This window comes from Seriola dumerili, unplaced genomic scaffold (assembly GCF_002260705.1).
Source record: "Seriola dumerili isolate Sdu_G_001 unplaced genomic scaffold, Sdu_1.0 BDQW01000850.1, whole genome shotgun sequence".
In the NCBI taxonomy this organism is placed as follows: Eukaryota; Metazoa; Chordata; class Actinopteri; order Carangiformes; family Carangidae; genus Seriola; species Seriola dumerili.
Window position 1 is genome coordinate 16,429 of NW_019175105.1, and position 65,400 is coordinate 81,828.

Genomic DNA, 65,400 nt, shown 5'->3' on the forward strand with positions numbered 1-65,400 from the left:
GACAGTACATAATAGTCCAATACAGCATGTTGAATAAAGGTAATGTGATGGTTTGGTGTATTGAACTGTGCTGAATAATGGAAGTTCCTCTCTTCTTCTATATAGTTCAATAACAGCTCAGCTCCTCCTGAATCGTCTCCGTCGTCCCCTCTTAGATCTGTATTTTCTCTCTGTGACACTTCCTCCTGGTGAACAGGACTGGAGCAGATATTTGGTTACCAATTACTTTCAGATTTTACAAAAGGTTTTCTGTGATGATTAAAGGATACATCACCTTTTCAGGATTATCATCAGATGATGAAAGGAAAAGGTCATCACAACAATATTACAACACAGAGTATCAGCATTTGTGATAACATCGGCAGACAGTTCAGAAACAAATTGATTTTACCCTAAATGGTTTACTGAATGTAGGGGCAAGTAGAAGGATCTGAAGTTCTAGGACTCAAGATGTTACAGGAAGGATTTTAACATGATATATAATCACAGTCTGTAAAACAATGGAAACTGATGATTTATTTAGAAATTATTGGATCGAAAGGACTCATACATTGAAAATGAGAGGACTTATGATTGGACCCTGTGGTACACCACAAAAAAATCACAGCTGGACAGAACAACAAGGAAATATCTTTAATAAAAATAAGAAGAAAAGCAGTTAATACCTGAGTCTGTGGTACCAACCATGTTATAGTGTTAAGTCACATTGTGTGATCTGTCAGTGATGTATGGAGACCTGACGTGGCCAAAGTGTGTAACTCCCTCTAGTGGATGTTGTGGAGTATTGTGTTGTCTTTGCTCCAAAGGTTTTTGTACAGAGTTTTGGTGTTTCCTGTCACTGTGGGCCTCAGAGCACAGTAGTACACAGCAGAGTCAGACACCTGAAGCTTCTGGATCTTCAGAGGAACTGACTTGTTGTTGACTTCAGCATTAAATCTGTTTTCCTGAGAGTCTTGAGTATTTTTTGTTCCAGAGTAGCGTCGGAGTAGAAACTTGGGAAAGTCATTTTCTTCTTGTTTGTACCAGAACAAATAAGCATTCGAGGTAACGCTGGTCTCAAATTTACAGCCAAGTGTAACTGTGTGTCCTTCAGCAGCAGTGACATCAGCTGTTGGCTGGTTCACTGTCTCTTCTCCTTTACACTCTGGGAAGAACAGAACATGCAGAGGAAGAGATGAATCAATAAAGATGATTGATTAAAGGAGAACAGTCAGTAGGTTTAAAGAGTTACCTATCCAGAGAGTCAGAATCAGGACGTTTCTCAGCCAGAGTTTCATGTCTGCAGTGAGAGGGGAGGAGGGAGAGGAAGAACACTGATCCTTGGGATCTGAGCTCTTCATCATTGGCCCTCCCTCTTTATCATCAGTACATTTACATCTCATCTGATTAGCTGATGCTCAGTTCATAATGAAGTTTCTGTCGAAACAAAGTCTCGTATTTCTCCGCACTGCCAACAGTCATTATTTTCAGGTTGTCCGTCGGTCTCATTCTCGTGGACACGATATCTCAGTAACACCTTCACGGAACTTCTTCTAACTTTGCACAAACATTCATGTGGACTCAAGGACGAACTGATTAGATATTCATGGTCAAGTTGAAGTTGACCTCACAAAACATTTTTTAGCCATAACTCAAGACTTCACAGTAACTATGACAAAATCTCTCACAAATGTTTAATATTTTCTCTGACTCTGAATTAACAGGGATGGAACCTGGAACTAGTCTGAGTGGAGGACGGATACAACCACTGTTTTATCCAATTAAATCATCATGTTCATTATTATAATGAGTAATTTCATGTTGTCGTGTCCACTTGATGGAGCTGTTGTGGAATCACAGGAGGAGCTGAGGTGAGTAAATCTTCAGTGAGGAGCTGTCAGGTTTTTGTACAGGGTTTTGGAGCTTCCTGTCACTGTGGGCTTCACAGCAGAGTCAGTCACTGCAGCAGAGGAGATCTGCACATCCACACCATCGTTTTCTCTAGAACCTTCTGTCTCCTTTCAGAGACGCTGGTCTTGTAGTGATCAACAGGAGATCTGGTGGTTTTGTTTCTCTAGGACAGAGTACTGATCATTCCTCAGGAGTGACTCCACGGCTGCAGACTCTCTCACTAATGCAGGTGTTAACAACGCTGTGATCCAGTCATGCAGATTGCAGGTTATGTGTGACTGTCTATCCCTTAAACTGCAGATCATCACTCACAAAGGTAACCAGGAGTAGTAGTGTCCCTGCAGCCTGATAAACTGTGAAAAAGAAATACACCGTAAGACAGTTTAATGAGAGCGGCTGTGATGACATGATGGATCAGAGACGGAGAAGTGAAAGACAACACAGTCTGTGTCTCTGCTGAGATTAAACCTGTGCTCAGTGTCCTGCTGTGTCATCTCCTCACTGTGTTTTAATGCAGCTCAGAGATTTGATCTCAGGAACACAACATGTGACCCATCAACCCCAATCAGCTTAATGTGGACGTGAGCACAGCGTTCACCACAGACACTTTAACACAGAAGGACTTTCTATCAACTCTGCTCAATATAAATGATGTCAATAAATAATAAATAAATAATGATGTATCTTCCTGCAAAATGTGCCGATGTGACTCATTTCAAAGTCATTCAAGATAAGATGGGTTAATGCAGAGTTGAGGTGGGGAGGGGGTAAAGGATGCCATAATGAATGAATTATAAGAGAGAAAATAAAACTCACTCGATAATAAAAAATGAATAAAAAGTGGAATACATTTTAACAGAGGTGCAGCAGTGCATTAGTGTGAAGCAAAGCTTAAGTGAAGAGAGAAGTTATCTTTCTCAGATCTAGAGGTCATGTGTTCCACAGCAGGTTAGCAGTTAGCTTGATGCTAGCAGCTAAAACTGGACTAATGCTCTCGCTCCTGTGTGATGACGTTTGTTTGAAGTCTCGGTTCATTCAATGCAACATTTGACTTTTCTTTGTATCATATTCCACATTGATCTGAAAAGCATTTATTCTCTTTGTTTTGATTATTGATTGATTATGTCTTGATTATGATTTGTCTTTGCTGGTGAATCAGTTCCTGGATGAACATTTTGTATCTGTCACATTCATTACAATAAAGCGTTGGTCGTTCCCTCAGTGGCTGTTCAGTGCTTGGTACTGGCAGGTCTCTGCTGCTCTCTGCTGGACAACGTGGACATTAAAACACCTCTTCATGTCACAATAATTCCTTCAGCTGTTAAAGACAAAGGTTAAATAATTATCTGGTTAATACATTTAATACATACAACTAGCGGTGTGTATGTATTTCTCACTTTCCTTTGTGATTGTTCTTCATATTGATCCATCACACCTGTCAACGAGAGACTTTTGATCCTGTTTCTGTTCTGGGGAATGAATGGAGCTTGAATAGGGTTCATTGATCTGATCCAGTGTTGGATCAGTGCTGTTAGATTTTTAAGACAGTAAAAAAGTCCCTCAGTGAAACGCTGAGTTACAGGAACCTGCACCATGAAGCCGGATCAGTGGGTTCTCCAGTATCACAAAGCTGGCTCCCTTTAAACCAGGGTACATCACCATGGTAACTATGGTAGATCACCATGGTAACAGCTGCTGCAAGTTAACTTTAGAGGATCAGTTCAAAACCTGTCAGCTGCCCAACTGCTGACCAATCAGACCGCTGGACAGAAGAGTTTCCAATAAAGTGTCAAAGAATAAAGAGCAGCAGATATTTTTATTGATCAGTAGATCCAGGAGAAATGATCAATACTTCATGATTATAAACATTTCATTCAGACTGAGTTACTGTAAACTTTTCTTCATCTGCATCAGGATTTCAGAACATCATCACACTCAAAGCACGAACAACCAGGTCATTGTCATTGATAATATGATTTATCTAAAACTTCTCCCAGTGTCTGCAGCTTCTGTCTGTTCTGGTTCTGTGCTCATGTTCCTCATCACCTGGTGGAGCATCACTCTCAGCTGAGACTGGATCAACAGCTTCACTGCTTCATCTCATATTCATCACATCACTCAAGGTCCAGATGACTCTCCCAGAACCGGATCAGCTGAGAACAGGTCTCAGGATCCCGGTTATCCTCAGAGCCGTTAATGTTAGACTCGGTGAAGCAGGTTACACAGACAGCCGGACCGAGCCGGACCGAGCCGGACCCAGTCCGTGGTGCCGGGCCCGGTGACACACACGGGATTCTCCTGACGCTCTGAAACTGATCCTGCATCAGTTCGCTGACGCCTACAGGGCGTGGGACCTTTAGCTGTTAGATCCGTGCAGCTCATTGGTCAGCAGACTCAGGTGGTCGCCGTCCATCCAATCACAGGCCTTTATGTTACGTCGCCACCCCGACTGCTCTCCGGCAGGAAGACTGACCTCGGTTTATTTCCTGTCGGTGTAAACAGCGACGTTATCGTGTTTTTACTGAAGTCGAGTTTAAATTAATCAGTGAGTTACGGTTTCCCGCCTCCAGCCACTGCTGGAAACCGTAACCGTCACCTGTGGTTCATACGTGGGACTGACGGAGGGGAAGCTAACCGGACAGCTACACGCTAACGTTAGCCGTTAGCCCGGGGCTCGGTGCCGGTGACCGTCAGAGGTGAGCGCTGTTAGCATTCCTCCTGTCGTTAGCTCACAGAACCGGCAGAGCTGCCGCCTCACACAGCTGTTCTCACCCGAAATACACCGCCCGAGAGCCGGGCAGACGGGTGACAACACCCGCTCCTGGTGGCAGGTCCCCGGGTCTGCTGTCCGAGGACACACCGAACATCACGCTGAAACCTGAATGTAACGCTCCTGTCTTCAGCAGAAACCGTCCACACAACGAAATACCGCAAACACTGAGAAACGTCTGGTAAATTTGGCAAATGTCTCATACTCTAATTATTATTTAACCTCAGTAAATGGTGTAAAATGTCCAGACAGCTCTGAGCTTCAGCTGGATGACTGAGACAACAGGTTGTCCACATGTCTGAGTGACTGTAGTTTCATTAAACTGGCAGATGTTCGGTTTCAGGGTGGCAGTGTTTCATGTCCAGGCTGGATCCGGAGAGATCAGGTCTCAACACACTGTAACCTGATGTAGAGAAGAAAACACGGGATCCATCCAGTTACCTGTCACATCACTGTCGCTGCCAGTGCTCCTGAGTTTCAGTTTTATATTAAAATTAATTGGATTAATATAATAAGCCCAGAGGTTCTATTTAACACAAGGTGCAGTTCTCAGACCAGCAAGTAAACTGTTCCAGACTTCAGCTGCATAAATACTGAGTGTAATCTGCAGATTTAGAATAAGCTGTCAGGTGCTGCCTTGTGACCGGAGAGACCAGTGGGTTTGATATGTTGTAGTCTGTTCAGACACCTTCATACAGCTGACTGAAGGGACCCCTTCATGACGTGAGTCCCCTGTAACAGATGGAGGACATAAACATAAACCCTTCTAGTGCAACACTCCCTCTTTGTTTCCTCGCTCAGTGTTTCCTTTCTTTGGTGTTTGGACAGGACTGTCCACATACTTATGGCCATTTACTATAATTCTAAGCACAGGACTGATTCATTACTCTGTAAGTTACTGAACACAAACTTCTGAGAATCGTTCCACCATTAGAGAAATATGATGTTCTTTGTGCCAAAGATCAGGAAATTAAATCATTTGCTTTTATTTCTGCCACGTTTCTCAGCGTGTCACATTTTACTGTAGAAAACATCTTGAACCGCAGCATCACTCTCTCCAGCTCTCCTGTGCCTCCACTCTCAGAGTCGTATTAGTGTTAGATGTTTGTTGCTGCTGTCCTCAGTTGGTTCGTGCATGGGCGAGTGAACATCAGCCATGAGCACGGAGCCGGACGCCCTGGCCGTGGTCAACCAACTGCGGGACCTGGCCGCCGACCCCATGAACCGCAGGGCCATCGTCCAGGACCATGGCTGCCTGCCGGGACTCATCCTGTTTCTGGACCACCCAAACCCTCAGGTCGTCTACTCTGCCCTGCTGGTGAGCTGCGATAACCTGACATTAGTTTACACTGGCTGACATCCAGGTGGTGACTCTGACCCTCCTGCAGAGAGGGTCAGGATGCCCACTTACATTTCAAGACAAAGGTCCAGGTGTGGTACCGCTGGTTCTTTGTGCACTGAGCGTGTGGATAACTGTGATTGGTTGATGTTACAGGCGATCCGTTACCTGGCAGAATGTCGGGCCAACCAGGAGAAGCTGAAGGGGGAGTTGGGGATGATGCTGAGCCTCCAGAATGTAATGCAGAAGTGAGTCTCTGCTGTTCACCCGGACGACTCATACTTCAGCTTGAATCTGAAGTTTTTCTCAAACTGAACTTGAATGTCATTTGCTAAATTTATGAAGTTATTAAAACCGAAGAGGGACTGCAGCTAATGATTAGAGTCACTGTTGGTTCATCAGGCTATTTTTCAGTGGAACAGAAAAATGTCCATCGGAGCTCCCGACCAGCAGACTGTGTGTTTGACCGGTCACTGACTAAAAGGCTTCAGTCCACCACAGTGTCAAGTCTGAAGTATCTGGAGACCGGGGTTCAGATAGACCTCAGGATTCTGGTCTCAGTTCTCCAGTTACAGGTTTGCACACTTGATTCGGTTGATTTGGAACAGCACTCACGTACCTCGGCCCAGTCAAACAGTCCTACACATTAAGGAAAGTGGATCAGCACCAAAATGTAATGTGTTCTTCCCTGGTCCGGGTCCCGTCCCTCCACCAAGTCTGGAGCAAATGGGTGCAGAACCTTTTTTTGTTTTTTTTGTTTGTTTTTTTAACAACTTTATTTATCATTTTATCATTATTTATGGAAAACATTGACATCATTAGTTATGCATTTCTTACAAAAGTTGTGAACGTGCCCCCCTCCCCATGCAGGTGGCATCCCCACAAACACATCTATATAAACACTCATGTATCAAACGGGCAAACAGAACACCAAAAGAAGAAAACAAATATACACAAATACAAAAAACACAGACACAGAGAAAAAAGACTCAATCCGATCTGTGTTGATCATTACGGTCAGGGTTCAGAACCTTTGGTTTAAACCTGCTGGCAAACAAACAACCACAGGTGAAAACACGGTCGCCTTCACAGAGGTTAAAACACCTGAACTCATCATATCAGTGAGAGTCAATCCAAGTCTGAATACACTGTGTGCTGAGTTAACTTTATTACCATGACGATAAATGACCTTCAGTGAGTTCATAGTCAGTAAAGCAATTCACCGTAACTTCAAATTAAACAACCAAAGAGATTAATATATGCGAAGTGAATAAAAACCAAGACAACAAACAAACACAGAAGTCTGGTTACACTGCGCCTTCAGGCCTCAGTCGATTGATCCGTTTCATGTCGTCCAGGTCGACCACTCCCGGAGAGACGAAGCTGCTGGCGTCAGAGATCTACGAGCTCCTGCAGGCGTCCAGCAGCGCCGACTCTGGGCCGGCCGAGGAGGCCGTCAGCAGCCGCCGTAAAGCCCAGTTCTTTCTGGGCTCCAGCAACAAGAGAGCCAAGACCGTCATCCTCCACATCGACGGCCTGGACGACTCGGTGAGCACGAAGCCCTGAGTGACGACATTCATTCATTCATTCATTCATTCATTTTTTGGAGCACCCCGGTTACGTGTTGCACCTTCAAACACCTGATGAGGTAGAAACCAGGATACTGTGGTATGTAAACACCTGATCCAGGTTTCTGACGGTCCTCAGATCAGCAGCGTTCAGACAGACAGTCTGGTGAAATCAGACCGTCAGAAACCTGGATATGAGTTATAACCAGGTTTCTCTGTGTTCTGTGGGAACAGCATATTACAGATATGATCAAAACCAGGATCCTGATGTTCATGTAAACACTGTGTGTGACTTTGTGAAAGTTAAAGGCTGAACAATAAGAACACAGAAGAACCAGAACCAGCAGAGGCGTTCTGGTTCTGGTTCATCCTGCTGACACGATGAGACTATCACTCCATAAAAATGCTCCGGGGTTCAGGATTAAACTCAAGACTCCAAACATCTGACTGTCGTTTGTGTCGCTCCTCCTCCCGCCCAGAGTCGGAGGAGTCTGTGTGAGGAGGCTCTGCTGAAGATCAGAGGAGTGATCAGCTTCACCTTCCAGATGGCCGTGAAGAGATGCATCGTCCGGATCCGATCAGACCTGAAGGCCGAGGTGAGACAGGAGGTGAACATTTACAGTCCACAGGAGACTCCTATTCTCCTATTCTCCTCCTCCTCTCCTCCTCATGTCTTCATCTCCTCCTCCTCCTCTTCCTCTCCTCCTCATCTTCACGCTCTGCTGAAAGCAGGGAGTTGATGTCAGATTCTCTGTAACTGTAGCTGATTTCATAAATAATAAAAACAAAAAAGATCATTTGATTATTTTCTCAGATTCCTGATACTGACCAGAGATTAAATAATGTTGATGATTTTCTTTGACTCTTCTCCGTGAGGTGCGAGTGCTTCATCTGCTGTTAGCTTGTTATATATATATATAGTATTATATCAGATAGAAGACAAGGAAAGAAGACAAAGAAACAAAGAGAGTCTGAAAAAGACTCAATTAAAACATCCTGGAGGACTGATGGAAACTTAACGTCATGTGTCTTTATTTCTGGTTTGAACTGAAAGTGTGAATAATCCTCGGTGAATGACAGAAGGTGTTTTTCCGTTCAGGCTCTGGCGTCTGCGATCGCCTCCACCCAGGTGATGACGGCTCAGCAGGTGGTGAAAGGAGAAAACGGAGACGAGGTCAGTTTCAGTTTCGCTGCTGAAATCATCCAGTGAGTTAACAGATCCCGGTCGGTCCTCCTCCTCTCAGACACACCAGCAGGGGGCAGCAGAGTCAAAGTGACCCTGAACCAGAGCTACAGATTCATCTTAATATAAATAACATGTAAAACCATCAACTCACAGTGTCGGAGTCACTCAGATAAGATGGTTTGTGTGTTTGTTTGGACAATGAATTTGAGTCAGTCAGATCCCTGAATTCCCTGAGTTTAGCTTAGCTTAGCTTAGCTTAGCTTAGCTTAGCATAATAACTGGAACCCACTAGCCTGGCTCTGCCCAAAAGGGGCAAACTCCACTTGCCAGCGCCTCTAAAGCTCAACGATAAACATGTTTGACCTGATAAGGTGAATACAAAGATGTTCTATAGTTGGTAATGTCAACATAGTGTTGCATGGCAACCAGCCGAATTCCTAACACGGTGAATTATTAATTGAATGTAAAATAAAAAGAGGAGCCAAAACAAGAATCTGTGGGACTTCGTATTATGATTGAAGCCAACCTGCAGCCGGTCTCCTGACTCCATCAGAACCCCATCATCCTCCACATCTGTATCTGTGGCGTCTCTTCTCTGTCACTGTCTCCAGGTTTTGATCCCGTTGACGGAGGACGGTTCGGTGGAGGTGGAGCAGAACGTGGACCTGCCGGACTACCTGCCAGAGGACGAGAGTCCGTCTCAGGAGCCCGACAAGGCAGTGAGCCGGGTCGGGTCCGGCCAGGACGGGACCAGCTGGCTCGGTGCCGCCGCCAACTTCCTCTCCCGCTCTTTCTACTGGTGACCCCCTGGGGCCGCCTCCCCCTCCTCCCCGCTCTGTTAAACCCCTCCCCCCCACGTACTCTCAGAACAAACACCTACCAGCTGCCAAATCTCAGCGCTGCCAGTGTCAGCCAGAGACCGAACCTGAGACAGAACCTCCAACAGTGAGTTTAAACACAGACACCGCCTGTCGGCGTGAAAACAAACCTCTGGATTGTGGTTTTAAAGTTTCTGTTGGAGGTCTGTGGCGTCACTCTCTCTGTAAACGGGTCCAAATGTTACAAACCAAATTGTCTTAACAGACAGGAAGTGTCCTGCAGGGACACAAACAGACACCAACGAGTTAGAGTACAGAGGCCTGACCGGGACGCCGCTCTCCTCCTTCTTTTTATTATTTATTTGACCAGAAGACTGAGTGACTTCTCTTCCTGCAGTGGCGTGTGTGACAGGACGAGCAGCGTCACAGTTCAGTCAGCTGTGCCTTCAGTGTCTCCAGCTCTCAGCACTTCGGTGCTGGGCTCAGGCTCAGTCCTGGAAATGTCAAAAATGATGACGGATGCCCACGAAAACCTCAGAGGAGTCCACAGCAGAAAATCAAGCCTTATGATCTGAAACTTAAAATCCTCATCCTTTAATAAAACATCTCAGTAAACTGTTGACCAGAATCACCAATGATCAGAAACCACGTCCTGAATTTGGTGGACGGTTTCCTCGGGCTCAGATTAGTTCTCATCAGTCTCCATACCAACCACATGTGCATGAGTCCAGCTGTGATCAGATCAAGTGACTTCACTTGTTTCTGATGAGTAGAGCTCTTCTCAGGAAAGTGCAGTTTGATCAGTCGAGTGTCGTCGCTCCAGTCTGAACCTTTGAGGCCAAACCTGAGCGGCGTCTGGTTCCCTCCTCTGCTGCTGTGTCAACGTGAGGCGACTGATGGAGATAAACAGCAGGTGGGTGAGTCTCCAGTCGCTGCCATTAAACCACCACAGAAGAAGAGGACACAACTGACAGACGTCTTCCTCACTCTCCTGTCAGGTGCACGGCCTCAGGTGACCTCGTGCTCTGCACACATCTACCTGAGCCGACGTCGCAGATGAACAAAAATACCTGTACAGATACAAACATCCAGAGAGGAGGACCTGCTGTGTCAGCTGGTCCCTCGTGTTTGGGGCGAATCATGTCGCTTTTATGGGTATTTGTCCTCATTTTTGACAAATTCAGAGACAAATGAAAGTGGTGGTTAGTTGCAGCCTTCCTGTGATGTTACTGCAGTCATGTGTCGGTGGTAAAACGGCAGATTTAAAGACTCTGCAGGGAGGTCAGAGACTCGGAGAGGCCACAGGTTTGATTCCTGTTTCCTGTGAGTGGGAGAGGGATGGACTCCTCCTCGGATCAGTGGCAGGACGGTGCTTTACTTTCTCTTTCTGACTCTTCTTCTCTGATTGTTCAGAGCTCGTGAGGTTTCTGGACCCGTCGTCATGTTTACACCAACACCCCCGTGTGAATGCCTTTAAACTGAACTTTTATTTTGACACTTCCTGTGGACCAGACGCTGAACTCTGCCCTACATCCAACCACGGTGGTGTTGCATGGAGCTATGTTCCCTAAGCTTGATTTTCTCTTGTAACAGCCGGAGGGTTGATGGGAATCAGTTTTGTGACTATTTTGCACAGTTGAATCTGAGGGTGATGTTTTTAAATAGAGTAGAAATCTGTGTTTTAAACACTGGACCATGTGAGACAGGACTCAGCTGTTGGGGAGAAACTAAAACAACAAGATCACTAAGATGATTAAAGAGCTGAGTCATCACTTCTCTGAACAAACGTCTGAACAAAACCTGAAGGTCACAGTATTAAATGCAGCAACAACAAACGTTTCATTAAAATGTAGACTTTCCCTTTACTCACCTCTCCTGGTGTTAATTCATGATTAAACCACAGAAGTCGAGGTTGATGTTTGATTTAATTCACAGAATCACATGAAAAATCAAAGGAAAATAAATCAACCCTCCAAATTTTTATTTTATTTTAGTTAAGACTGAGACTTTCTTCTGAAATGACCTTTAATGACCTTGTACAGATTTTTACTGTCCTCCTCTCATTCTGTGAGTTTGTGTGTTCATGTACCTGCCAGGTGTGCTCATAGCTCTGCCTACACCACTCACTGTCCAATCACATTCAGAGTAGCCTGTTGTCAGATGTTAGCATGATGCTTAATGCAGTACTGGCCTGAATATAATACGACTGTTTGAACAAAAAGCAACATTATGAATAAAATGGAGACAGAAACATGTTTGAACATCAGTCATGTTGAATAAGTTTCCTCCTTTGTTGTTTGTTTAAAACCTGATTGTTTGTTCACAGTCGTTGACTTCCTGCCGTCCGTCATGCAACACATTCATTAAACCATGTCTCTATAGCTCCAACAGTCTTCACCAACGTTTCTAATAGTCATCAGTCAGCGAAAACCACAGACTGTAAATAAAGATGGATGTTGCATCTGTGACGTCACCCACAGGTTTCTAAAGCTCAGAGGGAGCTGCTCCACCGTCGCCATCTTGGCAGTGTCTGACTCTGCCCCGCTAAAACAGAAATGGTCAAAGAGGAGGGTTGCGTGATGAGCTGAGACTTAAGTGCATGTTCATCACTCAAAGAGGCCACGCCCTCAGTCTTCCATAACTGTAGTCCTTAATAAAATGTAAACAGGTGAGTTATATAAACAGGTGAGTTTTATAAACAGGTGTCATGAAGGAGGAAATTATCTCTAGAGACCAAAACAGTTTTTGTACCAGGCTGTAAACATGTTTATTTCTGCTGTAAAGTTGGACATTTTAACATGGGAGTCTATGGGGACTGACTCACTGTTGGAGCCAGACTCTAGTGGTCGTTAGAGGTACTGCAGCTTCCGGTTCTCCATGTTTCAGCCTCAGAGGTTGAGGCTTACTCTGGAGGTGACCCACAGTTCATCACAGTTACACACTTGTGCTTCGCAGTGTGGACATGACGTCTGTTAAGATGCTGTCAAAAGGAAACATCTGCTGCTGTGAATATTTGTCTTCAGATATAAAACGGCCAGTTTTTCTCAATGTAATTTCAGGACAGTATAGAACGTGTTTTCCATTCAATCATTCTGTTATATTATTAAAAGTTTTGTTCATTAATTTTCAAATGAATCACATTTATTCCCTCACTATGAACTCTTCTGTAGCTGCATGAGCTCTAGAGTTCATTCTGTTGTATTATTTTTATTATCAAATCACTTCTTTTTTTTTTAAATTTAAATCCTGATTTTTTTCTTTATTGAAATCTGCCGACACTGGCTGACACTGAAGATTTCATCATCATCATCATCGTCATCATCATCGTCAGTGTGCTGCTGTCTAATGATGAGTCCTAAAAGTTGCCTCAGAGATGAAAATGTGTCATGAATGTTTCTTTCCAGATGATGTTAAGAATGATTCCAGCGAGTTTTAGATCATTAATTCAGTTTGATTTAGTGTGATTTGTTTCTTTCAGTCACACTCAGAAGCTGAAGTTGAGTGATGGAGAGACAGGAAATGACAAATGATACACAAGTACAGACAAGCTGTGAAATGCATAGTGCCACCACAACAGCCCAAGACCAACCCAGCCACTGAGTCTAAATACAATGTTCATACAGTTATCCTATGAAATATAAAAGGCTGACCAGTGAAACAGCCAGTACATGTCAAATTAACCCCGACAAACAGAACACACGAGACAAAGTTCATATGTCAGGAAACAGGAAAGTATCACACGTCGTTCACAAGCTTCACAGACACATTGTGAGGCATCAAATGTTTTTATTATTTCACTCAATATTGTGATGATTCCATCATAGACGGACTCTGCGCTGGCGCCAAGCCCACCTGACATCGTACAGCCCGGACAGGTAGACAGTCAATCACAGCGCCTTCCGACCGACGAACATTTAAAACGCAAATGGATTTTGTCCATAGCGAGAGACGGAAGAACAGGATTTACCGTGAGGAGACGCAGTTCTCCCGTGTGTGCTTCGCACTTTGAGGCAAGTCAAGTCCCAAGTCTCTGATCCCAAGTCCAAGTCAAGTCTTAAGTCTCTTATGGTTGTGATGAGGGTCTATCATCAGGACATCTGGTCTGATTAGAACACTACTGACGTATCGAAGGAATTCAAAGCATGTGCTACAAAAAGATTCCTAAACAATTCGTAATCGTTGGTTTGAGGTTTTGGTGCTTGTAAAATATCTGTTTTTCTCTCTTTATCTAAGTGTCGTCCCTCTGCTGAAAGACAATAACCTAAATATTTTACTGTCTCTTTACAAAGCTGCAGTTTGTTTTTACTTGATGTCCTTGTTGTGCTAGGAACTTGAGCAAAGCTACTGAGTCCTCTTCACATGCTTGTTTTGTGGCTGAGGCCAAAAGAATATCATCAACATATAATAAAACCTGGCTTCCTTTTGTAGGTTGAAATTTTGCTAAATTTGCATAATCTGAGAGAATATTGTTGGACTTTCACAGTATCCCTGGGGAATGTGGATATAAGTGTGTCTTTTCATTTTGTAGGTAAATGCAAACCACAACTGTCTGTCTTTATGAACTGGACCAGAGAAAAAAGCATTACTGATGTCGCAGACAGTGAAATATCTATTTTCTGGTTTCAACTCCTTTAACAGTGTATGTGGATCTGTTGGTGCCCTCGGTACCACAGCTTTATTTACTGCCTGTAGAGCTTGTACCATCCTCCAGCCAGTAGAGGGTGCTGTTTCTTAACAGGGAATAGTGGTGTGTTGCATGGAGAGTCAGGACATTCAATTATGACTCCTGCCTTGATTAGGTCATTAATGATGGTTCTGTCCCTGCTTCAGCTTCAGCTTCAGGTTTTAATGGATATTGCCTTTGATGCGGTCTAAATGATGATTTCAGTGTTATGGAGACTGGTGCTACCCCTTTGATTAATCCCACATCTGCTGTCCCTTGTGACCATGATTTGGATGGAACTTCTTTTAACAGCTGTTCTTCCTTTTCTGTTAACACATATATTTCTCATGTTCTTGATTTTGATTCATGTGAGTGTGTGTTAGGTCTGGCATTGGTTACCCAGCTCAGTTTCTGGCTGTATGCTCTCAGACTGGGGGAGTACTGGATATTTTTACTTACATCTTCCCAATCTGAGGTTTGTTCACACTCTGTCACAAATGTCCCCACATCTGGCCAACGTGTTGTTTTTGGCTTTGATACAGACACATGTGGGGCTGAGAGGGATCTATACAGTTTCCTCATTTGTGGAGTTAGATTACATGCTGCTCCGCAAAATCCTGTTTTGTCCCATTAAAGGTTTGTCAGGGTCAGTTTTGTTTGAGAAATTTTGTAAAACTGTTTCTCACAGTCAGGATTTGGTCCTGTGGTGTGTTTATAATACATGGTGCAATGTAACTCAGCTGGTTTTATAAAGTCTGCTGTTGGAGGAGCACATGATTTTCCTTGTTCTGTTAGAGGAGATGTAACTGAGCTTGGGCCTGTACCTGCAGGATCTAGGCTGTACCAGTACTGTGGTGGTTTTACACTGTAAAACTAATGTCTCTGCACGTTTAACCCTGCGCTGTGCAACTAACCCACCATCACAGGGTACTACTGCTGTGTCTAATTCTGCCAGTAAGTCTCCTCCCAATAGGTTCACTGGACAGATGTGAGACAGGACTAATTTAATGTGTATCTGCTTATTTGTTTCCGGGTCTGTCACCAGTGTTGTTTGTGATAAAGCTTCTTTATGAACTTTTCCATTTGCTGATTTTACATAGATGACATCGGAGGATCTCATTATGTCTGGTACATCGTCAGGATGTACTACAGATCGTGAAGCTCCGGTGTCACAGAGAAAAGTTACTTCACTTTCTCCAATTATTAGAGAAACTTCTGGTTTTATTTCCTGATTTAACATTAAATCAATATGTTGTAAGTTCAGTGTTTCACTATCTTCTCCTGCACTCTCTGTTTCTGTGTGTGGTGCAAGTTTTGTCTGACCTTCCTCTAGTCATGCTGTCCAGTCGTCACGCCCCCCCCTCCTTCCTCGGGGTCTGTGTTTTCTTTCTTTGCAGCTACGTGCCCAGTGGCCCTTACTACCACAGACGTAACCGGCATCCTCATCATCTTGTGGTGCACGCCCTCTTCCTTGTCCACCAGTTCTTCCTCCCCGGCTCCGCCCCCTTCCTTGTTCTGTCTGAAAGTCCACAGCCTCTCCTCCCTCATCAGTAAACACAAAGCCTTGCCCCCTCTTCTGCTTTTTCTTATTCTTAAAATGGCTTTCAGCATGTTTACAATGTTCTAAAACACTAGTCAAGCGTCCAGTACGATAATCTATCATGTATTTCATTACGAAGCTACTGATTTGAGGTTGGACTCCACTGAGGAGAGCATTTTTGAGCTTCGTACGGACTGTCATTAGCCATGTCCGCAAGTGGAGACACTCTGCTATGTGTATCAAAGATCTCTTTAAGTCTAGAATAGTAATGCTCTACGTCCTCATCCTCTTTCTGAACACATCTATTCACCTCAGTCCAATCTGTTCTTGCTTGATATTTAATCACAATTCTCTGCAATCAATCATTTACTCTCACTCTCAATTCAGCGGAGTCATGCAGCAACGGAGTAACGTTTCCCGCATTTGGGTTCCAATCTCCGCTGATCAAACACCAGTCTGGTCCCTTCACTTTTCTTATTGCCCTTTCAAGTTCTACTCCATTACATCCGTAACTTGCAGATTTTGTATCTGGGTTTGGAATTCGCCTGGTTTTGTTTTTGGATGTGGTATGTCTTCAGTTGCCTTCGCTACGTCCTCATTAGTCCAGGGTCGGTATACAAACATTGTTGGATGTGCCTCATCCCCATGTGGATTTGGCACTTCGATTAGTGGGAGTGTTTCTGTCTCTTGTATTGGATAGGTTTGTGGATTTTTATTTTGGTCTACAATTCTCCAAACAGACCCTACTCTCCCTGATCTTAATTCTCTCCCTTCATCCTTTTTCTGCATTTTTAAGGGGGTAACTGTGGGTGCGGCTGCCGGTGGTGCTGTTGGATTTGTCTGTTCTAACTGCCTTAAGTCATGGTCTGGGTAAGGTGCAGGATTTAGCACTGGTCCCAGAGCAATGTCTGCTCTGTGGCTTCTTCTCACTATTACATTGTCATCTTCTCTGTCTGTCAAAGTCGTTACTTCAGTCTGTGTCTCTGTCTGTGTCTCTGTCTTGTTACTGCCGCCACTCTGGCCTTTTTTGTTGTGTTTAATTTTCCTGTCTGCCAGGCTGCCTGCTGAGCGGCCGTCCACCCGGATGCTCCACCCTCTCTGGCCTGATTGGTGCGGTCTGTTTGCAGCTGGCCAATCCCTGCCGCCCAATCAGTCAGTCCAGGCAGCTGACTGTTAGTGGCAGCTCGCCTCTTTGCTGAAAGAATATTTGTCTTGTGTGAACAGCAAGATAGCAGAGGGTGGTCGCTTGTTTTGTGACAGTTTTGTTTGTTGTGTTTTACTCTTGGTAATCTTTGAAGCCTGGAAGTGGGGTCAGGTTTAGATTTTACAATTAGACTGATTTTGCTGATTCCTCCACTTGCAGTCATTTGTATTGTTACACACACTAGGTGCAGGGGTGCTGTTCCTGGTGTGTTTTTGGTTCTTTAGTCGGCTTTGGTAGCCAGTTTTGTTTTTCCTTTTACTTTGAATTAGGTAAATAATTTTACTGATTAGCTCCTAGAGAGTCCTCCTTTTGTTATATTCTGTTTTTGATTTGGACAGCACCCACCGGCCTCCTTCCTTGGTTTGTGTTTTTGTCCTGGTAAACCATTATTTTTACAATTTATGTTACAATAAACTACTTCATACCTAATACCAACTGGGTTTTGTGTTGCTTCCCTTTCCCCTGTGAGCCGGGTTGTAACAGTCCTTATTCCTTCTTGCCTCCTCCTGGATTCTGCTAACCAGTTTTTTGCTTGTATAAGACCCTCATTTCTACTCTTTTTAGGTTTTCCCTTAGTTTTTTCTTCTATTTTCTTCGCCAACTCCTGACAGTCCCTTGTTACCAGTTTTCCTGAAAATCCATATTTCTTTTCCCACTTTCTTAAGAATTTTATGTGATCCTGGTCCCTAGTGAACATTAATTTTACATCTCCAGTGATTGGACCATTGTTTTCTTTAAAGCAGCAACTACTGCAATTCCCCATTTTCTTATATGTGGCCAACCAGTTTGTGTGGAGTTCACCTGAGCAACTGGTCCTGTTTGATGAGCACTGCTTCAGTTATCACCGTGAGGTTTCCCTCTCTGTTACTCATCAAGGCACCTCACTCAGAAAATATTCTATCAATTCCCTGTTGCAACTTTTTTTTTTACTTTTATATATTTTTTATTTTTTTATTTTTTTATTAGTAAACCCAGTTTACTGTTTCATAATTCCCTGAACTATTTTAGGCCTTCTCTTTAACGTGCGGCACAGAGTTATTTATTCCTGTAGTCTTCTCACACAGACTTTGGACTCACCCTATTTTATAGTCTTTACCTTGACTCTCCTACCTTATGATTCAGACATCCTGGTTTCTCTCTGTTCGTGGATCTCGTCACCTTCCCACAGTCCAGCAGATCCTGGCCTCTTTTTAACAGCAATTCTCTATGCTGGAGGGCTTTTAGTTCAGGAGTCCCCGTGCACGGTTCAGGTCCTGTCCTGGACAGTAGGAGAGGTTGTTGAGATCCGGCTCGAAGGACCAAGTTGTCAGGAAAATTATCAAATAAAACTCAGGAACACCGTCTGAAAATTATAAGAGTAGGATATTTATTCTTGCAGCAAGGGAACAAGTTACACTCAAGAGCTTGCAATGCAAATGTTCAACGGATACAAGATTCACACAGAATTTTATACATAGAATACGTGAGACCTGCATCGTTGCTGAAATGAGACTAGACATAATAGAGCCTTATCATAGTTAATGTTTTGGTGTAGCGGCCTGGAGGAACAGCGAAGGTCACTGCGCTCCTCTCTGTCTTAAACATGAACACAATAATGGAAAGTTCAATTCAGGATAATACAGTCTCCCTTTAAGATGGTTATGTTAATCATAAAGTATCACAATTTTTCCAACAATGAGTTACCACTGTGTGTTGTGACTTGCACTGCTGGACTGAATGTAATCATGTGATTTATGCTAAATGAAAAATTAATTTAAAAAAATGTCTGGAAGTGATCATCACTTCTGGATCCTCTGAGACACTTCTGTTGTCATTAGGTGTAATTGATTCATTGAGTTTGCAGTGCGTGCAGTTCTCAGGGACACTGTAAAAATATAATTTTACAAAATAAAATTAACAGTAATTGTATTGACAAAACATTTGCCACCTAAGATTCAATATATACTAGTGTAACAGAGTTAGAAATTACCTCTGCAAAATACATATACTGGTGTTATATGTGTGTGTGTGAAGCCATCTACTGGGTTAATAGTAATTATTATATTATTGTGTTTAATAGTGTAAAATCATCTTTGATACAGTCGGTAGCATTTTAACTGTAAGTACTAGTAACATGTTCTAAGAAAGTTACAGATGTTTATGTACAGGAATAGTAACTTTATTCACAAGTAGCGCTTAAAGTTGTGTGTTAAGCTAATGCTAGTTAGCTTTAGCCTCACACGTGCTGGCCTGTAATGTTTTGTCTGTGTTGTTTTGGTGTAATGTTTTCTTGTAACTATTTTGTTTAGCCATTAGTTGCTGATTTTGACACCAGGTAGGCTCTTGTTAGATGTGAGTTTCAAATAATAAATTGTTGTTTATTGTAAATGTAAAAGAAAAAATCTCTCATTGTTCAGTGCTCTACAGAAAATCACACATATTACCATTGTATGATCACATGATTTATACTGAGATGTATAGGAAAAGACTGAAAGTATTTTAATCTGAAGTTGTATTTTATATTAGTCTTTGTTAAAGTTTCAGCAAACAAACCTACTCCAGACCAGGACCCAGCTGTGAATCCAGCTGTGCACACCATCACTGTGTTCATGTGCTCACTGAGTTTCAGGAGATTTTAATGCTGAAATTCCTTCACATGACTCATGAACAACAGTCAGAGCAACTACATTCAGCATCTGAATGAAGTGGTGAATGAAATGTCAGTGAACAGAGGAGGTGAATAAATGAAATGTTAAATAGATGAATAATCAGAAGAGTTTAGAAGAGTTCAATATTTGAGGTTGTGTTGACCTTAAAATATCTCAGATCTTGGCTCCAGTTCTGCAGCAAACTGTGTGTGACAATTTGTAATTGTACATCTTATCTTATCTTACCTTGTCTTATCTTACCTTGTCTTATCTTACCTTATCTTATCTTACCTTGTCTTATCTTAGGAGTCTGGCCACTCTAAAGGGTCACCTGGTGAATATAAGGGGTCGCCAGATGCTTGGATTCAGTTTTTAAACTTTAGCCTAATGTTTGATTTTTAGTGAAATGTTGGATCATTTGAACAGCCAATGAAATTGGGAAGTTTAAAATCAAAGTCAGAAAAACTTTATCATTCATCACAAAGGGGTGGGAAGCAGTTATCAGTAAGGGTGTGGCAAATGTAGAAATTTTATTTTCACTTTCAGATTTGTAGAGTGAGGTTTCAGGGAAATGGTGTGACTTCTTGTAAAGTCATTAACTGTAGTTTGTGTGTGTGTGTCATTACAATATCAGTCTATAGAAGTGATGTGTTCAAAATAATGCTGCTCAAGAATGTTCACTGAGTACATGTGATAAAATAAAGAAATGTTAATTCTGTTCTTAATTCATTGTTTTTTCTTACAAAATAACAAAAAGTACAAGTTCCATTGAAGTACTGGGTCGATAAATCAGTAAAAGTACCATTAAAATCTTAACAATACCCATCTCTAGTTGTGTGGCATCAGGCAAGTTTAATTAATTTTCAACTGTTTCATTCTCTTTGATCTCCTCTGTTGCCTCTTAAAAAGTGCTGTAAGAGATGTCGGCACTAACCCAATCATACTCCAGACAATTGAAATGATGTGTTGTAGAAAACTGTGTTCACTTAAATCTGCCGAAACTGGTTGACACTGAAGATTTCATCATCGTCATCATCATCGTCAGTGTGCTGCTGTCTAATGATGAGTCCTAAAAGTTGCGTCAGAGATGAAAATGTGTCATGAATGTTTCTTTCCAGACGATGTTAAGAATGATTCCAGTGAGTTTTAGATCATTAATTCAGTTTGATTTAGTGTGATTTGTTTCTTTCAGTCACACTCAGAAGTTGAAGTTGAGTAATAGAGAGACATGAAATGACAAATGATACACAAGTACAGACAAGCTGTGAAATGCATAGTGTTATAGTATATATAGTGTAATTGAATTGTGTAAACTATAATTAGACTATAACATTACATGATTCTTGTAAAGTGTGACATGGCCATATGTGATGATGTCTGCAGATGGGTTTTGGTGGGTCAGACTGAGTCTAAAGTCCAGCCATGATTGTTATTCCTACGCCGCCCCTGATGTCTGATAAGTGTTGGTTATAAAGTCTGAATGTGCAGTAACTTTGTGCTCAGACCTGAGCGTTTCATGGTTCCTTCAACAACAGGAAAGGTAAGTGAATTGATATATTTATTTCTTCAGATGGACGCAAATCATAGCAACTTAGCTTGTCATTAATATCTCAGGACATAAAATGATGGTTTAGTAATTAGAATCTGTGAGAAAATCTGCAATACCATACCTAAAAGAATAACTGCTCAACACTGAAACTCACTCGTGTCTGATAAGGACAGACTGACTCCTCTGATCAGATGTTTGGGTTAAAACAGGTTATTGCTTGTTATAAGTTATTAAATCTTGTTTATTTTTACTATGTATTGTAAATGTTTGATTTAAAATCTTGTTCATGTATGAATGTATGTGGGTACCAGAAATAAACTGAGAAAAATAAACCAGGAAATGCAAAATTCTTCAACTTGAAGGTTTTCTAAAATACAGGGACATTCGGTTTCAGTACATCCTATATCTGTGATTAACCCATTAATATGAGGCACATAAAACACAAATGAATTAGTATTAGTAATTGATAGTCCTTGCATGTATTTGAGATTTCATCATCGATGTGTTGAGCTGCTTCTTTTCCTCTGAATGGATGTTTCCAATTTGGCTTCATTTGCTCTACACAAGTCAGTAAATGAAATTCAAAACACAAACGACTTGTGTTCATTTGCCTGTTGCTTGATGTCACACAATTTACAACCTACTACACCCATGGTATCATCTAATATTACTGAGCTGGATGTTTGGCTGACTGCTGCATCATATTCTCATCTATGAGTTTTGCGTTTTGTGATTTATGTGAATTGCAGCTGCAACACTGCAACTTCCCTTTGAAGATCAATAACATACTCTGTCTAAAGCATCGTAGGACTATTTAATTAGTTAGAGGTTCTAATAAAGTAAATTTTGTGTTTGTCTTCCAGTTGAAATTTATGGACACCATGGCCTCATCTGATAATGAGACCATAGAGACTGCAGCCCTGGGAAGACCGTTCCAGCTCGGCATGCTGTATGACTCTCGGAAGGATGTTCTTATTCCAGGTAGGACCTGATGGATGTGTTGAGTGTCTCAGTGAATCTTAACATGAATACACAAATAAATAAACTAATACACAGTTTAAAAAGTATTGTGACACATACTTCAGAAACTCATTTACGTATCATTCGGAAAACATAATGCTTAATGTTAGACAAGTGAGTTTAAACTGTAGTATTTCAAGTCTTTGTTGATTAACATTGTATCATTGATTTGTCAACAGGCGTAACTCTGTGGGATCTTGATCAGCTACAAAATAATACAAGTGTACAACCTCAACATAACACTGAATTTAATGTTACCACATCAGATTCGATTGAGGAGAAGTCAAATTTATTAAAGATCTCTGGCTCTCTTAAGTTGAGTCTCTTGGGAGGACTGGTGAATGTGGGAGGATCAGCAAAATATTTCCAAGACACAAAGAAATCTCACAAACAAGCCAGGATGACTCTTCAATACAAAACGACAACAAAGTTTGAAACATTCACGATGTCTCACCTGGCTCATGGACAGGTATCTCATCCCAATGTGTTTGAGGACAACCCAGCCACTCATGTTGTCACAGCCATCTTGTACGGCGCTGGTGATTACTTTGTGTTTGACAGAGAATCATCATCAGAGGACGATAAGAAACAAGTGGAGGGGGAGGCGAACCTCACCTTCAATAAGCTGAAATTCCTCACAGCAAATGCTGAGGCATCACTCAACATGAACGAAGAAGAGAAAGCAGCAGTTGAAAAATTTAGCTGCACATTTCATGGAGACTTCAAGTTACCTTCCAACCCAACGTCCTTCAACGAGGCTGTGAGTGTTTACAGAAACCTTCCCAACATGCTGGGAGAGAATGGAGAACATGCTGTTCCACTCAGGGTGTGGCTCTACCCTCTGGTGAGGTTGGATTCAAGAGCAGCAAGACTCCAAAGAGACATCAGCAATGCTCTCATCAGAAACTCATCAGAAACAATCGAGAGTCTAAACCAGATAGAGATGAGATGCAGTGACATACTGAAAGACATCACAGCAACAACATTTCCTGCCATGGAAAAGAAAGTTCAGGATTTGATGCAGATGTGCAAACAGTACAAGCTTGACTTCATGCAGAAGCTTGGTAAAGTGCTTCCTTCAATCCGAGGGGGTGGGAAAGAGGAGAGTGCCCTGGAGGACATCCTTAAGGCACATGAGAAGTCACCATTCAATAACAAAGACCTGAATCAGTGGCTAAAAACCAAGGGGAGGGAATCAGATACACTGAAGTCCTTTATGAAGCAACTGGAGAAACTAGGTGTGAAGATGGACGACAAGCTGGATGACCTCTTGTCTGATTTAGATGTCAGAAATGTGGTGTGCTTTTCATTTACCTCAGTAAACCAGCCTGACAGTTTCCTGGTCAAACTGTCCAATCATCTGAAACCAGCAGGAATGGTGGACACTGCTGGAGAATCCTCTGATCTACAGACCAGAAACACAGAGTGGCTCTCCACTGATACCAGACAGACAATGAGGAAACAACTACAACTGTTTGAAGAACTGAAGAAGTTGAGCTCCAGTGATGACACCAAATTCATATCTGCATCAAAATACGATGGAAGTCATCCTGGGGCATGTATTTTCATATATGAGGAAGGGTCTGATGAACCAGTCTACTTTGTTCCTCCATCAAAACCTTCCAGCCCAACAGCTACTGCTGTGTCATATGACAGCATAACAGTTAGAGTGTCTGAACCAGCCTCTGCCACTGTAGAGAACAGAGTAGAATACAGAATCAAACAGAAACAGGACCATCAGTGGGCATCGCAACCACTGATGAAGAACCAAGATGCAGTAACTCTGTCAGGACTCAATTCAGACACAGAGTATGAGATCAGAGCCACAGCTGTGGGCAAACTCAGCTACGCTGTCAGCAGTGATGTCTGCAGTGCTGTAACCCTCACAGCGGCTGGTCCACCAACTCAGGTAAAAGACACTGAAGTGAAAGCAAACTCTATCACTCTGACATGGAGCGTCCCGTCTGTCCAAAAGTGTGAGTCTGTTAAAGGATACATCATTGAGTTCAAAGAAGAGAACAGCAATGAATGGCAGAGCAAAAAGACAGGGACAGAGGTGTACACATTCACTCTGAACGACCTGAAACAGGATACGATCTACTCCATCAGGATGTGCACAGATGTTGGTGTTGGAGTCAGTCTGCCTGGTGAAGAACTCAAGATTAAAACTAAGAAAGAACCACTGGATAAAAAGGAGTTCACTTTGCTTCCAGGTAGTCCACCAGTCTATCTACTTAATCTGAAACCAGCAGGAGTTCGTCAGTTGAACAAAAAGGTTTTTGGAAAGGCACCAACCAAAAACCCAGCAAACAAAACCATCATGGTTGTTGGAGCCACTGGATCTGGTAAGACCACCCTCATCAACAGCATGATCAACTACATTCTAGGAGTCGACTGGGATGACAACTGGAGATTTAAACTGATAAATGAAGAAACTAACAAAACACAAGCGTGCAGTCAGACCTCAGAGGTGACAGCCTATCAGATTTACCACACAGACAGTTTCCAAGTTCCTTACTCCCTCACAATCATCGACACTCCAGGGTTTGGAGACACGAGAGGAATCAAACAAGACAAAGAAATCACAGAGAAAATCAGAGAGTTTTTCTCAGTTAGGGGTGGAATTGACAGCATTGACGCAGTGTGCTTTGTGGTACAGTCTGCTTTAGCCCGTCTGACACACACACAGAGATACATCTTTGATGCCATCCTCTCCATTTTTGGGAAGAACATTGCCAGCAACATCATGGCTCTGGTCACCTTTGCTGATGGCAAATTACCCCCAGTCCTGGAGGCAATCAAAGCTGCAGAGATACCATGTGCTAGAAAGACAGATGGGTCTATTCTCCATTTCAAATTCAACAACTCTGTGGTTTTTGCCAAAAATACAGGAGCCAAGAATGATGAGGACAACTTTGATCAAATGTTCTGGAAAATGGGGAAAGTCAGCATGAAGACATTCTTCACTCATCTAACCACCATGCAACCCCAGAGTCTGACCCTGACAAAGGAGGTTCTCCAAGAGCGTAAACAGCTTGAGGCGACTGTTCAAGGGGTGCAGCCAATGATACGAAAAGGTTTGTCAAAACTGGAGGAAATAAACAACACAAAAGCTGCACTACAAAACCACGAGACCCACATGAAGGAGAATGAGGACTTTGAATATGAAGTAGAAATTGACCAATCTGAGAAGATTGATATTGAACCAGGAAAATTTGTCACCAACTGCCATGGGTGCAACTATACCTGCCATTATCCTTGTCAGATACCAAGAGATGAGGATAAAGACGGGTGTGCTGCAATGGAAAATGGAAACTGCACAGTGTGCACAGGAAAGTGTGTATGGAGTGACCATTTCAACATGACGTACCGATGGGACACAAAACGTGTAACAGAGAAGAGGACGTATCAGGAACTGAAGAGTGAATATGAGGCAGCGCTGGGAAAGAAGATGACTACAGAGAAAATCATCAAACAACTGGAAGTAGAATATGAGCAGGTGCAGGGGAAAGTTGTACAAACCATGGGAACGTTAACTACATGCCTGAAACGTCTGAGAGAGATTGCACTTCGTTCAGATCCTTTGTCTACTCCAGATTACATTGATCTCCTGATACAGACAGAGGAACATGAGGCTAAACCTGGATTTAAGCAGCGTATTAAAGAGTTACAGAGTGTAAGAGAGGGAGCAGTTCTTTTGAAGAAGGTGGCAGAGGGAATCGATCTCACTGGAAAAGAAAAGTCACAACTGGAGAAGATGAAGTCCACTGTCAAGGGGATATTCAACAATGTGAGCAGTTGGTTCAGTAAATGATAACTTCTGATACCAGATCATGTGAAACAATCACCAGTAGACACAGTTCATCAGTGTCTCTGTAGTAGATAACAGTAATTTTAGCTCCTCTATGTAAAGCCCTGTTAGCTGTGCTTGCTAATAAGATAAGTCTCAAAGTCTTTAAACATTATGAGTTTCATCACATGATCCTTTTATTTTCTTGAATTTATATGAAGATAAATATAAAACACAGCAATGAAACTTACCTGATGATTAACTTTGTTATTTTCTTCTTCAGTTTCATTATTAGATTTTTAGATTTTAAAGGTCCGATGAAACATCTCCTCATTGATTAACTGGAAGATTAATTCATGCATTTTTATCTCATAAAGTATAAGAGTGAAATTAAATAAATAATTATGTATTTGTTTTTGGATAGGATAATTATATGGTTGTAATTATGTTGATGTTAACCATGTCATCAGTTTATCAGTTTTTCTTTTTACAGTTTTGCTCTAATTTTGCTTTGAATTTTTCATTTCTATACAAATGTATTATTGTGCCATACATAACTGTCATATTGTAATGTTAGTTTTTTTCTATAAATTTTCTTCGTCCAATCCACCAATAACTCAGACAATTATTTTTTAATTAAAGTGTGTTAATGTAAGTTTAAATGAAGTTTTAAAACTCGTTTGTGAATGAACACCATGTTCAAGCAGCTTCTGTTGAACCTGAGTGTTAATATCCATCAGCTCTTTGTGGGATTCTGGTTGGATTTTACCACACTGTAGATGCTGATATCTAAAGAAAGGGACTAATAAACATATGGACACAGAGTTAATGATGAGTTATCACTGTGTGCTGTGACTTGCACTGCTGGACTGAATGTAATCATGTGATTTATGCTAAATGAAAAATTAATTTAAAAAAATGTCTGGAAGTGATCATCACTTCTGGATCCTCTGAGACACTTCTGTTGTCATTAGGTGTAATTGATTCATTGAGTTTGCAGTGTGTGGAGTTGTAACTGTAAAAATATAATTCACAATAATATTATTTTTACAATTATTATTATTGTTTTACACCATAAAATAAACGGTAATTGAGTTTACAATACATTTGCCAATAAAGATTTAATATATACTAGTGTAACAGTTAGAAATTACCTCTACAAAAGACATATACTGGTGTTATATGTGTGTGCATGTGGAGCCATCTAGTGGGTTAATAGTATAACTGCAGCGATAGGGTATCTCCACTCATCATACGTGCCTCAGAAAAGAAAAATACTTTTGAGCTGCAACTATCATTATTATTATTATCATTATATTACTGTCTTTAATAGTGTAAACTAATCTTTGATACAGTCGGTAGCATTTTAACTGTAAGTACTAGTAACATGTTCTAAGAAAGTTACAGATGTTTATGTACAGGAATAGTAACTTTATTCACAAGTAGCGCTTAAAGTTGTGTGTTAAGCTAATGCTAGTTAGCTTTAGCCTCACACGTGCTGGCCTGTAATGTTTTGTCTGTGTTGTTTTGGTGTAATGTTTTCTTGTAACTATTTTGTTTAGCCATTAGTTGCTGATTTTGACACCAGGTAGGCTCTTGTTAGATGTGAGTTTCAAATAATAAATTGTTGTTTATTGTAAATGTAAAAGAAAAAATCTCTCATTGTTCAGTGCTCTACAGAAAATCACACATATTACCATTGTATGATCACATGATTTATACTGAGATGTATAGGAAAAGACTGAAAGTATTTTAATCTGAAGTTGTATTTTATATTAGTCTTTAGTAAAAGCTTCAACAACAAAAATACTTCTGAGCTGGAGATGCACGCTGCAGTAACTTGACACACTGTTGATGGTGATTTGTTGCTGAACCAGAGAGAACAAGTTCTGTGTGGCCGCACAGTCCTTCCTGCATCATTGCCACTTCAGGACACATCACCGTCGACAGACTGAGACCAAGGTTTTATAGGAGCGTCTCACACAGCGTGATGTAGCCTCTACCGGTTTCTATAGTAGGGATGGGCATTTTCAGTTTTTTCAATATTCGAGTACTCTCATTACCTTATGAACGAGTACTCGATCACTCCTGTAAATTATATCTATGTGTGTGTGTGTTATATATTATATATATATATATATATATATATATATGTATGTATATATTTTTTTTTTTACCATACAAAAAGAAAGACCAAGCCTGCTCTTCGGCTGTCAGAGAACATTTCTGTCTAATACTTTCACATTTATGTAAATAAACCAAGTGCAATTTAAAATGCAATTATTGAACAACAGCCACTTTATGGACGTCGGGACTTTATTGGTTAACATGTAACTCTCATTCAACAGCCTCAATCATAAATTCAGGGGAAGGGGGACGTTTGGACTGACTTTTAGTTTGAGTTTAGAAGGATCAAAGTACGAGCAGTAAATCAATCCAGTGACATTCAGAGGTAGGTTTTTTTCTGCTGCAGCTCCAGGCACTGACTGTTTCTGTTTGTCATGAGGGAAGTGAATGAGGCTCTTTGAGCAGCGAGCGCCAGCTGTGACTCTGCTGCGTTACTCCACACCAGTTGAACGGAGGTTTTTGTTTGGGCTTGACAGCAGAGCTGAGTGAGGTTCAGAGGGAGAGCCGGGCTCAGGAGAGAAAAGCTGCTGTGTTGTTGACGCCTGAATGCAGCTCATCACTAAGAGGTTACTGCAGTTCATCCAGAGGAGACTGAGGAAAACAAGCAGGCTGTAAACGCCTCATCCAGCATTTGTTACTCTTCTTCACTGTCGATGAAAGTCCCATTTATTTTAATATGTTGAATACTTTCAGTACATTTCTATTCAACTCCATTCTACTCAGATACTTTTACTGTGTAGTACCTTGTTAGTACTGTGTAGTGTCAGTACTTTGTCAGCACTTTGACTTCCTCCTCCCCCTCTCTGATGGTCTGTGGTTTGTGTACAGTCATGTTATGTATGTCTGTTGTAGTGATGATGATGATGATGATGATGATGTCGTCATGAGTCACTGTTGCTAGGTCAGCCCGAGCTCTGAATGTTTCCATAGTTACACAATCACCTGGATGAGTGATACTGTGACACTGTAACTACATGTAGTATTACTGTCCAGTCTGTGTGACAGACTCTGTCCTGTGAGTCCCAGACTAGAGACCTGGACTTAGTGGCATGGCTTAGTTCACAGCTGAACTTAGCGATTCAGCTGTGAGCTACAATAACCACTAGATCCACTGGATCAGACTGAAACACACCTTTAGATGACAGTAGCAGCAGTAAACGTCTCTTAAACTCAGGGCCTGTCCTGTCTCATGGTTTTGCGCTGCTTGTCTCTCCTGTGCTGAAAGTCTCTTGTGAGATCTGCTGTTGGTTACGGACAGGATAGGTTGTGTGCGTAGTGGGGGAGACGTCTCATCTGGCTGCTTCCTGTCTGAACAAGTTTTAGGATGATTCTTCTGAACTGACAGTAAACATATCAAATGTGCAGTATAGATGAAAATATCTAAAAATAACTTTACACTAATCTTCAACATATTTACCATTAACTGACGACACCATGACAATGTAGAATCGTGTATTTTCAGCCTCAGTGTTGTTCACCTTTACTGGCTCATAGTCAGGTCTGCAGTTGAAGCACAGGGGAGAAGCGGGAACTTCGGTCTTCAGGAGTTGTAGCACAGACACAGCACTGCTGTGTTCAGAGCTACACTGCTAACTAACTAGCTAGCTCTCTGCTTTGATCGCCAGCCTCGCTTCCCTCCGTCTCCCCCGCTACGCACACAACCTATCCTGTCCGTAACCAACAGCAGATCTCACACAGAGAGGACCCATCAGTGTCATTAGCTCGTTTACTTGCTACTGCTGCCTCTCGGCGCGAAAGCTGAGTCGAAATGAGACGCTCTCTTTGCCCGCCTTTACCGTTGAAACGCAAAGCGCGGCTCCTGTCGCCTAGCAACCTGGACAACACGTAACTTTTCACAAGTTAAGTCTCTTGGTTTTAACAATTGTACCGTTAACTGTTGAACTGAGCTGAAAAACAATCCTTACATTAAACAGTGTAATCCTCAGACTATCTGTCAGTGTCGTTTGCTGGCATTATATTTTCATTGCCGGCGCGCAATGAATCTTGGGATATATTGGACCACGAACCAACAGCTGGATCCTTCATTGTCCAGGAAAACAGGGACGCATTTCTCAGCCGCACATGTAGGATCCTTCGAAACGGGACAGCTAGCTCTTGGCTATCGCTAATCAGCAGGATTGTCCTCAGCCTCCAAACTAAACTGCTGACCTCTCCGTGACAAGCTCCGGCCATGGTCAACGGGACACCGTCACTCCCGCGAAAATGACAGAAACTATAGATACAACAGCTGGAAGTCAAGATAACTGTCAGAGACAATACCCTGCCGCCACAAGATGGCGGCAAATGACATGATGAATAAAACAGGCATCAGCTCCTTTCTGAGACAGAAGCTGCTCTGATATCAGATGTGAGGAGAGAGATCACCTCACTTCAGTATTGTTTTAATTTATGTATTTTTAGTTTACTCCTGAGCATCATCACGAGACTTCAACATAGTTAAATCTGGTTTAATGCGAGTTTGATGTTGAAGTGATTCCAATTCTATATTTATTAAATTAAATAAGATTGTTTTACTAAACTAGAATAGATATACAAGTGTGTGTGTGTGTGTGTGTGTGTGTGTGTGTGTGTGTGTGTGTGTGTGTGTGTGCGTGCATTTTGTATATTTTGTGTTACTTATCTCGTGTCAGAGCGGGACAGCACGAGCCTGGACACGACGGACCACTGACTGCAGCCAAAAGGAATGATCGAACCGGAAATTACAATGCGTACTTTCAAAATTAAAGCCTCCTAATCTGGGGCAGTTCTGAATCTGAGCCACACTGAAGTACAAATACACAAAACCTGGACGTCTCTGTCCATAGGACAAAAACTCAACATGTGGAGGAGACATGAAAGAATTGTTAAACCAATATTAATATAATATAATATAGTTAATCTAATGATTTTCATCTAATTTTGCTGAACTTATTTCTGTGACTAGAATCAAAAGTCTGAACTGTAAAAACTAAGATTTAATGAGAAGCATCGAGCTTATTAATGTTTCAGCGACACATTTTGTCTGTGAAATGACACATGTTCAGGTCATCAATACAAACAAATAATTTTTCTTCTTCTACAGGATTTTATTCTGAAACTGCTCTAACACCTTCACTTTGGTAAATTAAATTCTCAACAGATGTAACTGAGCAGTAAACTGAATATGAAACATATTTTTATTTATTCATTCACTTATTGATCAGCTATTACGACAGACAGTCTGAGACTATCACAAATATTCAAGGACCTCAGTGTAGGCCTAAATAAGGTCATGATGTCAGGGCGTTTCCATGTTGAATTCATGAGAACTGGAGTTCAGTTCAGTCAAATTAATCATCAGTCAATCACTTCTCTGGCTGAAGCAGAAGAAACACTGACAATGAAAAATCTGAGTCAAGTTACTGAGTCAGTTAGTGAGTACATCTGCTGACGTAAAACAATTTATTCATGCCCACGTGGTCAGGGACTTTATTTTGAAGCGTCGCTACCGGAAACAGTCAGTGAGCTCTATGGGGAGTTGACTGAGTTGTTTAGTGTTGAAGTTAAAGTTTGTCTGTCGCTGTGTGTATGTGTGTATGTGTGTGTGTCTGTGAATGTGAGTGTGTGTCGGTGCTGGTCGGTTCTCTCCGGACACAAACGGAAACATGTCCCCGCTGCTGCTACTCCTGCTCGGCCTCCTCTCCCTGGTCCTCTGCGTCCTCCGCGGCAGGAGCAGGTCAGTGTGAGTTGGTGTGGAAACACTGAAGTCTGGAGTGTGTGTGTGTGTGTGTGTGTGTGTGTGTGTGTGTGTGTGTGTGTGTGTGTGTGTGTGTGTGTGTGTGTGTGTGTGTGTGTGTGTGTGTGTGAGAGAGAGAGAGAGAATCTGGTCCGTGTCATGTCAGGTTGATCAATAACCGTTACTTCTGTTCCCTTATTATTACAGATCAATCAGCTGATGATATTATGGATGAATAGTTTGTGTTAATTGCCAGAGAGTTTGATGACTGACACAGTTGCTGCTGTTTTATTTTTCTGCTATAGACTTTTTCTTGATTGATTGATTGATTGATTGATTGATTGATTGATTGATTGATTGATTGATTGATTGATTGAGGAGGTGCAGTGAACAATATTTACTCTCCTCTGAATAAATGTCAGAAGCCTGAACTGAGCCTGAGAAATGATCAAATCAATGATTGACCTATTGATCGACATATTGATTGATGGCTGTAGTCCAGCAGCAGCAGGTTACAGGTGAGCTGACCTGAGACAGGCGTTGGACACTTTGCTGCTGAACATCTGGATCACAGCTGGTAACTGTGAATGAGAACCTCTGAACTGGTCTGGATCGGGTTCTGATGTGAGTTCTGAGTATTCATGATTCTGACACAGTGGTGTGAGCAGGGGCAGGAACATGTTGGTGAGGACTCTGTGGATCCCTGTAGGTCCCGGTGGATCCCTGTAGGTCCCGGTGGGTCACTGTGGATCCCCACTATTCATTATTTCATGGAACCAACCAGGACTCTAGATCTGGACTGGTGAGTCCAACAGTTCTCTGACCTGATGAACAGTTTGAGTCTCTCTGGTTCCACAAGAGTTTCTATTTTCCTAGTTTTTCTCTGACAGTGAACTCACCATGTTTGTGTCTGTCACTAGGACAGAACCGACTGTTAGATGACCTATCAGGTGTATTGACTGATCAGGGCCTGTATTCACAAGGCATTTTATCTTACCACTAAGAGTTCTCCTAAGTCACGCTAAAAGCTAAGAGTGCGACTCCATTACTATGGCTTACATCAGTTTTCATGGACGAGCTCCCCCACAGCGATTGGTTGATGAAACACCATCTGTGCCGGTGAAAACGCATGATTAACATCTGACAGTAATAATAAAAGAAACACTAAGAAATAAACAAATACAAATTAAATAATAACGGATTAGGAGCTGTTAACAAAAGTAGTTCATTCTCCAAAATGCATCTGTGTGATGAAGTTTGTGTCGACCTGAGAGAATTTAATTTACTATAAAAACTTACATTCAATTCTCTCAATGGAAAGATAAACAAACTCACCTGTCCTAGATGAGCTAACTAAAGCTAACAGCCTATTAGCCACAGTCTGTTGTAGCTGTACCTGTTGTAATGCAGCTGTGGTCCCAGCTGTGGGTTGAGGTGTGAGAAGATTTCCACTGGACACTGTACAACAACGTCTACAGCTGTACAGGCAGCATCAATACAACCTGTGTGTTGATGCTGTGACTTTGTTTCCTGTTTACAAATCTAATCATTTTTCCATGTGTTCCATCTCTGGCTCTGATCACAGCAGGTAGACCGACCATGAAGCTGCTGTATTTCTCTGTAGTTGTTGACCATCTAAAGGAAGTCGTATGAACTGTCCTTAACTGTAATTAAACGCTTCACGATCAACACACTCGACAAACTGAAACAGTTCAGGTCTGAGACCAGATCCTGACAGAGTCCGCGACCAGGACCCCGTGCACGATGAATCATGATGACCCTGATGAACCCATGGTTCTGGTTCTGGGTCTGTGGTCTCTGCTGTGGTGTTCTGCATGTAGATGACTCTCTTTCATTTTGTCTCTAATCTGTTAAACATGAGAACTGACGTCCCTCCAGTGTCTGGGTCTCACCCTCAACCTGAGGCTGCTGTGAATCCAGCTGCTGTGATTCCAGCTGCTGTGAATCCAGCTGCTGTGAATCCAGCTGCTGTGAATCCAGCTGTGCAGAGCATCACTCTCTTCATGTCACTAACTGAAATGTAGATGAAAAATCAGAAGAGTTTAGAAGAGTTCAACATTTGAGGTTGTGTTGACCTTAAAATATCTCAGATCTTGGCTCCAGTTCTGCAGCAAACTGTGTGTGTGTGTGGGTGCGTGTGTGTGTGTGTGTGGGTGCGTGTGTGTGTGTGTGTGTGTGTGTGTGTGTGTTTTCTCGTAAATGGACTGAAAAAAGCATTTTCCCATCACAGTGAGGACATGACCTGGGTCAGTCCGGTTTGAGGATGAAGACCCAGTTTTGGTTTTGTTTACATTGTGTGTTGAAGAATCTTATTATTGTAATAGGATCAGCTGATGCCTGATTGTTCAGATCAATATCTGTAGTGTCATGATGATGGTGTTGAGGTTGAAGAAGGAAAATGATCTGAAAGAATCGACCTAACCTTTAATAGAGTGGATGTTGTTGTTGCTGTTCTGTCCTGGTCATCTCCATGAGACCCACTGAGGGTCCAGAACCACAGCTTGGAAACCACAGTGTAGACAGAGACAGTCTGTCACTTCCTGTGTCACCACACTGGGGATTTTCTTGATTTCAGATCAGCTCAGACTCATGGAGGGTTTTTCCACTGTGAAATGTTAACAGCTCCTCGGGCTACTACTACCCCGCCACCCCACCTCCCCCTCCACCCCCCCACCAGACAAACACTCTCACCCCTCCCCCACTCCTGCCTAAAACCTAAAAGTGGACATCCTCCAGTGAAAGAAAAACAAAGAAGCAGAACTCTGTCAGACTGATGCAGTGATTTCTTTCACAGTCTGTGTTCAGACAAAAACCTGAAACAGGGACAGAGACTACCCCGCCACCACAAAGACCTGAGACAGAGACAAAGACCTGAGACAGAAACAGAGACAAAGGCAGAGACAAAGACCTGAGACAGAGACACAGACACTGAGACAGAGACAAAGACCTGAGACAGAGACAAAAACCCGAGACAGACCTGAGACAGAGACAGAAACAGAGACCTGAAACAGACACAGAGACAAAGACCTGAGACAGAGACCTGAGACAGAAACAGAGACTTGAGACAGAGACAGAGACACTGACGAGTCCAGACTTACTGAGTGTGACGGTGTTGTGTATTTGACGTGTTCACTTCATATTTGATGTCATGTGACAGGGGGAGGGGAGGGGCCGATCTGTTAAACACCTGAACAGCTGATGGGGGTCAGGTGATGTGAACAGTTCACAGGCTTCACATTGACGTTCACTGCATCAGCCTCTGTGGGAGAGTTTCCTGTGTGTGTGTGTGTGTGTGTGTGTGTGTGGGTGTGTCTAGATAAAGTGGGTCAGCAACAGGAACAGTCTGATTATCACATTCCTGCGAGTTGGAGACAAAGAAGCAGGAGGGAGCTGAGAGTCTAACACTAGGTCCACATCAGGTCCAACACTAGGCCTATACAACAAAGCTTACAGGCCATATGGTGGAGCTGTTTCTGGAGCCACTCCTACAGGTGGAATCAGTCGTAACAATCAGGCTTTTAAGAATCAGAGCAGCTGATCAGCTGGGGGATTCTGTTTCAAAAGATTCAGTGAAATCTGTGGGAACTTAAAACTTGGCTGCAGGCAATGATTGTGCAAAACATCCGCACAAGTATTTGTCGACTCCTGAAAGTCCACAGGGGTGATTATTAACAGCTGTGTAGGACACACTGACACACACACCTTCTGATTGTTATCTATTACACAGAGCAGGGACTGAACTAACAGAAGAAAGGCTCTGGGCTTCATGTTTCCAAAGAGCTGCATGAGGGTGAGTCTCAGGAAGCAGAAAGGTGGTTCTGTGGTCCAGATCTGTTATCAGTATATCTGTTATGACTCTTTGTACAACAACACAACATCTCAACTGCAACACCTCAAGTCCAAAGTCCGGGTGATGATTCATTTACAGGAGAAAGTTCAGGGCCAGTTTTCACAGTGAGGTTCTGTCCCACATCCAGGAGGAGCAGAGATATGGATCAACAGCCACTGATCATTTCTCCTCTGTGTGTTGCAGAAGAGATGGTGAACCTCCTTTAATAAAAGGCTGGATCCCCTTCATCGGAAAGGCTCTGGAGTTTGGAAGAGACGCCCATAAATTCCTGGAGGAACATAAAAAGAAGTTTGGAGACATCTTTACGGTGCAGATCGCCGGTGGGTGAGGGCAGAGCCTCTGTTCAAAGAGACAGTTCACAGCTCAGATACAAGACATGACCACAAACAGACACACAAGAGACACATAACAGACACACAACAGACACACAACAGACAATCAAGAGACACACAACAGAGACACAAGAGACACTCAACGGACACACAACAGAGACACAAGAGACACACAACAGACACACAACAGAGACACGAGACACAAAACAGACACACAACAGACAAACAAGAGACACACAACAGACACATAACAGACACACAAGAGACACACAACACAGGCACAAGAGACACACAAGAGACACACAAGAGACACAACAGACACACAAGAGACAAACAACAGACACACAACAGACACATAACAGACACTCAACAGACACACGAGACACACAACAGACACACAAGAGACAAACAAGAGACACACAAGAGACACACAACAGACACAAGAGACACACAACAGACACACGAGACGCACAAGAGACACATAACAGACACACCGTTAAAACCAAGAGACTGAAAACCAAACGTTTTTTTAAGAAAAGTTACATGTTGTCATGGTTGCGTTCCCATCCTCACCGACCAACACTGATGTCACCACAGCTAATAAATAAAACCACAGATAACATCAACATAAAGTCATACTCCATAATAAAACCATCGAGAACTGTCCAACAACACAAGAGTTAGGGTGATGTGATGTTGTGGCTCATCACTGTTTCAAACTCATTCTTCATATTCACATTTTCTTCGTTAGAATATTGTGATAATCATGTTATTAGTTGCTGTGTTGACTCAGGTCTCCTCTCCCCTGCAGGTAAGTACATGACCTTCATCATGGACCCTTTAGTGTATCCAAGCATCATCAAACATGGCCGGCAGCTGGACTTTAACGAGTTCTCCAACACGGTGGCTCCCTTCACCTTCGGCTACCCGCCCGTCATCAGCAGGAAGTTCCCTGGCCTGAGGGAAGAGATCAAACGCTCCTTCCACCTCCTCCAGGGGGACAGTCTCACGCCCCTAACAGAGAGCATGATGGGTAACCTCATGCTGGTGTTTCGTCAGGACCACCTGGAAGAGAGGCCAGGGGACGAGGGTGGCTGGAGGAGTGGCAGCATGTACGAGTTCTGTTACACGGTCATGTTCGAGGCCACCTTCCTCACCATGTACGGCAGGCCGCTGTCCGCTATCCGCCACAGCAGGATGGGGGTGCTGAGGGAGGACTTCATCAAGTTTGACAGCATGTTCCCCCTCCTCATTGCTCGGATCCCCCTCTGGCTGCTGGGACGGACCAAGGCGATCCGCGAGAAGCTCATTAACTACTTCCTGCCGCACAGGATGTCGTGTTGGTCCAACATGTCTCAGTTCATCAGGACACGATCGGAGCTGTTCAATCAGTATGACTCACTGACGGACTCCCACAAAGCAGGTAGACCACATCACCTTTGACTTGGTTTCTGTTCAGTAAGACGTCACAGGTTGATTCCTGTCAGAACGTTGCTCTGAACCAGACAGATCAACAGCTCAGCTCTACTGGATTCAGGTCTGGCTTAGGTTCTGGAAAGATTACGGCCCTCCTTAAAAGAAACAAACACTAACTCCTTAAACCACCTTAAAGAGAATGTTCTGGCCCTGTTCACGTTAGTGTCAGTAATAAAATACTGATCAGTGCAGCGTTAAAGAAACAAACCAACTTCTATCCTTCTCTCTGAGAGCAGATCGTCCTGTAGGACCCTGTTCACAGCTGATCGTTATATTGTCTGTAGTGACCACCTGCGATTGGCTCTCACTTTCCCACTCTATATATAAATAAACACGTACATTATTTCTGTTTGCAAACACCAAATTTTGTTTTTAACCTGCAGGAGGCAGCAGTGCACTTCCTGTGCCTAGTCTGCCAGAAAAGTAGAAGAAGAGAAAATCTGGAGCTTTCTCTATGAGACGTGTCAGACGTCGTGGACGGAGCCAGATTTTTACGACTTGTATTGAATGAGTTCGTACATCTGTTTACTCAGAGGACAATAGAGAGCTGTGACTGGATCACATGACACACAGGTTAACGTGATAGTTAGACGTGGCTTTGTGTGAGGTCCTGATCTGCAGTCAGTGTGTTACCTGCAGTGGATTCAGTTTAGAGGAGCAGCAGGAGCACCTGGACAGGAGCTGAGTGATGAGCTGCTGTGGGCGGGGCCACAGAAAACACCTGTTTTAGTCACTGTAAAAAGCATCCAAAGAAAAAAGCTAATATCAGTTGTAGCTTTATTTTGAATATTTTCATCACTTTATGAAACAGACCTTTACTTGGAACTATATATTTCAACCAATGAACTACCGTCTGACTTGAACAGCTGATCTGTAGAGTAATACAGTGGGCGGTAGTTCCAAAGTAAAGGTCTGTTTGATAAAGTGAAAATAAAGCTTCAACTGATATTAGCTTTTTTTTTTTAAAGTGTCTAAAACATGTTTTTCCGCTGACTCCACCCATTACAGCTCATCACTACGCTCCTGTCCAGGTGCTCCTGCTTCTCCTCTAAACTGACCCTGATCTGAATCCACTGCAGGTAACACACTGACTACAGATGAGTACCTCACACAACACCACATCAGATAACCACAACTATCCCTTTAATACAGGTTTGAACAGGTCTGAACCCTGATCTGCAGACTGCATCATCATCAGCCACACCAGGAACACCCACTTCTCATGGCTTTCTTTGCTGCTACAAGTCAGGTCTTAGTCAGATATCTATCATTCCTTTGTACGATCTCTGTTTCCCAGAAAACAGACGTTTGGTAAGTTTATTGTGAAACTGCTGGTTTTCGTCCAGACCACCACAGAGCCTCCCACATGGTTCTCTGGTGGGTTGTTTCTGCTTTAGATTTGGTTTAATGAAAATCAGATTCTTCCAGCTGAACTCTCTCGTGACGGAGCTCCAGTTAGTTTACTATTACTGCACTGTGTCATACTCCACTGTGCTATAAGTCTCAGTGCTCCTCTGTTCTCCGCTATACTCCTCTGTACTCCTCTGTACTCCTCTGTTCTCCTCTGTACTCCTCTATACTGCTCTGTTCTCCGCTATACTCCTCTGTACTCCTCTGTTCTCCTCTATTCTCCTCTGTTCTCCTCTGTTCTCCTCTATACTCCTCTGTTCTCTTCTATACTCTTCTATACTCCTCTGTTCTCCTCTGTACTCCTCTGTACTCCTCTGTTCTCCTCTGTACTCCTCTGTTCTCCTCTGTACTCCTCTGTACTCCTCTGTTCTCCTCTGTACTCCTCTGTACTCCTCTGTACTCCTCTGTTCTCCTCTATTCTCCTCTGTTCTCCTCTATACTCCTCTGTTCTCCTCTGTTCTCCTCTGTACTCCTCTGTTCTCCTCTGTTCTCCTCTGTTCTCCTCTGTACTCCTCTGTTCTCCTCTATACTCCTCTGTTCTCCTCTGTACTCCTCTGTTATCCTCTGTTCTCCTCTGTTCTCCTCTATACTCCTCTGTTCTCCTCTGTTCTCCTCTGTACTCCTCTGTTCTCCTCTGTTCTCCTCTGTATTCCTCTGTTCTCCTCTGTACTCCTCTGTTCTGCTCTGTTCTCCTCTGTTCTCCCCTGCACTCCTCTGTACTCCTCTGTTCTCCTCTGTACTCCTCTATACTGCTCTGTTCTCCGCTATACTCCTCTGTACTCCTCTGTTCTCCTCTATTCTCCTCTGTTCTCCTCTGTTCTCCTCTATACTCCTCTGTTCTCTTCTATACTCTTCTATACTCCTCTGTTCTCCTCTGTACTCCTCTGTACTCCTCTGTTCTCCTCTGTACTCCTCTGTTCTCCTCTGTACTCCTCTGTACTCCTCTGTTCTCCTCTGTACTCCTCTGTACTCCTCTGTACTCCTCTGTTCTCCTCTATTCTCCTCTGTTCTCCTCTATACTCCTCTGTTCTCCTCTGTTCTCCTCTGTACTCCTCTGTTCTCCTCTGTACTCCTCTGTTCTCCTCTGTTCTCCTCTGTACTCCTCTATACTCCTCTGTTCTCCTCTGTTCTCCTCTGTACTCCTCTGTACTCCTCTTTTCTCCTCTGTTCTCCTCTGTACTCATCTGTTCTCTGTATTCCTCTGTTCTCCTCTATACTCCTCTGTTCTCCTCTGTACTCCTCTGTTATCCTCTGTTCTCCTCTGTTCTCCTCTATACTCCTCTGTTCTCCTCTGTTCTCCTCTGTACTCCTCTGTTCTCCTCTGTTCTCCTCTGTATTCCTCTGTTCTCCTCTGTACTCCTCTGTTCTGCTCTGTTCTCCTCTGTTCTCCCCTGCACTCCTCTGTACTCCTCTGTTCTCCTCTGTACTCCTCTGTTCTCCTCTGTATTCCTCTGTTCTCCTCTGTACTCCTCTGTTCTCCTCTGTTCTCCCCTGTACTCCTCTGTTCTCCTCTGTACTCTTCTGTTCTCCTCTGTTCTGCTCTGTTCTCCTCTGTTCTCCTCTGTTCTCCTCTGTTCTGCTCTGTACTCATCTGTTCTCCTCTATACTCCTCTGTTCTCCTCTGTTCTTCCCTGTACTCCCCTGTACTCCTCTGTACTCCTCTGTATTCCTCTGTACTCCTCTATACTCCTCTGTTCTCCTCTGTTCTTCCCTGTACTCCCCTGTACTCCTCTGTACTCCTCTGTATTCCTCTATACTCCTCTGTTCTCCTCTGTTCTTCCCTGTTCTCCTCTGTATTCCTCTGTACTCCTCTGTATTCCTCTGTACTCCTCTGTTCTCCTCTGTACTCCTCTGTACTCATCTGTTCTCCTCTATACTCCTCTGTTCTCCTCTGTTCTCCTCTGTTCTCCCCTGCACTCCTTTGTACTCCTCTGTTCTCCCCTGCACTCCTTTGTACTCCTCTGTTCTCCTCTGTACTCCTCTGTACTCCTCTGTACTCCTCTGTTCTCCTCTATTCTCCTCTGTTCTCCTCTATACTCCTCTGTTCTCCTCTGTTCTCCTCTGTACTCCTCTGTTCTCCTCTGTACTCCTCTGTACTCCTCTGTTCTCCTCTATTCTCCTCTGTTCTCCTCTATACTCCTCTGTTTTCCTCTGTTCTCCTCTGTACTCCTCTGTTCTCCTCTGTACTCCTCTGTACTCCTCTGTTCTCCTCTGTACTCTTCTGTTCTCCTCTGTTCTGCTCTGTTCTCCTCTGTTCTCCTCTGTTCTCCTCTGTTCTGCTCTGTACTCATCTGTTCTCCTCTATACTCCTCTGTTCTCCTCTGTTCTCCCCTGCACTCCTTTGTACTCCTCTGTTCTCCCCTGCACTCCTTTGTACTCCTCTGTTCTCCTCTGTACTCCTCTGTACTCCTCTGTTCTCCTCTGTACTCCTCTGTTCTCCCCTGCACTCCTTTGTACTCCTCTGTTCTCCTCTGTATTCCTCTGTACTCCTCTGTTCTCCTCTGTTCTCCTCCGTAATCCTCCGTACTCCCCCCCCTCCCCATCTCTCAGCTCATCACTTTGCGATCCTCTGGGCGTCTGTGGCGAACACCGTCCCCGCCACCTTCTGGGCCATGTACTACCTGGCGAGTCACCCTGAGGCTCTGCAGGTCGTCCGTCAGGAGATCCACGACGTCCTGGGAATCGACGGCGTGGAGTTCACCAGCGACAGAGACGTGACGCTGAGCAAAGAGCAGCTGGACAAACTCCTCTATCTGGGTACACTAGTCTCTCTGGGTTTACTGGTTTCTCTGTTTACTGGTTTCTCTTTTTACTGGTTTCCCTGGGTTTACTGGTTTCTCTGGGTTTACTGGTCTGTCTGGGTTTACTGGTTTCTCTTTTTACTGGTTTCCCTGGGTTTACTGGTTTCTCTGGGGTTACTGGTCCGTCTGGGTTTACTGGTTTCTCTGAGTACTCAACAGCAGCAGTGTTGCCACGGTGCACTGAGCCTCTGTGTTGTCTCTGGGCCGGTGTGGTAACCCCAGATCTGACCTTCCTCCACAGAGAGCGCTATCAACGAGAGTCTCCGTCTGTCCTCGGCCTCCATGAACATCCGGGTGGCTCAGGAGAACTTCGACCTGCGGCTGGACAGCGAGCACTCAGTGGCCGTTAGAAAAGGAGATATCATCGCCTTGTACCCTCAGAGTATGCACCTGGACCCCGACATCTACGAGGAGCCTCAGGTACTGTTCAATCACTTATCAATTAACTTAGATACACTGTCATCATCTTCACTGTAAAGCTGAATCCATTGGTTGTTTATCTACAAACCAAATTTTTTAATGAATAATCTGACGGTTTAATGACTTTTTGAATGGTAAAAATACCTTTATGTTGGCCAAATGACATGACCCCCTTCTTTGGATTTATACTTTAAAAGGCTCTTAATTTTGTAAATCTGGTGGAAGCTTCCATGCCAAAAGTTAAGTGGTTTTCCCCCTAAAAACCTGTTCATCCACACAGAAAACTCATTAAGAACTCAAATCTGGGATGAATCCCCAAATTTACCCCTTAAATGAAGAATAAAGGTCTTCTTAGGGTACAAAGTAAGGGGTTTATTTAATTAAATTGTGTACATTTTTGTAAATTTAGTTTTTTTAAAGCTGTTTTTACCCTAAAAACCCCCATAATCCCCACAGAGGCCCATTAAAAATTCAACTTTCAGGGATTTGTCACATATTTCAGGTTCATCTGGAAATTAAGGAGAAAGTCATGAAGCCCTTAACATCTACTTCATCTATTCATTAAGGCCTTTTCAAATTAAAGGCTTTTTAACAGCTTTTATTTTCAAAGTAAAGGACAAATGAAGATCTGTGGCTAATTTGGGTTTAGATGTTTCTGTGTTTTCAGGGGGAATTCAGGGTTAATTAAGGGCTTTTTAAGGGTTGTTCACACCACTTTGTTTTTAAATGTAAGTAATATACATTAGATCAGTTATACTTAGATGAACAGTGTTTTAAATCACTGACTTTATTAATGAATGACATCACAATTGTATTAATAAAATGTATTTAGTTTTACTTTTACTTCCTGTGTCTTTTAGTACAATGTCAACGTGTAGACAAACGTGTGAATTTAATAATAATAAGCATAACATCAATTCTGAGAAAAAGTAATCATCAGACTATCATCAGACTTCAAAGCAAAACAACAAAAACACTAATAAACACATTGAATGAGCTCACACTGCAGACATAAACATGGACAGTCTGGTGTCCAGCTCTCGTCAAAGACACTGTGACTTCAGGTTGGGTTGAGTGGAACTGTTTGACCATCTTGCTTTTGTTTCCATGCGCTCAGACATTCAAGTTTGACCGCTACATGCAGGACGGCAGAGAGAGGACCGACTTCTACAAAGACAATCAGAAGCTCAAGCATTACCTGATGCCATTCGGCTCCGGCTCCTCCATGTGTCCCGGGCGATTCTTCGCCATCAACGAGATCAAACAGTTCCTCTGTCTCCTGCTGCTCTACTTTGATGTCCAGGTGGAGGACGGTCAGACCAGAGCCACTCTGGACTCCAACAGAGCCGGACTGGGAGTCCTGCAGCCTGCCACTGACGTACGCTTCCGCTACAGACTGAGAACGGTTTAGACAGGTGTTAGAGTCAGTGATGCATCATGTCCTGTCAGATGAGAGTTAACACAATGTAAATGACAACAGTGTTTGATGTGACACATAAAGAGCCAGATGTTTCCCCCAGGAGCTGGTGGAGGCTAAAACACTGCAATGAGATTCATCAGGTGACACAAACTATTTCTCTCGGGCTCAAGTAAATTACTTCTCGATGAATTGTGGCATAGCAGGTGACACAGGATTGACCAGCGATGTGAGAAAGCAAAAGGGTTGAAAGTTGACAACTTTATATTTGATGCTAATGAAGGTGAAATAAACTCAGAGCTATTAGGTCTGCACTGAGCTGATATACATTTGCTGAATGGATAGCCGAATCCACTTCCTGATGAGATTGTTCCTTACTACAAACCCGTATACTCCGCTCGGGTCAACCTGACTCAACTCGACCTGACTCCGATCAGAGTTGATACATCGTAAAAAATAATTCACTCACAGCATCAATATAATCACCACAGCACTATAATCTCATTATTTCCTGAGTTTTCAGGGTATATCACAACAATGGTTTGGAAGGACACATCCTGTTTGTGTGCTCGTTTGTAGTCTGAACACTGTGGACTCAAAAAGCCAGAAGACTGATACATGTAGAGGTTTGGTTTTCTGAGGCAACACTAAAGCATCTTTGGGTATTTTATGTCTCTGATTGTCAGTGTGTGCTTCTTGCGCTGCTTGACAGTAAGTAATTTACTCGTTGTGTGTCCGCGAACATTTCCCACGCTGTGCGCCTTATTCCTCCATCACGGTCCCTTCGTCTCTATCTAATGTGAACAGCAGATTACACTGTAAATACTGTATGAAACTGAGCACTGATGTTGGCAGCTCTGATTAAGCCAAGCTCTTAAATGAGTTTTACATTAACTTTAAAGATACACAATGTTCTTTTGATATGACTTTTTATATTTTAGTTTTTCTGCTTCTCGTACTAAAGTTAAAGGAACAGTTCAACATTTTAGAAAATCGTCTTGTTCTCTGTCTTCTACACAGATGTTTTTAGCATAGCTTAGCACAAAGACTGGAAACAGGTAGAAAGTGTTAGCCTAGCTCCATCAAAAGAAGAACAACTCCACCTTCCAGCAGCTCTGAGTTACGTGTTGTCTGTTGAGCAGATGTACAAACAGAAGTTGGAGCAGTGACTCAACACAGTAAAAAATACTATTAAATACAGGTCTGTAGGGTGTCTGCACCAAGATGGCTGACAGGAAGATTTCCTAAACTGTGGGATTGTTCCTTCAGTGTCACTGCATGAATAGTGAGACTGAAATAAAACTGTCAGTGAATCAGCTGTCAGATGAAGAAATTGTTGATATCTGAGATATATTTTTTTAATTTTTAAATTTCAGAATGTGAGTCATATACAGTGAACTACTTCCATGTCAGCATCATGAACAACAAACACTACTTTTGTACTTCAGTGTGAAGTTTTCCTCACGTTTAAAACTGTAATGTAAAAACATGTAGTTTGTCATTAAACTCGTGATAAGTGTGATTCGTGTTCTGTGTTAATGCAGCCTCCTGATAGGATGGTTGATCAGTAGCTTATGTAGACTAGGTTCTTTGTGACTGAATAATGTTTTCATTCAGGTTTCTAGTTGATCTCTCAGCTCTGACATGAAGAGAAAATGGTCACTTCTTACTGATGTTAACACTGGTGCTGCTCCTGTAATTACCAGGTCGGACCCATAGACTGTAAATAAAGATGGACAAAGCCTCTGTGATGTCACCCACAGGTTTCTGATGAGCGGTTTTGAAGCTCAGAGTGAGCTGCTCCACCGTCACCATCTTGGCAGTGCCTGACTCCGCCCCCTAACTCCCAGCTAATCTAAATAATGGTCAAAGAGGTGGGGCTTGTGTGGAGCCAAGACTAAATGATGTGTAACTTTAAGCCTTAATAAACAGGTGAGTTATATAAACAGGTGTCATGAAGGAGGAAATTAGCTCTAGAGACCAAAACAGTTTCTGTACCAGGCTGTAAACATGTTTATTTCTGCTCTAAAGTTGAACATTTTAACATGGGAGTCTATGGGGACTGACTCACTGATGGACTTTGTTTTACTTTTGCTAAGTGTGATCCTGAATTCAAACGAAGTTTATCACATATATTCTTAGCTTCGGTGTAACAGCCAAATAGAAAACAGACAAGGTGCTAAATTAATCAATTAATCAATATCCACCGATCATGTCGTCATTCATTGATCCACTGCGTTGCTGCAGTATTCGTTCCCGCCACTGGAGGCGGCGGGGAGCTTGAGCTGCTGCGGTCGGTGGTCGGTGAGAGAAGAAGAAATGACACGGCACCATGTTGGATTTACCGGGGTTCTGTTGACCGTAACGACAAACACCTTAACCGGAACCAGACCGGAGTCAGTCTCAGTTCTGTAATCCCGCTTCACCCGGACCTGTGTCTCCCGCTCAGACCCTGGCAGCTTTCCCTTCCGGGTGGAGGTGATATATTGCTGTTGTTAGCTAACTTTATGAGCACTGTACTCCGTTAAATGTCCCGGTTTCTGCCGTTAGCCGACAGGACGCCATGACGGTGCTGAGTCATAGTGTCGGTGTTCCTGTGAGTGTAGTCTCCTGGCGTCGTGGCCACAGGTCATGTGACACTGTTAGCCAACAAACACACAAACCGTCCAGGTTAGCTTTTACTCACCAGGTAAGGAACTCATCGTAGTTAAACCTGGACGACTTTATTTTCTTTAAAGTCACAGCTTTGTTTGTCACTCAGACTACATTGGACCAAGTCTGGATCAAACCCTTGAGCCTATACTTCTGACTAAAGAAGCTAAAGTCTGTTAAAAACACAGGTTCAGCTCTGGGACACCTTTACTCTGTTTGTGAAAACTCTAGATTTATTTTCTAGACCGTATAGGACCAAATCTAGACCAGAAACCACGTCACTTAGATTTCTCAATGTGGACTAGATTAATCCAGACAAGAGGAAGAGTCTTTAAAACAGTTTCAGATTTGTCAAGCGTTTGTTCTGTTTATGAAAATACAAAAAATAGAGATTTCATTGCTTTGTCTCTTTCCAGACCACATTGGACCAGTCAGACCAAAAGCCACTATATTCAGCCTTGTTAAATCTGGACTAGATTGTCCCAAACAAACAGAATTTAAACAGGCTTTATTAAAGGTCAAATGTTTAGTAATATTTCTACAGCTGGTAACACGGTGTGACGGTAGATCAGTGTTTTTCTGTTTGCTGTCATGTTGGCTCATGTCACCTCCTACCATCACAACGTAGAGCAGGTCTGGTCCCTGTGTTAATAACCTGCTGTATAATCAAAGCTAGATTAAGGCAGGTGAGCTGAGTGTGGATCTAACAGAAGCTGATGTTATCCAGCTGTGTTACAGACCTGTTAACACACAGTGCTAAAATCAGAGCTAACTTAGAAAGTAAAGATTTACATATGATGGATTAGTTTCAGTGGCAGTTTTAAATTTCCCGTTTTAAGTATCCTTGTAAATTCACCAATTTGAATTTTCATTTAGTGTTTAGGTTTCAATTTATTAGGAACAGCACGTCAGACTGCTCCAACAGCGCTGTGATAATCCCTAATCTATGTTCATGACAGTTTCACAGGTGTTGGTTCACCTGGTCTCTGTGCTGCTGTAGATCTGTGTTATACAAACAGGTGTGTCTATGGTTTATCCTGTACTCATTGGAGTGAACTGGGTGGACCCAAAAAAGAGGAACAGAGCACCAAGAAAAGAAACCCTGGGTCCCGCTGCCTCCCTCCCAGGTGCATGCTGGTCCTGTACCTGTTTTCCTGTTATAAAGCCTCAGGTGTCCACAGTGCTGCTCCTCTGTTACACAATAAACCAACAGATTAAATACACAACTGGAAAAACAAGGCAGACTGAATGACTAACTACAGAAGGAAAAGACTGGAGTAAACTGGTCTAACTTCATACAAATAGATAAACAAAACAACAAAGAAGCTAATAAACTAATAAACAGCTCCACCTGCACTGTAAATGTGCAGAGGATGGTTTGTTGCTCAAAGCTTTTAATCACAGTAAATATTGTGACATCTGCTGGACAATTCTTATAACGTCATCTGAACTAACTGCTGTCATCTTTAATATGTCGTCAATAAATATGACAAACGATGTTTACAAACACTCATCAGCATCACACTGAATCACAGACATCACAGTTTACACAGACTGAAAACATCTGTAATGTTGCTGTGGTGCCACTGAAGTATGAATCACTGTTGGACCGCGCTGTATATACATATACCTATATATACTGTGTGTGTATAGGTATATGTATGTATATACAGTATATACATTTCTCCTGCCACAGTTTCACATATATATCCACATATAACCACACACTCTCTGATCAGCTGATGGGAGTGTGTAGGAGCTGCTGAGATTTCAGAGCGGAGACAGAACTTCAGTTTGTTCAGTTTCTGAGTTTGTGATGATAATTTAGTTTTAACAGCCATAAACTGTATTTGTCATTTTACTGTCATCACTCAGGTTATCCATGAAAGAGAGAGATTTTTTGGTGTTTTCTTTCTCTCTCGTAGGGTAACGCAGCGTGTGTGTGTCTGATTATATCGGTTATTGGCAATTTCACAGGGTGACGATCAAACGATCAGAGTTGGAATGGTCTTTTTTTTTTTAAATGTAAAAATGATGTACATGTGATTTTTTTGTTGTAACAACAATGTTGTGACACATTTTACATTCATCAAAAAAACTGCAGCTCCTGTGATTTGGATATTGAACTTGGCCATTTTGAGATTTGGATTGTATTTAGATTAATGGTCCAGCTCTTATACACACACACATACACACACACACATATATATATATATATATATATATCATCCTGCTGTGATGTGGACAGAAGTTTTAGATGTTTGAAACACAGTTGGAGGTGCAGTCTAATTACTGATCTCTTATTTAACCTTTTAACAAATCTGTTAATATGCACATGATACAGAAGCTGGACGTCAACATCATCATCAGTGTGTTTTATGGCTCAGAGTCTTGATGTGTGTGATCAGGTCAAACTCAGACACATGAATGATGACAGATGCTGATTGATTGATTAATAATGATGTTTCTCCATCAGACGAGGTCAGAACGCTGCTGTGAACCAGAACCTGGACGTGATAAGGAAACCCAGCTGAAGCTGTGAGTACGACACACGAAGCACACACACACACACACACACACACACACAGTGACAGCAGCTGCTCTCTCACCTGGTCGTTAAGGTGTGTGTGCATCCACCTGGTGTCGAAAGGCCTGCTTTCGTTTAACCGTTAATTCTGCTCATTCGAGTCTGTCCTGTAAGAAACGAGCCCACAGCTCGTCTGTGCAGCAGGTTATTATGACATCATAATTAGGTTTTGTTGCTAGGCGACATCTAGTGGTCGTAGTAATGATGACAGGAGCGAATGGAAAAGTATCGATGACGTAGAATAAAGAGAGAGATGAAGTCCAGGTCAGGAGGAGGTAACCAAGCCATGACCGTTATATATATATATATCAGTGGCGGCTGCTGGTCTTATAAGGAGGGGAAGCTCATTTTCGGCCTACATCATAAAATGTGTCCGTTTATTTATATGTAAATTCGCAGAGTGACAGAAGAGAGTCGCCAAACACAACGCTAGTCGTTTTTAACAAAGACAAAGTGGCTGAGGATCAGTAACGTCTCCAGATCAACTCCGAACAACAGAATGAAAAACTTGAAAAATGCTCCAGTGGATGCTTAAACTTCAAGATCGCTGATTCGCTCATTTCGCTGTCAATCAAAAAGGGACTCAGCCTCAGACAGACCATCCAATCATCATGCAGAAGCCGAGCGTCCGGGCCAGCCCACTGTCCCATAGACCCCCAGAGACGCTGAGCGCCCGATGGGCGGGACAAAGCCCAGCATTTATCCAATGACGTCTAGTTTCGCTGCAGTGGAACAACCCACTCTGTGCTTCCCACTGAAGTCAGTAGACGCTCGGCGTCTACACTGTGTAAAGCGCTGTGGCGCTGCGGGGATGAATGAGAAGGAAGTCGTGTCGGTTACCTGTGATAAGTAGCTGATTCTGAACAAAAGATGAACGTGTTCTAGCGCATATTTAGTCAATGAAATGTTCACACAACAGCACATACTTGACCACTTATTCTGTTGACATCTTAGGGGAAGCTGAGCTTCCCTTGCATCTTAGAGCAATCGCCACTGATATATATATATATTTTATATATTATATTTTGTGTATTTATTGTGTTATCTGAGTTTTTTATTTATTTTTTGTTTTTCAGATGAATTGTATTTAAAGTTCGAGGTAGACTGTTTAAGTTCAATAAATGCTGGTGTTTGAGTAAATAATGGTGTTTAATAATGACGATTGTACGATGGAGCAGCTCGTTTAGTTTGACCCAGGTCAGTGTTGTAGTGTTGAGGCTGTGAAGGTCTCCTGCAGAGCTGATGCCATGAAGCACAGATGGACTGTTTACTGCTAATTAGCTCATGTTAGCATGCTAATCTGGTGAACCCTGTTTAACATGAGCATGTTAGCATCGTTGACCTGGTTTCCTGCTGTTTTCAGAGGCAGAGCTGGAGCCCCCTACTTTCTAAAAACTAAAGTTTCTTCACATCTGAGGAGCTTTGCATTCTGGGAGGACAGTGTCAGTCCAGTGACATACATCCTGGTGTTTGAACAAAACTTTATTTATCATATTTACGTGTAAATGTCCCGAACACTATGGTAACGGTGTGGTGCTGTGTGTGTGTGTGTGTGTGTGTGTGTGTGTGTGTGTGTGTGTGTGTGTGTGTGTGTGTGATAAGCCCTGTCATGCTAGCCGCATTATTCTGTCGACACGCCTTGTACGGTAACTCAGCGTGTGTGTGTGTTTGTGTGTGTGTGTGTGTGTGTGTGTGTGTGTGTGTGTTTGTGTGTGTGTGTGTGTTTTCTTGGCTCAGAGCCAAACACAAGGCGCCACTTTATGAGTATGATGATCTCACGTCGACCCACCTCCACACACTGCGTATTCAGCAGTGTGTGTGTGTGTGTGTGCGTGCGTGACTTGGCGCATGTGTAAAAGAGAGAGTGTGTTTATAAGAGGTTTAAAGGAGCAGTCTGTGCCTGTTTGTTGAACAGGTGTACAATCAGGTGGAGCTCAGGTGGTGTCAGATATTGACCAACAGCTGTGGGATCATGGGAGTTGTTGTTTGGATTCAGAGTCTGAGCGACGCTGTACGGAGGACAGAGACTCAGGGCTGAAGTTGATGCTAACCTTTGTTCTGACTGTTTCTCTGATCACTCATGAACCAGATGTTCAGCAGGTTTTTACCAGAAGCTGAACGATCCACAGAGGAGTCCTCCTCTCCACAGCAAACACACAGGGGATTAAACCAGGAGAAACTCTGAATAAAACAGTTTGACTTTAGACATCAGAGATTGAGCCACGCTCCTCAGAGACACAGGACGTCTCCAGCAGCTGCAGCTGAGCAGCTTGTTTCTCTGAGAACGTCCCACGACTAAAATCATCTGCTTCAAACGTAGAGATGAAAACCACCAAAAGAGTCTGTGGCTTAAAACCAGATAAAAGTGGATGTTGAGCTTCTGTCAGACAAACACACTGACACATGATCATAGAGGAGATGATGTCATCAACAGGCGACCAATGAAACGTCACCATGATTAAAATCACAGATTTCTCTGGTTTAAGAATTGATGGGAACATTTGTGATGATGTAAGAACACGACTCAACAACATGTAGAAGATATAGAAGTTTCAGATTTGAACTTTAACAGAGAGTTTAAATGAAACTGTGAGTCGAGGTGTTTGTTTCAGCTCGACTCTCGCTTCTTTCTCCAGCAGCTAAATTCTTCTGATCAATAACAAACACTGACGGAGAATACGAAGGTTTATTATCACAATTATTCACAACTTGTTTCATCCAGAGAATAAATATTCATATGAAAGTAGAATGAGGAGTGACGTCATACAATCATTAGATCAATCTGTACAAGTCTCTGTGGAGCGGGGTGGTGGTTCCTGTTCACCTGTTCAGGTGGTTATTCTCAGTATTTCCTCCGTTAGCTTCAGCTCTCAGTTCTTGATGAGCTGCTGAAACATAACGATTTAACACAATGTCAGATATTCAAAGAGATCAGACGACCAGCCTCCACTGCTGCAGTTCCTCTATCGTCCACCAGGCGGTGCTCCAGGAAAATGTCAGCTCTGACATGAAACAGAAAAATCCCTCCACAAACACAAGATCATGAGTTTTCTGAGTCTCAGCATTCGGGACATCAGAGGCCTGTGTGGAGTCTCAGTCCACAGACGGGAACTGATCCGTCCAGTAAACCTCTGGACATTGTCCTGGACTGTGTTGTAGTTCAATGACGTGTCTCTGTGGACGAACAGGACACACTTCAGAGGCGTCGCCCAGCCTCGCCCACACATCCAGACTTAATGTCAATTCTGTGCAGGAAAATGAATGAGGGTTTCATACGATGTTTCATTTGGCCTTTAACACAGGCCTCTTTGTTAGAGAGGCTGAGAGTCCTGGAAAAAGTGTGTAAATACACAAACACACGTCTGCAGCTCAGATTTAATGTCAGTGGAGGTTTGAACTGCAGCTGCTGAAAAATGAAAAGTTAAAGCAGATAGTTTTATATGTCATGAGTCTTTATTAAGTCATCGTTGGTGTTAACACTCTGACAGTTCAAATATTTTTCACCCAGTTAAAGATTATTTTCTTGGTGTTGTTGTATTGCTAATCACAAGGTCGGTGGTTCGATCCCCGGCCCACGTGTTGACGTGCCCTCGGGCTGTTCCATCAGTGTGTGGGTGTGATGACGTATGTGTGAGTGAATAGGTGAATGTACTGTGACTGGTCTGTATGACTAGAAAAGCTCTTTGTGAGTGGACGGTTGATAGTGAGGACGCTACGATCTTAACCACCGTCAGACCGTCCTGTCTTCACCCGGTGGAGCGCTGAGTGTTTGTTGGTGTCTCGTCTTTCTCAGTCGTCACTCATTATGTGGGAGCAAGAAAGAAAAATAGAAAAGAAAAGAGAGAGTCTTGATCTCTCGTCCTCTCTCTCTCTCTCTCTCTCTCTCTCATGGACAACCTGAGTGATGACAGTAAGATGACAAATACATTTTGTGCAGGGTGTGAACTCCGCCTCCCCTGAACACATGATCCAGCCTGCAATCAAGTTATGCTAATGTGTCGTTCATGCGTGCCGGCGATTATGTCTCTTTGATGAAGATAATGTTACACGAGTGGCGTGGCTCCTTTGAGAATAGCTGGTTGTTGTGAAGGTGGAGCTGGTGGCTGGAGCAGAGGGAGGGAGATGTCTGCTCAGTGTGAGCTGCAGGACCACAGCTCCTGCGTCGAGATCATCGTCCGTCGCCACAACAACAGGAAGACGCAGACAGGAAGCGAGGGGGAGGAGTGATCCCGGCGTGGAGACGTAGCTGTGATGTGACAGGTGTAAAGGACAGTTGAGCTTCTCTTATTCACTTTATCATCTAGAAGCAGATCCAGGTCCGGACTCTGTCTCATCAGGTCTGGATGTCTGACTCCGCCCTGATCACATGGTGCAGCTGATCGGTGACAGCAGGTGGGGGAGGGGCGGTGAACAGCTGTGCCACCAGTCTGTTTAAATGATGAAGCGGATGTGATGGTGTGGGAGGGGCTTGAATGGATGATGTCACACCTCTGCCGCGTGTTGGTGCTCAGACTCCAAGCAGGATCCCAGAGAACAGGGAGTCCTGCAGGACGCTGATGGCCGAGCCGGTGGCGTTGTCCACAAACACTGAGACGTACTCTCCAGCCTACACACACACACACACACACACAGTTTAGTGTTTGTCTTTAAAGCCTGTCGTGTCGGCAGCTTCTGATCTGAGTGTAGGTGTGTGGATCTACAGGTGTGTGTTGTACCTGTAGATACAGCGTTCCTGTCAGTAAGATGCTGAAGGTTCCTCCAGCAGCTGCCACGCCCATCACCGACTCCACAGAGCTGAGACACACAGACAGAAAACACGAGTGAGTGAGTGATGACAGGTGTGTCCGTACAGAGACGGGCTGACTGATGAGGAGGCGGCTTTTAGACAGAACCCAGCAACAGCACCACTGACTCTGAAACCATCACTTCCAATAGCTCGCGCAGCGCCATGACGGTTTGTTGCTGCGCTGGTCAAAGATCAGTCGCGTTGAACTCTGACCGCTGTGACAAACACCTGCACGGCCAATAGAAACGAGACCTGAGACCGGCTGCTTATTAGCAGGGCTAATGCTAACACACTGTAACGAGACGCCTTGTTGCTGAGAATCATAGACTGTAAACACAGCGGCGAGCGCAGGTCACATCCTGTCTGAGGGCCCATCACGCTGTAAATCATGAGCTGATCTTCAGAAGCAACAGAAACATTTCTGTGATCTGGGCTTTGTGCTCAGACTCGTGTTGGAACAGGGTCAAACACCAACAGCCTGTTTATCTGTCGCTCACCAGAGGTTCAGTCTAACCTCTAATCACTGATCGCAGCTGTGACGACTCACGCCGCTGCACAAACAGCTGCAGACACCACGTGGAAAACAGAGAAGAAGAAGAAACAGGAAGTACTCACAGGTTACTCTGACACAGAGACTCGATGCAGATCGCTGCCCTCACACTGTCTCTGAGCCGGACCTGGACTCTGTCACCAGACTCTGACACACACACACACACACACACACACACACACAGACACACACACACACACACACACACACACACACACACACACACACACAGATTATCTAATGCACATTTTCACCCAGCAGTAAAACATAACACAGAGGAGTAGTTTATTATCATGTTGTTGTCACATCTAAACAGACTGGGACAGTTTGTTTGATCGGAGAGGTGACCTCTGTCTAACACCTGGTGACAGATGTGTTACTGGTTGTTATGGTGATGAGACTGAATGGTTGTTGTGTTTCAGTGTCATTGGACATGGACCAGTGTCATCATGGCGTCTGACTTCCTGTAGCAGTAACAGTACTTTTCAGTGGTTGAATATTCAACATGTTTTTATTCCTCTGCCAGAGCAGCAGCCATTTTGTTTTCAGGTCGTCCATCTCATTCTGGACACGATATCTCAGTAACACCTCCATGAAACTTCTTCAAATTTGGCACAAACATTCAGTAGGACTCAAGGATGAACTGATTAGATTTTGGTGATCAAAGGTCAAAAGTCAAGGTCAGTGTGACCTCACAAAACTGTTTTTAGCCGTTACTCAAGACTTCACAGAAATTATGACAAAATTTCACAGAAATGTTAAATATTTTATATTTTATAAGACTCTGGATAAACAGGAGGTGACCTGAGTGAAGGAGGCAGACAATCTCTTATATTATTAGGAAACTCTTCAGAAACGTCCCTTGTTATGCAGACGATACCCTGTTGTACCTGTGAATGAAGCCAGATGGAACACGCCTCAAGGACACACACATCTGGATGAGCAGCAACTTTCTGCTGTTAAACACCAAAGTTATTGTTCATGACCCCTCAGTTAGTCTAGCTGGCGTTGTCCTCAAGCTCCATCCTCCTCACCTACAACGCCCTTAATGGACCATCATATCTTAAAGAGCTGATACCTCCCCCTTCCCTCTCTCATGTTTAAGAATATGTGTGAAGACTTTAATACCAGCTGTTGGTTTCAGTCAGTATTTACTAAGACTTTAGTTCCAAGTGTCAGTCTCTCTTTCTTCTTCTGTTATGAATGATGAAGATGAAATAACTCAGGTGCATTCCTCCAGGTCACCTGTCCCGGTGAGCAGGACTGTTGTTGTGTTAGTGTCGGTGTTGAGCGGCGGTGTGCCGGTTGCTCTCACCTATCAGGAGGCTGGCTGTGAGCTGGTAGAAGCCAGAGACGGGTGCTGTGTATCGGCCGGTGCTGGTGTTGAAGCTCTGACCCCTCTGGAGGCTCTGCTCGGAGTCTGAGGGCTGCAGGGGTCAAAGGTCAAACACAGGAAGCAGTTAAAGGAAAGATCCTGTAGATCTCCTCCCGGTGCAGAACAGTCACAGTGATGGAGAACAAACCCACTGATGTGGTGTCAGGTTTATCTAAAGCTCATGTGAGACCTGAGCCTGAAGTGGCTTTCACTCTTTTTAACATTAAATTTAATAATAATAAAAATGATAATAATCTAATTAGCTAACTTTAAATGGATTTATCATCTTGTTAACTACCTTTTTAAATTTGTCTTTTTATTAGTTTTTCTGTTGAATATTTAAAGTTCAAGACAGTCAATGAGTCATCGTCATTAAATATGAAATATATCTATCATGCACTATACATACATATGATGTGTGTGTGTCACCTTGCTGAAGGACTGCAGCTCCAGCAGGCTGCGGCGTGGGATGATGACAGGCTGCAGGAGGCGACTCAGGAAGGAGGTGGAGACACGAGGAGGACGATCACACAGCAGACACACTCCTCCTGCCATGTCTGGTGGGGGGGAAGGAGCAGGGGAGGAGGGAGGAGGAGGGGGGGGAGAAGAGACAGATTGATTGTTTGGATCAAGTTGTTTTGAAAAATGATTTCATGAGGAAAAATGACTCTGTGTGTGTGTGTTGGCGTGCTGCCTGCTCAGCACAGAGACGTAAACACACACATTTGCAGAAAGTGTGTGTGTGTGTGTGTGTGTGTGTGTGTGTGTGTGTGTGTGTGGCGCCACACTGCTTGGAAAACAGTCCTGCTGCGGTCAGACTGCAGACGTCTGACTTCAGCTGCACAGGACTCCTTCACGTCTGAACTCACAGCTTCACCCTGTTTATTAACTCTCTCTCTGACAGAGCGCCCCCTGCTGGCCGGAGTCTCCACCCACCATCAGCCCTGGAGCTGAGAGCTCAGATCTCACCCTGCTCTACCTGCAGACTGCTGTGGTGTCTGCTGGGGAGGAGGGAGTTAAGTTGGTGCGTGACTTGACACATGTTTATCACAGTCATTGTGGCATCAGTCCGTCTGGTTCAGTCTTCAGATCTGTTCTCACTTCTAGCTGCTGGAATAAAAACTGAACTCTTTCAAACACACAGCTGCAAAATATGGAAACACGTGTAGAGAAAAACTGATGGAGGAAAACAAGGAGCATGCATGAACGAACAAATTCACTCTCTGACACACACACACACACACACACACACACACAAATGTGCAGAAAGTAACAAAGACACACCATCAGTCAGCAGGTATGTCAGGAATCCTGCAGCTGAGCCAAGTCACATCCACGCTCCACAAAATTACCCCTATTAAGGACTCAGACAGCCTGCCTCCACACACACACACACACACACACACACACACACACACACACACACACAGCTCTGTATTTATATAACCTACATACAGAAACAGAGTGAAAGTGAAATATTGGAGCTGGACAAATCATGTGAAAACTAAAGTGAATGCAGACAGGCTTCTGTCTGGTCCAGGTCCTGACTCCAGTCTGTGGTAGCTAAGTGTAGTAACCATAGTAACCAGTGTTCTGCTGTTGTCGGATCAGGACCTGGAGATTTCAACATGTTTCCATCTGTAGTGAAAACAACCAGGACGCCTGTGATCTGTCAGGAAGATGTGTCCAGGACCATTAGCCTAGCTTAGCACAAAGGCTGGAACCAGGTTGAAACTGTTAGCATAGGTTAGCACAAACACTGAAAACGGGGAAACTGTTAGCATAGCGTGGTCAGAGAATCTGGAGTGAACCTGGTCTCGGTCTGTGTGATTAGTGAACTCTCACCTCTCAGTTTTAGCTGCAGCTCCTGGATGAGCTCCTGTTGTTGGGGCAGGAGGGGGGCGGGGGGGCCCTGAGGCCCCTGTGGTCCTGGAGGTCCTGGAGGGCCTGGAAGACCATGCTGCAGATAGGCATAAACATTTACAGGTGTGTTTCTGTCTACAGCCAGATGTGGATTAGAAACTCAGGAACGTGTCAGCAGATTTAGATTTTTCAGGAGTAGAAATGTTGTTTGGACAAGTTGAGCTTCACGCTGTCAAAGAGTTTGTTTTATTATCAGTTAATCTGCTGATTCTTCTCTGTTCATTCAACGTCATTCATTGAGTCAGTGTCAGAAAACAGTGATACACTCTGTTTCCTGGTTTGATCAAACCAACAGTCTAAAACATTGAGATGTAAAGTATTTAATGTACTGTTAGACTAATTGTTGCAGCTCATACAGGACTGTCCTCTGGTCACATTCAGTCAGTCACATCCTGACTCCACCATATGTTTTTATTCCTCCGCGTCTGCGACAGTCAGAGCAGCAGCCATTTTGTTTTCAGCTTGTCCGTCCGTCTCCTTCTCGTTGAAACCATACCTCAGAAACACCTTCATGAAACTTCTTTACATTTGGGACGTTCACTTGAACTCAAGGATGAACACAAAACACTTTCAACCAAACTCAAGACTTCTCAGTAATTATGACAAACTTTCACACCAATGGTTCATATTTTCTATGACTGTGGATAAACAGGGACGTGACCTGGAACTAGTCTGAGTGGCGGAGGCTGTAATTCTAGTTATTATATATGTTTCTCTTCAGGTGGAGGTGTGTCTGACCTTGGAGGTTCTCCTGGACCCTTTGGTTCTCCGGTTGTCCCCCTTGTTGGAGTTTCTTCTAAAGATGAGCCAGGAGCTGAGAGGAGACACTCTGGACAGGTCGGAGGACGCCGACTCCTGGAATAACAACAGAACCGGTTTCACACGGTCAGTGTACAACATGTTAACTTTAGCTCAGGGTCTGTTAACCTGCAGTAACCATAGCAACAGTGATGATGCTTCAGATAGCTGACTGGTGACTAACTTAACCAAAGGTTAAACTGACCACAACAAATTTAACAGTGAATGTCTCATTGTGTTTTCTCTTCAGATTGAACTGAAAGTTGAATTTCCATCATCACGTCTGGGATGTAAATCTCATCATTAAGTTATTAAGTGTAGTAACCATAGTAACCAGTGTTCTGCTGTTGTCGGATATGGACCTGGAGATTCCAACATGTTTCCATCTGTAGTGAAAACAACCAGGACGCCTGTGATCTGTCAGGAAGATGTGTCCAGGACCATTAGCCTAGCTTAGCACAAAGACTAGAAGCAGAGGGAAACTGTTAGCATAGCTTAACACAGACTTGAAGGAAGGGGAAACTGTTAGCATAGCTTAGCACAGACTGGAAGCGGGGGAAACTGTTAGCATAACTTAGTACAAAGGCTAGAATCAGGGGGAAACTCTTAGCATAGCTTAGCACAACGTCTGAGTGACTTAGTGTTGATGTTACAGGTCTGTGACACTGTACTTCAGTGGAGACGTGACGGAGTCATAAGGAATCAAACATGAGTCTAGTTATTGTGTAACTGTAGGTCTGCAAGCTGCTGCTGTCTTCATCATCAATGTTCCAGTATTTATTTATTGATTGATTGATTGTTTGCTCCATAAAATAGCAAAAACAAATCTGAAAAAGACAGTTTACTGAAGGAGACGCCTTCAACAGATGAAACAACTTCATTCACTGTGACTCAGAACAGACTTTAAAGCAGCTGAAACAAAGACTACGGTGGCCCTGAGGGCTCAACACATCACAACTTCAGAAAACATCTTCAACAATCTGACAACACATAAGCTGCAAATACTCACAAAACAACAGCAGGACACAAAAAAGTGTTATGAAGACAGCTAGTCGGCTCCTCGTTAGCAGTGTTGGAAAACAAGCTCAAGGTGAGTTTGTTTATTACATCGTCAATATCACATGATTCAGATATAATTGAAGCTGTTAGCCGTTAGCTTAGCCTTTGGGTACCCTGGAAACACTTTTCCAGGGTAGTTGTTGTGAGTATTTGCAGATTGATGAAGATGCTTTCTGAAGTTGTTTGTGTTTGTGCTTTGAGCCCTCAGGGCCACCGTAGAAGACTTAGATTATTATTGATTGATCAGGATATCAGATGGTTAATGTTCAGATTAATGATAGTTTCAGTGTTTGAGACTTTTCCAGTCAGTGTCACGATGGTCGTGTCCAGCAGGTTGGTAAATATGACGTCAGAGAACTGGATTCACCAGCTCATTAAAAACAGAATCCAGAGATGTTCAGAAAACATCTTCAACCATTAATCAATTATCAGAATATGTGACTGACTGAGTAAGACAGTCTGATGTATAAATTAATGATTGATTGATCAGTTGATTGATCAGCAGCCGGATCTGCTTCCTGTTCCCTCCTGATGTGGAGACGTGCAGGAGCATCTGAGCATCTGAACAGGTGAGGTTGTTTTCTTACCAGGATCTCGGTGCTGACGGCCTCGTCCTCATCCAGCATCTCCTGACTCTCTTCACTCTCTACGTCATCGACGCTCGCCGCCTCCACTACCACCGCCGTCATCATCATCATCATCATCAATCCTAGGAGCACAGGGAGCAGCAGCAGCCCTCCTGCCCCACCTGGAGAGCTCCTTCCCTGGGATAACCTGAGCAGCATGCTGGGCGGGTGTGGGAGAGGTGGAACCAGAGGACGAAGGCGTTCAGGTCTGCGTCTGTATGGACCTAAGATGTTCCCATGATGCACCTCTGTAGGTCTGCTCCTCTTACATCAGCTGAGCCTGTGTTCAGTGGGTATGTTGAACGTCTCATGTGATGACCTTTGACACCAAGCTCTCCTCCTGAAATCTCCCCCTGTGACGTCTTTTCTTCACCTCCTGCGGCCTCCTCCTCTCTCTCCAGACGTAAACACAGAGTCTTTGAGGGAGGTTTCTCTCCGTGGGTCTCGTGCTTCCTCCTCCTCCTCTTTTTCCAGCTCTTCCTCTCTTGTGTTTCAGCGCAGACTCCTTCCTCCTGGAGCCTGTTTTTCTCCTCTGCTCTTCCTCTCTGCTGAGCCCCTTTTATCTGCCTCCCTGCTCCCTGACTCCTCCTCCTCTTCCTCAGCTCCTCCCCCTCCCACTCTTTCTGTTCCTTCCTTTCTTCTCTCTATCTGTCTGTGGATCTGAAGCTGTCACTCCGTCTGTCTGCAGTCTTTTCCTTAATGTCTCCCCAGCGTCCGTCTGTCTCTCTCTCTGTTTTATCTCTTTTCCCATCGTTTGTCTTTCTTTGCCTCCAGACTTTGTTTTTCTTCTTCTTTTCACCCCCTCCCTCGTCCTCCTCCTCCTCCAAGTTTCTTCTCCTCATGCTACAGCTGTAAAATGAATCAGATATATGACCATATATCTGCAGATTATTAATTATTTGCTGTCTACTCTATGTCCATGTGTAAAGCTGATAAACACTGAGGATATTTTGTGTTTATATTAATTATAACCAAATATCTCCCAGAAACATTTTAATATGGGTGTAACGTGTCATTAAACTGTCACAGCTCCTCTTTTATTTCATCCTGCAGCTGATTTGAACTGAGACAACAAGATAATTACAGTTTCAAGTATTTTGCAGATCAGATATTTCCTGTGATGTGTCGTTGTCTCTGTGAGCTGCGCATGTTGAAGATGTTTTCTAACCTCCTGTCTTTTCCTTTATTTAACAGGTGAAAGTGTCGGTGAGATGGAGATGTCTGAGCAGCAGGAGTCAGACCTGAGTGTGTTTGTATCACTTCTTTAAGAGGTTTTCACTCAGGTGTGTTGTTGTTAGTTTCATATCCATGTCTGTCTTCAACTCTGGACCTTAAACAGGTTTTAACCACGTCCTTGTCCCTCTGTAAAACACAAGAAAAACACAGATTAAAACACAGATTAAAACACAGATTAAAACAGGTAAAAACACAGGTAAAAACACAGGTAAAACACAGATTAAAACAGGTAAAAACACAGGTTATAACACAGGTAAAACACAGATTAAAACACAGGTAAAACACAGATTAAAACACAGATTAAAACACAGGTAAAACACAGATTAAAACACAGATTAAAACACAGATAAAAACACAGGTAAAAACACAGGTAAAAACACAGGTTAAAACACAGGTAAAACACATGTAAAACAGGTTAAAACAGATTAAAACACAGATTAAAACACAGATTAAAACACAGATTAAAACACAGATAAAACACAGATTAAAACACAGATTAAAACACAGATAAAACACAGATTAAAACACAGATTAAAACACAGATAAAACACAGATTAAAACACAGATTAAAACACAGATAAAACACAGATTAAAACACAGATTAAAACACAGATAAAACACAGATTAAAACACAGATTAAAACACAGATAAAACACAGATTAAAACACAGATTAAAACACAGATAAAACACAGATTAAAACACAGATTAAAACACAGATAAAACACAGATTAAAACACAGATTAAAACACAGATAAAACACAGATTAAAACACAGATTAAAACACAGATAAAACACAGATTAAAACACAGATTAAAACACAGATAAAACACAGATTAAAACACAGATTAAAACACAGATAAAACACAGATTAAAACACAGATTAAAACACAGATAAAACACAGATTAAAACACAGATTAAAACACAGATAAAACACAGATTAAAACACAGATTAAAACACAGATAAAACACAGATTAAAACACAGATTAAAACACAGATAAAACACAGATTAAAACACAGATTAAAACACAGATAAAACACAGATTAAAACACAGATTAAAACACAGATAAAACACAGATTAAAACACAGATTAAAACACAGATAAAACACAGATTAAAACACAGATTAAAACACAGATAAAACACAGATTAAAACACAGATTAAAACACAGATAAAACACAGATTAAAACACAGATTAAAACACAGATAAAACACAGATTAAAACACAGATTAAAACACAGATAAAACACAGATTAAAACACAGATTAAAACACAGATAAAACACAGATTAAAACACAGATTAAAACACAGATAAAACACAGATTAAAACACAGATTAAAACACAGATAAAACACAGATTAAAACACAGATTAAAACACAGATAAAACACAGATTAAAACACAGATTAAAACACAGATAAAACACAGATTAAAACACAGATTAAAACACAGGTAAAACACAGATTAAAACACAGGAAAAACACAGGTTAAACACAGGTAAAAACAGGTTAAAACACAGGTTAAAACTAAGGTAAAACACAGGTTAAAACACAGGTAAAACACAGATTAAAACACAGGAAAAAACAGGTTAAAACACAGGTTAGAACTAAGGTAAAACACAGGTTAAAACACAGGTAAAACACAGGTTAAACACAGGTAAAAAAAAACAGATTAAAACACAGGTTAAAACAAAGGTAAAACACAGATAAAAACACAGGTTAAACAACACAGGTAAAAAACAGGTTAAAACACAGATAAAACACAGGTTAAAACACAGGTTAAAACACAGGTTAAAACACAGGTTTAAACACAGGTTAAAACACAGGTAAAACAGGTTAAACACAGGTTAAAACACAGGTAAAACAAAGGTTAAACACAGGTTAAAACACAGGTTAAACACAGATTAAAACACAGGTAAAACAGTTTAAAACACAGGTAAAGCACAGGTTAAAACACAGGTAAAACACAGTAAAAACACAGGTAAAACACAGATTAAAACACAGGTAAAAACACAGATTAAAACACAGGTAAAACACAGATTTAAACACAGATTAAAACACAGGTAAAAACACAAGTAAAACACAGGTTAAACAGGTTAAAACAGGTAAAACAAGGGTTAAACACAGGTAAAACACAGGTTAAACACAGGTTAAAACACAGGTAAAACAAAGGTTAAACACAGATTAAAACAGGGAAAAACACAGGTAAAAACAGATTAAAACAGAAAAACACAGGTAAAACAAAGGTAAAACACAGTTAAAACAGGTTAAAACAGGTAAAAACATAGGTAAAACAAAGGTTAAACAGGTTAAAACACAGGTTAAACACAGATTAAAACGGAAAAACAGGTAAAACACAGTTAAAACAGGGAAAAACACAGGTAAAACAAAGGTAAAACACAGGTAAAAACACAGGTAAGACACAGGTTAAACACAGATTAAAACAGATAAAAACACAGGTAAAACTGTAGTGGTAGTGTATATTTATGATTCTAACAGTATTTAAAAACATGGTGGATCAGTGTTTGTTGTAGTTCTGTCTTTATGATGACAGAACTATCACAACAGTTTAGCTGGAAACACAAACACACACACACACCCTCCTCCCTGTCAGATAAGGTGGGTGTGGCTTCAGTCTGACAGGATGATGAAAGTTAGTTTGGTTGTTGGCGTCTGTGATGAAACAACAGCGACCGTTTCCTCTGAATCTGACTGAAGCTGATAGAGACACACACACATACACCCCTCACACAAACACACACACACACATCCACCCATTGCAGTATTAATAAATCACTCCGTGTTCATGTCAGAGAAACACTGATGTTGTTCAGAGGAAACTTCACATAAACTTATTGTAACTGTAATTTCCACTGGAACATCTTCACCATCAGTTTAAAAACTGTGAAGAGCCGAAGACATCCACCCCGACTCCTCCGGTACCACTGACACTAAAGACCCCGACTCCTCCGGTACCACTGACAGTAAAGACCCCGACTCCTCCGGTACCACTGACACTAAAGACCCCGACTCCTCCGGTAACACTGACACTAAAGACCCCGACTCCTCACTGAATGTTCCCTCACTGGATAAAGAGTGTTTCAGTGAAGCATCAGATCATTAGCAGGAGGTTAATGCAGCTGCTTAATCAGCTCAGTGGTTAAAAACAGCCTCTAATCTCTTTGTTTTATGTCCTCATGTAAATATAACTCAGTCAGTCAAACTGCTTCATATCCACTCTCATTATTTCATGACAGTTTTAAACAGATAGAGACGTCTTTGTCTCAGTGGTGCCCCCTACAGTTAATCTGAAACAGCAAAAATTTAAAAACCTCAGATTAAACACAAGATTTTAAAATATGCAAATTAGGCCAAACACACGTGGTGTCTACAGACCTGGTCTTAACTCCACCCCCCCATTTATTTATTATGTAGTGCAGTGTGTGAGAAGGAACAGTGTCGTAGAAAGAAAATAATAATAATATTCATAATATATCTATATCAATCTATATAGATATAGATATATATACATATATAATATCAAAGATAATGTTATTGAAAATCAAAAACTAAATAAACCTGTAATAAAACACACACAAACCTGCAGGTTGTTGAAGCTGCAGGTGTGACAGGTGAAGCAGCTCTAAGTCCTGCTAAGAGGATCTGTCTGCACACACACACACACACACACACACACACACACAGTGTAAGCTGAGCTTTGCGTGCTGATGATGAGTTCAGTTGTCGTGTCTCTGATGTTGTCAGTGTGTTGAACAGAGGGATGATGGGAGCTGACGGCGACATGATGGGGACGAACCCAGAAAACACAACTGACCTCTGAACCCGGGAGACACACTGAACACGGTAAATACACGATAACACTGTGTGTGTGTGTGTGTGTGTGTGTGTGTGTTAGAGACAGTCAGCTGTGACTGAGTGTTCATCTGTAGATTAACACAGTTTGCTTTTGTGTTAATATTTGCTAATATAAACCTGTCTGTGTGTGTGTGTGTGTGTAGGTGTCATGGATGCCGAGGATCCATCTCCTCTGCGGCGTTTTGTTGTAGCGAAGCGTTCGATCACCTCCATCTTTGATCAGCTGCTGGATTTTGTGAAAGACGGCTCTGCCTTTGTGGACGGTCAGAAACACACACACACACACACTGTACACACTTGTTGCTCAGGTGTGTGTAGGTGTAAGGAGGAGATGAGTTGGCAGCCAGGTGAAAGTGGACAGTGACTCCATCACTGCGACCAGCTGGAGGACGTTGTGTTC

General features: G+C 42.8%; 4 protein-coding genes across 6 annotated transcripts in view; 3 read left to right on the forward strand and 1 right to left on the reverse strand.

The window, feature by feature from the left end:
* Positions 1 to 4,322: 4,322 nt before the first annotated feature.
* LOC111237312 (armadillo repeat-containing protein 1-like) lies at positions 4,323 to 11,826 on the forward strand. 2 transcript variants are annotated; one of them, XM_022766356.1, is made up of 7 exons: positions 4,323 to 4,841; positions 5,785 to 5,978; positions 6,156 to 6,247; positions 7,358 to 7,547; positions 8,047 to 8,175; positions 8,667 to 8,741; positions 9,365 to 11,826. In XM_022766356.1, exons 2-7 carry the CDS (start codon positions 5,817 to 5,819, stop codon positions 9,554 to 9,556), a joined length of 840 nt encoding a protein of 279 aa, XP_022622077.1. In that variant the 5' UTR covers positions 4,323 to 4,841; positions 5,785 to 5,816; the 3' UTR covers positions 9,557 to 11,826. The 2 variants fall into 2 exon arrangements, with proteins under 2 accessions (XP_022622077.1, XP_022622076.1); XM_022766355.1 differs by having other exon boundaries at positions 4,323 to 4,586.
* Positions 11,827 to 31,597: 19,771 nt separating this feature from the next.
* Positions 31,598 to 45,055, forward strand: LOC111237347 (25-hydroxycholesterol 7-alpha-hydroxylase). Of its 2 annotated transcripts, none has more exons than XM_022766407.1 (6): positions 31,598 to 31,812; positions 35,861 to 35,997; positions 36,821 to 37,432; positions 41,446 to 41,652; positions 41,938 to 42,116; positions 43,234 to 45,055. In XM_022766407.1, the coding sequence occupies exons 1-6, from the start codon at positions 31,736 to 31,738 to the stop codon at positions 43,525 to 43,527; spliced, it is 1,506 nt and encodes a 501-aa protein (XP_022622128.1). In that variant the 5' UTR covers positions 31,598 to 31,735; the 3' UTR covers positions 43,528 to 45,055. The 2 variants fall into 2 exon arrangements, with proteins under 2 accessions (XP_022622128.1, XP_022622129.1); XM_022766408.1 differs by having other exon boundaries at positions 31,598 to 31,806.
* Positions 45,056 to 51,473: 6,418 nt separating this feature from the next.
* LOC111237328 (erythroferrone-like) lies at positions 51,474 to 60,468 on the reverse strand. Its single transcript, XM_022766383.1, has 8 exons — positions 59,851 to 60,468; positions 58,145 to 58,261; positions 57,329 to 57,443; positions 55,913 to 56,040; positions 55,424 to 55,535; positions 54,174 to 54,255; positions 53,488 to 53,566; positions 51,474 to 53,378 (listed from the first exon to the last, which is right to left on the reverse strand). The coding sequence occupies exons 1-8, from the start codon at positions 60,046 to 60,048 to the stop codon at positions 53,280 to 53,282; spliced, it is 930 nt and encodes a 309-aa protein (XP_022622104.1). The 5' UTR covers positions 60,049 to 60,468; the 3' UTR covers positions 51,474 to 53,279.
* Positions 60,469 to 64,914: 4,446 nt separating this feature from the next.
* LOC111237326 (mitofusin-1-like) overlaps positions 64,915 to 65,400 on the forward strand; it is an 11,355-nt gene continuing 10,869 nt past the window's right edge. The window contains exons 1-2 of the mRNA XM_022766381.1: positions 64,915 to 64,988; positions 65,144 to 65,263. Of these exons, the coding sequence (XP_022622102.1) occupies positions 65,149 to 65,263 (115 nt within the window). The 5' untranslated portion in view covers positions 64,915 to 64,988; positions 65,144 to 65,148. The remainder of the gene's footprint in view (positions 64,989 to 65,143; positions 65,264 to 65,400) is intronic.

Coding starts and splice junctions, on each gene's coding strand:
- LOC111237312 (XM_022766356.1), top strand. CDS start 5,817: ATGAGCACGGAGCCGGACGCCCTGGCCGTGGTCAACCAACTGCGGGAC. Junction 5,979..6,155: donor TCGTCTACTCTGCCCTGCTG/GTGAGCTGCGAT, acceptor TTGATGTTACAG/GCGATCCGTTACCTGGCAGA. Junction 7,548..8,046: donor TCGACGGCCTGGACGACTCG/GTGAGCACGAAG, acceptor CCTCCCGCCCAG/AGTCGGAGGAGTCTGTGTGA.
- LOC111237347 (XM_022766407.1), top strand. CDS start 31,736: ATGTCCCCGCTGCTGCTACTCCTGCTCGGCCTCCTCTCCCTGGTCCTC. Junction 35,998..36,820: donor CTTTACGGTGCAGATCGCCG/GTGGGTGAGGGC, acceptor TCTCCCCTGCAG/GTAAGTACATGACCTTCATC. Junction 42,117..43,233: donor ACATCTACGAGGAGCCTCAG/GTACTGTTCAAT, acceptor CCATGCGCTCAG/ACATTCAAGTTTGACCGCTA.
- LOC111237328 (XM_022766383.1), bottom strand. CDS start 60,048: ATGCTGCTCAGGTTATCCCAGGGAAGGAGCTCTCCAGGTGGGGCAGGA. Junction 55,536..55,912: donor AGCTGCAGTCCTTCAGCAAG/GTGACACACACA, acceptor TGACCCCTGCAG/CCCTCAGACTCCGAGCAGAG. Junction 53,567..54,173: donor TCTCTGTGTCAGAGTAACCT/GTGAGTACTTCC, acceptor TGTGTGTCTCAG/CTCTGTGGAGTCGGTGATGG.